Raw genomic sequence first — 71,048 nt, forward strand, 5'->3', positions numbered from 1 at the left:
ATCAGGTAGTCCTGCAGTTATTGCCAGGGTTGGGACCAGGACCAGGTCAGCTGGCTTCTCTCTTTCTCCTCTAGCACAACGTCTTCTTTGCTAAACCCAGGGGCCAGCCTTGAGCACAGGAGGGCTCGGACGCCTGGCTGTGTGTCCCATGGCTGAGAACCAGAGATGTGAAGTTAATGTTTCTCAGGGCGCCTGGGTGGCTCAGTAGGTTAAGCACATGCCTTTGGCTCGGGTCATGATCCCACAGGGTCCTAGGATCGAGTCCTGCATTGCATTCCTTGCTTCTCCTCTGCCCCTCCCCCCGCTTGTGATCTCGCTGTCTTATGCTCTCTTTCAAATAAATAAGTAAAATCTTTAAAAAAAAAAAAAATGTTTCTCAGAGCACAGGGATGATGGCATTACAGGGCTTTGGGCTTCCGCTTCTCAAATTCCTTCACGTACTAATACCACTGAAGTAGATGTGGAGCAAATCTCCAATCCCTCTTCCTCTCTGAGACTCAGTTTCCCTCACTTGTAGAATGGTGTGCACTGGGGGCGTGTAGTGGAGCAGAAGATCCCTCAGTGTCCTGAGAAAGGACAGGCCCTTCTGCTCCTGGCAGACCCGGGGAGGAGTTCAGCACGAGGCCTAGGATTTCCCATTTCTTGAGTCAGGCTTCCCCCTGCTGGTGTCAGGTAATACTCAGCAAGTTTCCAAGAAACCGCTTCTCAGGGGTGGTCATTGCCCCCCACCCCCGGGGGGTCCTTTTGGAGTTGTGGGGTCCACCACAGTTTCGGGGTCACAGCCGACATTTAGCGGGCAGGGGCGGGGACCCAGGCGTCCCGCAGGGCATGCGACAGTCCCGCTCCATGAAGAATTGTCTCACATTCCACATGGCTTTTGAATGAACCAATGAAGAAATCCTGTTTCTAATGATCTGAGCCGGGAACCTAGCTCTCCTTTGCAAACATTAACAAAGCTGTTTGGGTTTTTGTTTGTTTGCCATTGCTTTGTTTTGCTCTGCTTTTAAGCTATACTACAGTGCAGCAACTCTGGGGGTTGATGGATGCTCGCACTTCGCTCTGCCTGGCACTTCCCCGGGCTCCTTCACCGCTGCATAAACTCGAATCACCGGCGGCGCTCGGGCTGTTACCATCTTGACCTACTTGTACAGCCGGCTTTGTAGCCCTTCTCTCGGCAAATGCACGACCAAAAAGATCTGAGGCTTCTTTTAACAGATGGAGAACTACGTATTACTAAATTATCAGAGATCTAGGAAAGGCAGAAATTTTGTTTTGTTTTGTTTTTTCCCGCTTTGTTGAGATTAGTATAGACAAATAACATAGGTAAGTTTAAGGTGTACAATGGGATGATTTGATGCACGTATACATTGCAAAATGCTGACCACATAAGGCTAGTTAACATTTCCACTCCCTCACAAAATTACCTCTATTTTCTGTGTGGCAATAACATTTAAGATCTCTCTTAATAACTCTCAAGTATATCACACAGTATTGTTGACTATAGTCACTGTGCTGTACATTAGATCCCCAGACCTCACTCATCATATAGCTTGGCATTTATACTCTTTGACCCACATCTCCCCATTTCCCTCATTCCCCTGCCCCGGGCATCTACCATTCTACTCTCAATTTCTTTGAGTTCAGCCTTTTATATCCCAGATATAAGCAAGCACCTACAATGTTTCTCTTTCTTTGTCAGATTTATTTCACTTCAGGATAGTGTTTCCATTTCCTTCAGATCTATACCCAGAAATGGTATACATGGATCACATGGTAGTTCTCTTCTTAATTTTTCAAGGAGTCCCCATACTGTTTTCCAGAGTGGTTGCACCAATTTACATTCCCACTACTAGTGGACAAGGGTTTCCTGTTCTTCACCTTCTTGCCAATGCTTGTGATCTCTTGTCCTTTTGATGACAGCCACTCTAACAGGCATGAGGTGATACCTTTGTGCTTTTGATTTGCATTTCCCTGATGATGAGTGCTCTTGAGCACCTTTTAGTGTACCTGTTGGCCAACTCTCTATTCAAGTACTTTGCCCATTTCTAAATCAGGTTGTTTGGTTTTTTGCTGTTGAGTTGTATGAGTTCCTGATATATTTTGGGTATTAACGCCTTATCAGATAGACGGTTTGCAAATATATTTGCCTATTCTGTAGGTTACCTTTCCATTTTGCTGGTTGTTTCCTTTGCTGTGCAGAAGCTTTTCAGTTTGGTGAAGTCCCACTTGTTTATTTTTGGTTCTGCCACTTGTCTTTGCCAAGACCAATGTCAAGGAGCTTTTTCCCTGTATTTTCTCAGACCCCATTGTCTACTTACCCTTTTCCTCATTCCAAAGGCTTTCCCTATGCAGGCCTTGCCCCACCTCTCATTCGTTCATTCGTTCATTCACTCATTTAACAAATATTGAGACAGGGAGAACTTAATATGTTCCAAGAAATGTGCTCAGGGCTAGGGGCACGGCAGTGAGCAAAAGAGATCAGGTGCCTGAGTTCACAGATCTTACATATTGCAGCAGGGTGGGGGTGTCAGGCAACAAAAGTGAATAAATAAGATAATAACTACAGGTTGTGATTGTTGATATGAGGAGAGAAAATGGGAATAAGAAGGGTAGACAAGCAAAGGTCTCTCTGAGGAGGCAACATTTGAACTGAGACCTGAGAGTGATGAAGAGGCAGGCACTAAGGAAAAGCTGGGGAAAGAGTGTAGTTCCGATAGAGGGCACAGCAAATGCAAAGGCCCTGAGGCAGGGCAGAACTTGTCATGTTTCAGGAACACAAGGAAGGCCACTGTGGCTAAAGTATAGTGACTGAGGGGGTAGTGATAGGAGACAGGGCTAGAGAGGTCATTTATTGGACACCAGCTGTGAACAAGACACAACCCTAGTCTCCTGGCACTTACCGTCCCATTTGCTCAGACTACTTGCTCCCTGACTGTGATACTTACCTCTGCTTCTCTGAATCTTTCCCACTCTTCAAAATCAGGCCCTGTCAAGCTCACCCCAGAAATTCCCCTGATTCTCCCAACTCTTAGACATGGAGGGCAACCAATATGTATTTGGAAGTAGGCAGCTCTGTCCACTCTCTTGCCTCCTAAGCCAGTGTTTCTCAAACAATGGTCTTCTGACCACCTACATCAGAGTCCCCTAAAATGCTCCTAAGTTTTACAAGTATTTTTAGTGAAATATTTATGTTACAGCAAATAGAATATTGTATGTATTCACATACTCACTATCTGCTTTAAAAAAACCTTATCATTCATCCATATTTGCTTCAGTTCTGTTTTTCTTTCCTAAGGAATAAAATACAAGGACGCCTGGGTGGCTCAGTCGGTTAAGGGTCTGCCTTCAGCTCAGGTCATGATCCCGGGGTCCTGGGATCGAGCACCACGTGGGGCTCCCTGCTCGGTGGGGAGCCTGCTTCTCCCTCTCCCTCTGTCACTCCCCCTGCTTGTGCTCTCTCTCTCTATGTCAAATAAATGAATACAATATTTTTTTAAAAAAGAAGAAGAAGAAGTATGTCTGAAGTACTGCATGGGATGTACTTATACAAAAGAAAAAAAAATCATTGTTTATCTGAAAACAAATTTAACTGGGGATCCTGTGTTTTATCTGGCAACTCTACCTGAGGGAGTATCTTTCACTCCTGTGAGCCTCAGTTTCCCCAATTGGAAAATGAGGGGGTTGGGCAGGATGATTTTATGGGTCCTATGGCTTGGATGCTCCTGCAGTCAGTTCAGACCCATCCCACAGCTCTGAGAGCCTTTCTCCCCAGTCCCGCCAGGAGGCGCCCTCACCCTCCTCAACAGCCTGGCGGGCTTGTGGCTCAGCCAGGAGACAAATGGGTCCCGCTGGCTCTGGGGAGCCATCTGGAAACCAGGTTGTGAGGCCTCCATGGCCCCGGGGCCTTACTCATCCCTAGGACAGCCTGTTCACAAGAAAAGAAGGGGAAATCTCATAGACTTTCTGAAGATAAGAACCGTCTCATCCAGCTCCCCTCTACCCTTATTTAGAAGCAGAGATGGACCCCTAGAGGGGAAGGCACTTGTCCAAGCCCATACCACTGGTCCAGAAACTAGACTCCTATCTTCCTGACCAGGACCCCTTTACCCCCTTAGGGGGCCTTATTTCTCTGTTTCCTGCTGGACACGTTTAACCCTTGCAGTCCTGTAGCCAAGACCATTAACAGACACCAGGCAGCCCAGCCACAGCCTAACAGGGAAGATCCCTCAGAGCCCCTTCACAAAGGGAGTCTAGCCTTGAAGCTGGAGCCTTTACAACTGAGAGAAGACCAGGGACAAAGGATCAGTAGAGGGTGGGGGGGAGGTGGGGAAGGGCAGGCACCTCACATTTAAGTTGGAAGTAGTAGTCTTTTTATTATTATTGGCTCCCTCTGTGTCAGACACAATGACCTATGAGGGACCGCTATCTTCAGACAGGAAATAAGCTCAAAATTAGGTCATTGGACTCGAAGGGCTCAATCCAGTTCTGCAGCAGATATTCAGAAGGAAGGAGCCTTCTGTTACCAGGGACTCATATGGTCTCCAAAGGACCCACACTCCTTTCACTGAGGAAAGGAATTGCCCAAAGGGGAGGGAGACTCCTCACTCTGGACCAGGAGATGATTTTAGGAGAGTCACAGATTTAGCGTTACTTAACACTGAATTAATTATAATTGAGTTCTCTTTGGGGCCATCTGGTTATCAAAGAGAAAATCTCTTAGTTTTTGTTTTGTTTTGTTTTGTTTTGTTTTTTTAATAAAAACCTACCACCCTTCAAGCATGGGACACATTCATAATTGCCTAACATTGTTCTTTCACTGTATTTATATTTTTACTGTTTTTATCTTTAAGGTTTATCTCTAGTTATGGTAAATAATACTGATTTTCTACCTAAGGTAATGAAATAATTTCCTTTAAATGTTAAGTTGTTTTGCTTTAAGTGATTTGATTTAAAGGTAGGGAAAGCACAAATAGCAGGAGGCTATAGAAACACTGCCTTGAAGATTCTAGATTTGGAGGGCCCCTGTTAACTGAGCTGATCAGCGGTTCTGCAGCCAGCAGGGGGGCAGCCCTGCCCTCCCAGGGCCCTGGGCTGATTCATGCTTCATACCCCTCTGAGGCCGCCTTGCCCTGGAAAATCTCCCAGAGGGAGACATTTCAATATGGGGGAGACAGCTCTGGGTTCCAGTTTCCTCTTTTTCTCATTGTCTCATCTCATGACCAAGTCACTCAGCTTCCCTGAAGCTCTTTGCTCGTCTGTAAGTTGGTGGCAAAGCTGTTACAGTCGTGGGCGCCAGGCCTCTCACGACTAATCTGCCCTTCGGTTAATCAAGGCATAAGGACTACACCCTGGGGTCCTGAGGTCAGAGGCCACATCTCCCTCCTTACCCAACAAACGCTCTGTAAAGCCATGCTCCACCGTAGCTCCCTGCTTTATTTCCTTTATAGTTCGTGTTTGTACCTGAAATGGTATTATTCCTTAACTTGTGCGTTGTCTGCCTAGCTAGAAGGAAAGCTCCAAGGCAGCAGGGACCAATACCTGCCCTACTCACAAGCCTGTAGGACATGCTTAGCACCCTGCGGGCACCTGATAAATACCATCGAATGAATGAATTAATGAATGAGCCAATACCTGAATTGACTTGAATCTGTCTCTGCTTGGATCCCTAGAGATTGAGGCTACTAGTCATATGGCCAAGACCAAGCCAGTCAATTCCTCTCTCTTGAAAAAAGAGAACACCAGAACACAATTTGATTTTTTTTATGAGTTTGTATTATTTTAGTGATTTGAAAATGATTTCAAATAAAAGGGGTGGGAGAGAACGACTTGGCACCCGAAGACTCAGCTCCGTGGCCCATTGCAGTGGAGCATACTTCTTGAGCCTATTTTTCCATCTCTAAACGGGAGTCTTTTAATTACCAGCCTGAGCTATCACACTAGCACGATGAACATGCATGAACTTTTGAAAAGTACTCTGTGGACTTACAAGGTCATTAACTCTTTCCTGAATCAGAGTGCTCTTTTTAAAGCAAATCTAATCCTGTTTGTCTCTCTGGTTTACAACCTTCCAATGACTTCCCAGTGCACAAAAAATAAAATCCAAACTCCTTACCATAGCTTTTGAGATGGCATTGTCTGGCCTCTGCCCACCTCTTCAGCTTCATCCAATATGACCCACCCCTCACTTTGTGCACCAGCCATACCAGCTTGGGACTCATCTTGCTCCCCATTTACCTCCAGGCCTTTGCACATGCTCTTCCCTCTGCCTGGAATGCTCTTTCCCTGCCCTTTCCCTGCTCTCTCCCTACTCCACACACTTCATCCCTCTGTTCCTTTGTGACTCAGCTCCAGTTTTCTCAAGAAAGCCATGGAACAGCCTTTCCAATAGAACTTTCCACGATGATGAAAATGCTCAGATCGAGGGCACCTGGGTGGCTCAGTTGGTTAAGCGACTGCCTTCGGCTCAGGTCATGATCCTGGAGTCCCTGGATCGAGTCCCGCATCGGGCTCCCTGCTCGACAGGGAGTCTGCTTTGCCCTCTGACCCTATCCCCTCTCACGTGTTCTCTCTCATTCTCTCTCTCTCAAATAAATAAATAGATAAAATCTTTTAAAAAAAAGAAAGAAAGAAAGAAAATGCTCAGATCGACCGTGTTCAATAGGTAACCACTATTCACATGTGGCTAATGAGCACTTGAAAAGAGTCTCATGTGACTAAGGAACTAAAGTCTTAATTTTAATTAATTTAAACTTATATCTAAATAGCCACACATGGTAGTGGCTACCATGTGGACAGTGAAGCTCTAGAGTAATGTTGTACATACTCATGGTTTCTCTTACTCTTCCTTTACCGCACTTCTCACTTCTTGTCATTTATATTTAGTTGTGCAATTGCAGTTTTTTTGAGGTTTTTAAATTTTATTTTTAAGTAATCTCCACACCCAACATGAGGCTCGAACACACAACCCTGAAATCAAGAGTTGCGTGCTCTACCGACCAAGCCAACCAGGCACTCTTAGTTGTGAAATTGTTTAATCTATTCCCCGCTAGACTAGAAGTTCTAGAACAAATGCTTTGTCTGCTTTGCCACAATGGAGTCTCTATCACCTGGCATGGGACCTGGTGCGTAGTAGGTATTTCATAAACATTTGTTGAATGAACGAATGAATGAATGAACCGTAAGAGACTCTTAAAGATAGAGAACAAACTGAGGGTTGATGGAGGGAGGTGGGTGGGGGATGGGCTAGATGGGTGATGGGTAGTAAGCAGGGCACTGGTTGGGGCGCCCGGGTGGCTCAGTCGTTAAGCGTCTGCCTTCGGCTCAGGTCATAGTCCCAGGGTCCTGGGATCGAGCCCCACATCGGGCTCCCTGCTCGGTGGGAAGCCTGCTTTTCCCTCTGCCTGCCACTCCCTCTGCTTGTGCTCTCTCTCTCTCTGGCAAATAAATAAATCTTTAAAAAAATAAAATAAAATTCTTAAAAAAAAAAAGGAGGGCACTGGTTGTGAGGGGCACTGGGAGCTGTATATAAGTAATGAATCACTGAATTCTACTCCTGAAACCAGTAGTGCACTGAATGTTAACTAAGTAGAATTTAAGTAAAAATTTAAAATGAATAAATAAATCACTGGGTGGCTCAGTTGGTTAAGCGACTGCCTTCGGCTCAGGTCATGATCCTGGAGTCCCGGCATCGAATCCCGCATCGGGCTCCCTGCTCGGCGGGGAGTCTGCTTCTCCCTCTGACCCTCCCCCCTCTCATGTGCTCTCTCATTCTCACTCTCTCAAATAAATAAATAAAACCTAAAAAAAATAATAATAATAAATAAATAAATAAATCGGTTTGAGGGGGTGGAAAAGAGAATGGATGGATGGTGGAAGGAGATATTTGCTTAGCCTGGTGCTGCTCATAATGAAGTACAATAATGAAAAAAGTTCAGCACACAGTTCATAAAATTAAAAGTAAGCTTGGGGCGCCTTGGCGGCGCAGTCGGTTAAGCATCCAGCTTTTGGTTTCGGCTCAGGTCGTGATCTCAGGGTCATGAGATCAAGCCCTGTGTCGGGCTCCATGCTCAGTGGGGAGTCTGCTTGAGATTCTCTCCCTCCCTCTCCCTCTGCCCATCCCCCTGCTCTCTCTCTCAATAAATAAATAAAAACTTAAAAGTAAGCAGAACTTGTGCTTATAGGAACCATACATTCCCTGCGTACAAATACATCCCCCGTGTATAAAGACACAGTGTGTGCACCCAAGCAGTGTGTTTGCCAGGGTTTGCAGTTGTACAGATGTGTGTAGACGCGTCCATCCTTGTGTCTGCATGTCAGGGTAATGAGGTGTCTAAGACTGAGACACATGCAAAATCACTCAGGAAGGCAGTTTCTAAGTCGTTACTTTTTATTTTGAAAGATTTGTCAAACTCCCCACGTCGGGGTGAGAGTTTGCACGATTAATAAGGAGCAGCTTTTTCATGAAATGCTTGGAGGTGAACAAGTTCTCAGCCTGTGAGATCTGACCATCCCATTGACTTTGAAGTTTCTCTTGATTAATAGAAGGAAAAAAGGTGGGGAGGGGGAGAAAAGGAGGAACGTGCTAGAAACCAAGGGAAAGACCTCTTGTGACAGCTATCCAAATGTGAAAAAACAAAACAAAACAAAACCAATTCACCAACTCCACTTTTTCTACTTTACAATTTTCTACACCTCGCTCTTGACCTTGGCCTTCCCGGTGGAAACAGCCTCCCAGTCCTGCATTCCCCAAAGACAGCTAGGAGGGGAGAAGCCCTGCAGGGTATGGTGATCCACCCTCCAGGGGCCTGGTGGATTCCAGAGTGCTGATGGTCCACCCTGGCTCCCAAAAGTTTGGACAAACAGCCTAACATGAAAAGAAAGGGCACTGAAAGATGAGGGGGTGGGGAATGGTGAGGAACTGGGCTTATGTGAGAGTTAATACGTTTTCCTAACACTCAGGTCCTTTCTCTGGGTGACAGCCTTGTTATCTGTGGTTCTGGCTGGCGGGTTCTGCAGGGCTTTCTCCCACTAGTCCCCTTGTCCCAGAAACATCTTTGCCAGCATCACGTGCCTATTACTTCCCTTTGCCCTCCTTCAGGCCATGTGGGGATGACCCCCTGGCAACCAATACCTTGAAATAAAATGAACACAAAGACTAACTTGGTGAGTATTAATTTCAAACTGAGAAATGGAGAGAAAATCTGAAGATGCGGGATGTGTTGAAGGCAGACTTGAGCAGATCAAAGTTCCCACCCATACACCACTAGGACACGGGGCAGCACAGCAAATGGCAAGAGAAAAGTGAGACTATTAGTGGGTGAGCAAGAGGCGTCCGCAGCCGTGTTACAACTAAGAATGTCATGACTTGGGTTACAATTTCCATTTTTAGCACCGTTAATGTATCCATTTAAATCTATATTAGCACCTTGTCCCCAGGCAGAACAACAAACCATCCAAACATTTTAAACATTGGGGGAAACAGGAAGGGGAAGATCAAAGAGGGAGATCTGGTACTGCGGAAGGAGGCGTGGATTTAGATCACCAAATCCTTGTCAATATCCTCTGCAAAGCAAGACAAGAAAACAGGATTAGAAATGAGCCCTGTATGGAGGAAGATGCGCTTCCCCAGGAGTCAGTGGGTCCCACCCATCCCCGGGCCAAGGGTCAGGGGACCAGCCCAAGGTCATCCAGGAAGTTGGGGACTGAGGACCTTGGTCTCCCTGCCCCTGGTCTGTTCCTGTCACTTACACACGCTGCCAAGTTACACTTCCTGTCCCCTCTCTAGGTGCCTGCCAGCTCCCAAAATAGCACTAGGCACAGACTGAGCGCTATGCTTGAGGAAGGTAAAGAGAAAGCAGATGAACAAGACTGCCTGAGACAGCAAGGCCGGCCCAGACAGGGAGAGCACAAAAAGGAGTTAACTAGGCACAGAAAGCAGAACTGGGCAGAGAGGATGGACACAGAGATGACAGAGAAAACAGAGGGGAGTTGGGGAGAGGATGGTGGCCCCTTTGCTCAGACACTCACGCTCCTTGATGCCAAAGCAACCGGCCCACTCGTCCAGGGCGATGTACTTGTCGTGGTCCAGGTCACAGGTGTCAAAGAAGCGGGTGGTGCAGTGCTCCATGGGGATGAGTGGTGCACGCAGTGGGGCCAGCTCCGTGTGGGACAGGTACCTGCAGGCGAGAGAGGGAGGGCCTAAGGACACTCCAGGAGAGACAGGAGAGAGCGAGCCTGCCCCACAGGGCAGAAGGAAGGGATGTGAAAGCAGAACAGGAAGCCAGGATCCCGGTCTACCCCCTTGCTGTACCACTGACCTGCTGTGTGACTTAGAGCAGGCACTGCCCACTCTGAGCCTCAGTTTCCCCTCCATCAAAGCAGGGAGAGTTGACCATAATGTCTAAGAGCTCTTCCCGTTCTGAGATCCCATGGATTCATAACAAAGGTCTCTTGATGCATTTAACTGCTTCCTAATTGGCTGAGAATTGGGGCATAGAAACTTAAAGAGAAAATAGAAAATATTCTGCCATTGGTAGCTCAAAATCTGCCATAAAACACAATGTGTGTTTCTGGTGAACACACATTTATGTAGCTACAAATGCACAGAAAAGAGTCTAAGGGCACCTGGGTGGCTCAGTCGGTTAAGCGTCTGACTCTTGATTTCAGCTCAGGTCAGGATCTCAGGGTTGTGAGATCGAGCCCCACATTGGGCTCCGTGCTGGGCATGGAACCTGCTTAAGATTCTCTCTCTCCCTCTGCCCTACCCCACTCTCTCTCTTTAAAAAAAAAAAACCTCTAAAAAGAGATACATCAAAATTATGACAGTGCTGCCTTCTGGGGAGAAATGGGATTGGCAGGAGAGTGAAAAGAACCAAAACCTTCATAGAGCTTTAATTTTTGTATATCATACTGTGCGAGAGAGGCCTTCTCATTTCTCTCCCACTGTCCTCCATTCCTGCTTCTCCAGCCAGCCTTGACTCCAGAGCACATGTATGAATTTTTTCCTTATTTCCCAGAGCCCTCAAATAGTTTTCCTGAAAACACTCTTCCCCAAGGGGCTGCACTGCAATTCCAATTTTCTCTCTAATCCCCAGACCCCCTCGCCCCACCCAACTCATGGAAGTAATCACAACATGTTTGAACCAGAAGGAATACTCTGGTTCCCTTTACAGGAATACTCCCTCCCTTTACATAGTATATCGATGGGAAAACTGAGGTCCCAAGGGGGCAGGGACTCAGGCAAGGTCATGCAGCTCTGGGATAAGAAGAGGGGGCGGATGGATCTCCTGGCCTAGGCTGGAGCACTTTCCCAGATGCACAGTCCCTGTAGCCCCAGTGGGAAGCCTCTCTCCTGGTCCTTTCATCCTGGTGGAATCCAGTTGCTCAGCCTGAGCTCCAGATGTCCCCCTGACTTTTTCCTTCCCCCTCCACAGCGAGTGACTCAGTTGGATCCCAGCCATGGAATGAGCCTGGGAGAGAAACTGCAAGGAGTTTCCCAGAGCTCAGGAGACCCCAGCCCCCGGGGGTTACAGATAGGGTGGACGGGCTCCAGGCAGAGCCTGGACCGAGAACGAGGGGTGAGCCTCCAGAGAGGAGCATCCCTGTACAGAGTGTGCTCCCCCAGGCACATAAACAGGGCGGCCCGTCTTTCTATGCTCCTCCAAGAGCACACAGCAAGAGGAGACCAGAAAGCTACGGTGAGGGTTGTGACAACCCCCACGGGGCCTCCCATGCAGCAAGCCACCACCTGCGCCTTCTGGGGGCCTTTTCGCTTTTTCCTTCTATTGTGAGCAGCAGATCACATTGTGAGCGTCCTGGGGGCCGGGACCGTGCCAGACCTGATTACTGTTAAATCCCCTGCCCTGGAATAGCACTGAGCAGGTAATAGATGCTCAGTAAGTGTTCGTTCGCTGACAGCCGCCTGCCTGCTCGGCCGTGGGGTTGCACGGCACGTCGGGACTCATTTGGAGGCAAGAACAATGAAACCAAGGGCTTGCAATGAGGATGGGATTGGCTGTGTGGATTTTTTAAGAACTCCCGGGCCGGTTCGCCCGGTTGGGGCGGGGTCTCCGGGCTTGCTGAATGAAGGACTGCGAGCATGCAGGCTGTCCCCTCCCCGCTGCCCCACGCCATGGAGTCTGCATCCTTCCTAGCTTGCTCTCCCTCAACTCATGGATACCCAAGGCCAGCAAGCCCAGGGATCAGGGGGATTTTCAGTTCCCGCCGACGTCCGCTTCTTCTGGCATGCAAATGTACTGTGGCTTTCTTCCCCTCGGGTGTGCATCTTTTCTCCTCTGCCCGGTCCTTCCCGCCTCGGCCCCCACACAGACTGTGGGCTCCGGGGCTGGGGGCAGCAGAGGCTGCTGAGAGGTCTTTGGCCAGACCCAGCGCGCCTACCGGCCCTGACCTGTGACGCCGTCTACTCCAGCGCCAAGCCAGAGCAGCCCCCTGTGATCCTGCCGGCCGGAGGCCTTACCCATCAACGGGGTGCTGGTCCAGCTGGCCAAACTGCCAGTGCACGGGGAAGATGTACATGTTGTAATTCTTCTCGAAGTCCCGGGCCAGCAGCTCCACGGGGTGGTCTCCGGCCTCCAGGCGCTTCTCGTTCTCATGGATCTTCTTCACCTGTGGGAGCAGACGCCATGTGACGAAGGGTCCAGGGGAGATGGTCCAGGCCAGTCAGGGCCCCTCCACCGCGGACAGTAGGCCAGAGCCAGAAGAGACCAGCCACGGCCAAGGTTCAAAGTGAGGGAAGGAAGTGGCAGACATGGATACCAGCCTCTCATCCACAGGAGTAGAGGCCTGGGGTGATCTCAAAGCATTCTATCTCCACAGAGCCGCCCCATCAAACTCATCTGGGGAGTTGGTTAAAATGCAGCTTCCTGGGCCTGGTTTCATGGAGACACTGATTCTATAGGGCCCTAGGCAGGGCTCAGGAATCTGCACTTTATCAGTACTCCAAGTGCTTGATAGATTAGTAAAGTCTAAGATCCACAGACTCAGAAGGAAAAAGGAATAGGGCAGTTTCTGTCGCTTTTGTTTGACACTGGGCTAAACAAGTGAGCAGGTATCTTCATTACAGGACTTCTCAGAGTCTTTAAGGGGTGAATGCATACTCTTGGCCTCCAAAGGCAGTGAGAAGTCTGTGTCTAGCACCCAGGATAAGGGCACTCATCAGAGCAGGGGTGTAGGCTTACCCTTGAGGGCCTAGTTCTAGGAATGGGACTAGCCCGGGGCCAGGAGCCATCTCGCTCAGTGCCAGGCAGGGACCCTGGGACAGGCCGGAAAGAGCGCACTTACTCGCAGCTTCTGCTTCTCGGTCAGAAGGTTGTTGTCCTCGTCCCTTTCATACAGAGTGACCAGGACGTTCTTGAGCCAGTCCCGCATGCGCAGGGGGAATTCAGTCAGCTCGGAGTCCAGGCAGGGGGGGATGTCTAGGGTCCAAAACACAAGAGTTGTCAGCACAGACCAGGACTCTCCATGCCTGAGGGCCAACATACTGGCTAGACCACACTTCCCACCCCAGGGCCTCCTCCTACAGCTGTTTCAGTCAGAGGCTTTGGCACCGAGAGTGGCTCAGCCTTTCTGGGCCAGTTTCTTCACACCACAGTGAGCACAGGAGATTCTGTGGAGGGAAGAATGCTCTGCAAATGGAGACACAAAGACATGTCTGCTCTTCCCTTGACCTGATCTGACTTGCTGAGGTGACTCCTGCATCTCTCTGCATGATGGGGCCTGAAAGCAGAGGCCCAGGTCCCACGCCGGGGATGCCAACCATTGGGAGGGGTTCGAAGCTGCGAGGCTGAGGAATAACATCTATCCATAGGCCCAGCTTAGCTGGGGTGGGGAGGTCAGGACTGCTTATCCACCAGAACGTTCTTCGTGATAATGATTCCATCCTAATCTTTGGAACTTAGAATCCCAGAATGTCAGACCAAGTCCACTCTCTTGTTGGACTTATTAAAGGTCAGCATGGGGAGAAGGGGCTTGCTCAAGGCCACATTATCAGAGCTCATCCACCATCCAGGGTATGTGGTTGTCCCGGGGCTTAGAGTCCTGTCCTTCCCTCATCCTAAGTCCAGGGAAAGTCCCCTCTGAGGACCACTACCTTCTCCACCACCAGCGGGGGAGTGGAAGGGAGCATCTGTGGGGGACACACTAGGAGTTGGAGCAAGGGAGCAATATGCCCCAGAGGACAGCAAGAGCCACTTGGTAAAAGTCCCCTTGGCACATTCCTCAGTCTCACTGCCTAAAGATTCCTGTCAACCTTCCTCCCCCAGCCCCCTTCCTGTGCCTTCTCATTTCACACCTTGGGCCCCGTAACTGGGAGAGTGGGGCTGACAACAGGAGAACCTGCTTTTCTCCTCCACCGTTCTGCACTCTGCACACCCGAGGCAGGTGAGTGGCTCTCCCCAGTGCCACCTGGTGCCAGAGTGTACCAGACACACAACATGGGTGTTATCGTGGAGGACTGGATGTGGCCTTGGGTGTTTCAAATGATAAGGAGACGGCCAATGCTGAAGGAGGCACCTGGGCCGGTGGCATCTGGCCCTGGCATCACTAACAAAAAGTTAGACAGCATCCTGGCTTCCCTTCCCGCAGACACCTGACTCCCAAGTTTCTAGAAGAGGGCGGTTAATCATATGTCTTAAGTAGACAGACAGGGATGTGATGGAGTGATAAGGCCAAGGATACGGCAACACCGAGTAACAGGGCCTAACGGGGACTGGCAGGCATGCCCCCTCTCTTAAAGCATTCAAATTCAAATATTTTAAAAATAAACTTTATAGGCCCAGGGCTGCCTGGCTGGATCAGTCAGAGGAGCACGTGACTCTTAATCTCAGGGCCTTGATTTCAGGCCCCATGTTGGGTGTAGAGATTACTTAAATAAATTAATTTAATTAATTAATGAGTAAATTAATTAAAAACAAAAACCACTTTATAGATCCAGATAGAACATCATTTTTGCTTTACAATGTTGAAGCAGTAAAGATGTGGGTTAGCCCTATACAAGAACATCCTCATCATTAAAGAAAAAGAATGAGTTGTCTTGGATGCTAGTGAGAGGCTCTAAAAATCCCTGATCTTGTGCTTCCACAACTGCTCAGTCTTTCCTGGGAAGTGTCCTGAATGCAGAGTTGAGAGGAAGCTCCTCACAGACAGTCCTCTCATTTTGTAAACGGCAGCCCTCCTAAGAGGCTCAGAGAGGGGAAGAGACTTGCCCGATGTCACACAGCATGGGACGGCAGAGCCGCTCAGCACTCTCTCTGTGAGCTGGGGGGCTGGCAGTGCCCAAGGACAGACTCACATTTGCAAGGCCCAATGTAGTCCAGGTGGAGTTTGTGGCCCTTCTTGGTGCCCTCCAGGGTGCACTTGGTGGCAAAGAAGTGGCAGGAAGAGTCGAAGGTCTTGTTGTCATTGCTGCATACCTGTCGGCAAAGCATAGAGCACCTCGCCTTCATTCCCAAAGCCCGTCGCTGGTACCACCGTCTTTGCCCATTTCAGAGATGGGGACACAAAGGGCCAACAAGGAATGTGATTAGCCCAAGATCACACAGGGAGTTAGTGGTGGGGCTGCAAGAAGAACCCACTCTTGGGGCTCCCAGACCAATGTTCAGCCCCTGCTGAGAGCCTCTGTTGGTCTCTGAGTAGAGGTATGACTGAACCCGGCTGAGATAGGGGAAAACAAACCTGGCATCTCTGGAAAGGATGAATTAAAGATGGGGATGGCAAAAAAGCAGAGTGTACAGGGGAAAGTTAACACAGCAAGCTGGGATTGTTATGCTTAGAAAGGCCTGCTTGCGATGCTGGCCCTTGGCTGGCATCTGGGAACTTGGCCGGTAAACAAGTCCCTGCGCCACTATAAAACTTTCCACAGATGATAAGAACGCCTCACTGTGCCTAGACTGCTTGTACAAACAACACGGTTTATGCTGAATGTCTGCTTTCCTTCTGGGAGTCTGGAATTTGAGTACGTGCTAGGCAGCACTCAATGAAAACTTTGAGTGCTAAGTCGCTAATGGGCTTACTTGAGCAGAAACATTGCTCACATGTGGCTGCATCTCCGTAGCTGGGGAAAGACTGCATTTTGTGAGACCCCTCATGCAGGTGGAGAAAGTAAGCAAGGCTGTACCTGGATTCTTCCAGACTCTCCCTATGTCTTGTTCCATTATTATTTAGCTGTGTATCTTTAACATGTCACTGTAATAAGTCTTCGCTGTGAGTACAACCCTACATTGAGTCATGTGAGTCCTCCTAATGAATCTCTGTACGTGGGGGTGGCCAAGCAGAGGTGCCGAGGGCTGAACAAGGACAGTGGCAGTAAGTATCTGTGTTAGGAGGCAGGGAGCCTTATGTCACACCTCCTGTACATACTTCCTTAGAATTGCTTATATATCACTGCAAAGGGAGAGTTGATGGGAACTGGTGACCAGTGGGATGGGGGTAAAGGGATAAGGAGGAGGGAAGAGTTGACAATGATGCTAAAATTTGGAACCCAGGGGAGAAGTTGTATTGGGGAGAGACTAAAGATGGAGAACCCAGACAGGAGGTTGTGGGAACAATGCTAATCCCAGATTTTCTGTCCTGAGCTAGGTCATGACTAGCACATTGGTGGTCATGAGCGGGCACTCAATAAATAACTGCACAGATGGATGGATGGATGGTTGGATGAAGAATGGATGGGTTTGAAAGATTTTTTTCTAAATAGCATATATTGGGGGGCGCCTGGGTGGCTCAGTTGGTTAAGCGTCTGCCTTCAACTCAGGTCATGATCCCAGGGTCCTGGGATCGAGCCCCACGTTGGGCTCCCCACTCAGTGAGGAGTCTGCTTCTCCCTCTGTCGCCCCCCGCTCATGCTCTCTCTCTCTCTCAAGTAAATAAAATCTTAAAAATAAATAAATAAATAGCATATATTGGGTACTGAGTACTAAGTACTACCTAACAAATCCCCACAAAAGTCCTAAGAAATAAAGACTATTTCTATCCCCACTTTAGAGATGAGAAAGCTGAGACTTGGAAAGGTTCTGCACTCGGCAAAGATCTCACAGATAACAAGGGCAGAGATGGGGTTTGAAATCAACTTCAGTCTGAGCCCAGAACCCATATTTTTGGACCTGATGCTTTGCTAGGCTGCTCCCAAGCCGAGAAAGCCCCTATCTCAGTGTCTGATGTTCTTGATGTATTCCTTTCTGGATCTGGTGTGGAGCTGGGAACCTGCTGGTGCCGAATAAATTCTTGCTGGTTGCTGGAGGGACCCAGTGACGGGCAGAGCCTTACCTCCACTTTCCTGCCATGACTATCTAGCAAGGGGACTTTTGAGACTGGAGCTGCCCCATAGAGCCACGAGCCACCAGTGTTCTGGGCAGCCACCCCCCATGTTTGCAAGGGCCCAAGCCCCCAGCCCCCTGCCCTTACCTTCTCAAACTCGCCAATGGGGGCAGGGCAGCTGGTAGGGTCCTGGCACACGCACATGGGAGTGTTGTTCTCATCCAGTTCACACACTTTGCCATGTTTGCAGTGGTGGTTCTGGCAGGGGTCTGGTAGAGTACAAGGGTATGTAGTTAGCACCGCCGGGTCCACCCCAACCCACCCAGATGGATCCTTGGGCAGAACTCCTCGCTCTGGGCAGCCCTGAGTCCTCCTGTCTCTTCTGCTGAGCCCAGCAGTTGGCGCTTAAGGGAGAAATTGGCTCAGTCTGGGGATGAGAGATTCAGTGTGAGGTCAGGGTCAGGCACATTTTGGGGAGCTACAGGCTTAATCTGGGACCCAGAAGCACTGGATACCATATAACTCCCTTGAGGATTGAAGCAATCACTGTGTTTTCAGCTCTCTGTTCCTCAGTGATAGTGAGGCATTTTTGGATCATAAAATAAACTTTCAAAAATAAATAAATAAAATAAACTTTCTAGAATGACTTGGAAAATCGGCTGTTGTCAGGGAGCCAGGGAGCCGTGAGGCCAAGCAAAACAGACTTGAGTGGCTGTAAAGGAAAAGGGAGAAGTGCCCTGGGGCCCACGCCGAACAATAGAGCCCAGCTGTGTCTGGTAAACACCGGATGAGGGTGGGCCTGGAGGAGGGAAGGAACGGACTCTGTAGATGCCCCTCTGCTCCAACAAAAACTCTATGCCCTCGGGATGACAGCTCAATCTGGCCGTTTCCTCCTGATGCATGATGTGGGGTATTTGAGTCATTCTTTATTGGACGCCTGCCCTGCCAGGCACTGGGCCAAGTGCTCTTGTGCCTCATCTCATAACCCTCCAGCCGTGGGGTGAGGGTCTACCGTCTGCATCAGTCCTGTGTTAGAGATGAGGAAGCTGGGCTCAGAGGAGCTAAGTAGGCTGTCGGAGGGCATTCTCAGCGGGAGTCAACGAGTTTAGAGGCAAACCTAGGTGTCTTTGCCTCCCAAGTCCATGCTGTTAACCCCTTGGGTATGATGCCTCTCCACTGTATGGGATGGAGATGCCAGCACAGTGGGCTGGAGGCGGAGGCCCTAGGACATTTCTCTCTTTCTGGCACCTACTCCAAGCGTAGCATTATATGAGCTCTATCAGGTTCCCAGGCCTTATTTCCTTGCAGCTGTATGCAGATCAAATAAGCTAATGTGTGTGGAAACTCCTGGAGTCCCTTCAGGTCTGCACCCACTTGGGGCATGGGCTGAGACAGAGGTCGTCTAGGAGCGCAGTGACCACATGGGACCTGTGACCTCTGTGGGAACATGAAACCCAACTTTGGCATCAGGGCAAATAGCTGTGAGGGGAGAAGGCCATTTCCACCTTGGGAACATCCCTTCCTGACACTCAGAGCATAGACAGCCTGGCTATACATAGATCATGCCCAGATTCCAGAGAAGATTTCCAACTTCCAAGTCAACACTGTTTCTCCTCCACAGCCCACCCTGCAGGGAGGAGCCCACCCTGAATTTCCTTAGGAAGGAAGCTCACGTAGGCTGTCCCCATGCCCCAGGCTCAAACGGCAGAGGGCAAAGACTGGATATGACAAGACACGAGAAAGGGACCTACTTTCAGCCACCACCTCCTCTTCAGTTTCCTCAGCACCTTCATCAAATTCTCCTACTTCCACCTGCACGGGGTTGGCTCCCACAGGTCCCTGGGGTGGAGGGAGAAGGGTGAGTCAAATGGTTCCTACCCTCAGGGGTAAACACTGGAGGGGACTTGCCTGGAGCTTCAGGTCCCACAAGAGGAGAGACAAGCTGGAAAGGTGTGTCAGGCCCAAGGCGCAGGGCGCACAAATGCCCCCCAGGGTCCAGAATTTACATGGACTTATACAGGCCCACCAAGATGCAGAGGCCACCAGGGGTGTTGGGACAGGAGGGGTACCAAGCCTGCCACCCCACCAGCCATACCACAGCAGCTTCCCCTTTATGTTTAACGTATGGGGAGACTGTGGGTGATCACCTAAGAAAAATTGTCCTGCAGCTTAAAAATAAAAAATTTCAAAATCATAGTTCCTAACTCTAGGGTGCCATGGAAGGTTTGGGAAGCATTCAGGAATGTGTCAGGATTGGGGGACATACAGGATTCACGTCTATGATTTTATGAGTGGAACAGAAGAGAAAGCATCCATGGAGGACTTGTCTGCCAAAATGCCAAAATGCTGCATGTGCCCATGGGAAGGGGCAAATGCCCCGCTCCAGGGTCGAGACCCCACAGCACCCATCAGGTTTCTCCAGGGAATGAATGTGGAGGTCTGGGCTCCCCACCCACCTACCTCTGCCACCTCAGCCACGGTTTCCTCTACCACCTCTGTCTCATCAGGCAGGGCTTCCTGTTGCTGCTGGAAAGAGAAAATGGAGTTCAGAGAGGTCAAGGCCAAGGCCAGCTTGAAGTGCCTCCAGCCAGGGGAGCTAGGAGAGCAGCTCCCTAGAAATCCCCAAGGCTATGCCTCAGGGACTGCCATGGGTGGGGTGATGAGGGCAAAAGATAAGCCACACACAGGGGTCCTATGGAACTCTGAAGCACCCCCATTTCTATATTTTATATCTGGGGCGTCTATCGAAGATTTAGCTTAGAAAAGCATTTCCATTGCCTTGAACTCCTATGAATCTGAAAACCACTGATGCAGATGAACTCCTTTCAGTTTAGAGTGGGAAAACAGAGACCAATGGGGCAGGAACATCATGCATGTTAACAGATGTCGTTATCTTTCTCACAAGTATATTATTATTGTGATTTTGTGATTCCTTCTTGCCATGTCAACTTGGGAGTAAGAAGAAGCAAGATAACATACAAGTTTGAGGTGCCTGGCTGGCTGGGGCTGCTTCTAAAAGTAATGCTAACCCTGCCCAATCTTTTGGCAGAATCTACCTGCCAGAGTCTACCACCATTCACACCTCCTAGTGGAGAGAGGATGAGGGAATCAGGGGTTGGGAGAAACGGTCGGTCGGCAGCATGCTACTTCCTCCCTCTTCCGGTAATGGCTTCCGGCTTAGCTTTGGATGACCACTACTGGCCCCCTGCATGCAAGTCTTGGAGGGACGGTCAGTGTGCTCCACACTCCCCTGGCCAAGAAGCAGGGCCAGGACCCAAGCTCAACCAAATCGGTGTCCTTGAATTGTTTTTAAATCTTCTTGGCACGTTTTCTCAAGATGTGAAACTGCTGGAGCAGATCTATTCAGATGGCTGCATCTCCAAGACGGTCTGTTTGTTCTTACCTCCCAGATCCTGAACCTGCCCTTTTCCAGTCCTCCCCAACACCTTTGATTTTATAATTTGCCCCTGTCTCCTTTCTCCCACTAATTTGGCCAGATTGGAGCCTATTGCTTGCAACCAAATAGCCCTCACTGATTTGGAAACTAACCAGCCCTCTCTGTTCACTTTCTCCTTACATGGAAATCTCTCTTCCCCAGACTCTCCATCCAGTGGTCCTCATCTTAATTTTTCTCCTGTGCTTATTAGTGTAAGAAACAATCTTTTTTAAAAATAAGTAAAATAATGAGATAGGGACGTCCCTGACCCCTCCAAGCATCCAAGGCCAGCAGATTAGATGCCACTGAGCTGGTGGTGGAAGGAAGACCGAGCAGATATGCTCTTTGGGTACTTACAGGGGCTGCCAAGGCCTTCCCGGCCAGGCAAAGGAGAAAGAAGATCCAGGCCCTCATGGTGCTGGGAACCCTGTGAGGGGACAAAGATTGAGAGGTGAGTGAGTGGGGGGCTTCTTGATGGAGAGCTCCTTCTGACACTGAATTCCTGTGATATGCGAGGTAATTTTAGATGGTGCATGTTAAGTTATAGTGAAAGATGAGAGAGAAATTTGCTTCTACTCAATTCTCTTCCAATCCCAACTATATGAAGAAAAAGCCTCAGTTTGGTGCTAAGATGTCTTTAATACCTTTCTAGCACTTATCTATCTCCTTGTAACAGAGAGCAGGCCTCTGGCTCAGAGCCTCCACAGGAAACTATATCCAGCTGGAATTCAGCGAAGTTGTTTTGTCTTTTTTGTGTTTATTTTTATAGTTTCCTTCCATTTATGACAAAAGACAAAGATTTTTCCACATATGGTAAAGATATAAAGTCTCTTTTGTCAGTACACTTACTGAAGTTTTTAAATAGTGGTTCACCAAAGGTGGTTGGCTAACTAGTCAAGCCTGGGCGATACTGAGGCAGATCATCTTCAAGGACCCTTAAATCCCTGATGTTCTAGGATTCTTTTTTTTTTTTTTTTCTTATCCCCTTAACCCTCCTCCTCTTCCTTTTCCTCCTCCTTCCTACCCCGTCTGAAAGAAGGAGGGGGGGAGTTAATAGACAGAAACCTCCTGTCAATTTGAGACAATGAGATCCACCTTCTAAAACAAAGAACAATAGTCTCGGAGTGTGACCAGTGGAAACTTGAGGGTAGCCACATTTTTCTCTGCTCTGCCCAGAGGGACAGCACTTCTCTGGAGGGAAACTATCCAAATACTTGCATGTGTTCATGTTTTCTCCTCTTTCCCCTTCACAGCTAAAGGATGTTAGCTGAGATCTAGAACATTCTCCTGCCCCGGTCACTGCTAAGACCTCACTCTCCAGATGCTGAGCTCTTCACTCCAAAAATCTCATGACTGAAAGGGATTTGGGAGCAGAATCTTCTCTGATGGTTCATTGCCAAAATGCCTTCTCTCACAGAGGAACTATAGTGGGGACATTTTATTTCATGTTCTCACTAGATGGACTTCTATTTCCTTTAGAAAGCGCTCCCTTGTATGCATCTAAATTTGCCTCCCTCAAACTTCTGGTCTACTCTGTTCCTCCTCCTGTGGCTACACAAAACAAAAGAGTGCTCCCTTGGCCCCTGAGCAGCTTTTAGTCAAGGTGACCAGTGGCCATGTCTTCCCTCTTTTGCCCCCACAAACTTCTATATTGGGCTCATCATCCCCAGTTCTTTCCAAGACTTTTCAACCAACCAAGGACCTTGGAGGTACCCTGGCATCATGGAAAAAAAAACAACACTTGGCTTGGAATTAAATGCCAGGGGTCCTTGATCTGCCTCAAAACCATCTGGGTATATTGGTTAAATCACTTGTCCCCCACTTCCATTATTGTGAGGGTTAGACTAGGTAAGCTTTAAGGTTGTAGGCTGGGTTCTTGAAATGCCCTTAAAATGTTGCAGGCACATGCTGGTCTTGGTCATTACCTGTAGTATGACCCTTCTTCACTTGCGGTAGTTGAACAACAGAAATAGGCAGAGGAAGAGCAGACTTCATACTGGCCCTTTGTTGTATTAACATAGACACAAAACCTCACCTCCTATTTCATGGCATATGTTTGAAATAAAACAGAAATTTAGAGGAATCAGCCTAGGGGCCTGGCATTGTGTCACCCTGGCTCCAGCTCCCAAAGGACTCCAGTCTTCCAGTCTTCCCTTTGCAGGCAGCTGTAGAATGCTCCTGCCCCACACAGTTGTATGCTTGTTCCCTCCCAGGCCTAGAGGTGGAAAAATCTCCCTGCTTGCTTTCCCATTTGGAAGATACAAGCAAGACAACCCCGGCCTATGATTTTATGAATGGAACAGAAGAGAAAGCATCAATGGAAGACTTGCCTGAGACTGTTTGAAGTCAAAGGGGCAGAGTGAGACCAGTAGCTAGAAACACAAAAAGGTGTTGTCTGAGCTCCAATGACAGAAGTCATGTCATGGACTTGACTAGTCCATGCTAGGACTGGAAATGTAATAAGCTTCCGGTTAAAGAGCCAGGAAAACCAACATCTCCAGAGTCCGTGTCCTTCATCTGAGCGGAGCAACCACGCTCCCCTCTCTGACCGTGCTCCCCTTCTTCTGACCAGCTCTGGTCAGCTTTTTTGTCTGCCTCCCCGCCCCCTTCCTGCACGTCTTTCCCAGGGGCACGCTCACCCTTCCTGCCACTGGTTTTGCAGCCAGAACTGAAAAATAATTCTAAATCTTGTAGTGCTCATGGTGTCTAAAGGCCCCACATACATGCTGTCCCCTGGGAAGCTCTGACACACTGGCAGACAAGGCACGGGAGGGCCCTTAGTCCCACTTTCCCGATGAGCCTGCAGTTGAGAGCAGGAAACTGCAATATTCAGGCCTCTTGCAAGTCAAACTGCCTTGACAAACTCCCTTCTCGTGCGTGGAGTTGGGTTGGGCCTAACAGGGACTGTGTTCCATCCGGCGTGGGAGTGGAAGAGAAAGGCAGAAAAGCGGTGACAGTGTTAAGAAAATGACCCGAAATCTCAGAGAAAGAGTTATTTTCCAAATCTGGGGTTCTGCCCGGTGCCCAGTGCTCCATCACCAGTCCCAGAAGCCTTTCTCTCCAGATGATGGGATGAGAGGAAAGGGTAACAGCTGCACACCCGTACTTCCTACACATGCTTGGATCCCTCCCTGAAGCTCTCTGAAACAGGTCTGGCACCCATCCTGCACAGCTCGGGGGGGGCAACAGTAACCCCAGGGAGGTCACAACACAGAGCCAAGCCCCAGCATTCAGAACACATCCTTCACCAATCAAACCTAAATCTGGTATGCCCAGTGAAAATCTCAACAGCTTTGTAGAAATGACTAGTATTAAATGAAAACTCCTTCCTTTGTATCTCTTTAGTTTGTGATGATGCCTGTGTCTATCCTTTCCAAAGTGTTTTGACAATCAGGAATCCCACTGGAGGCTCAAGGCGTGTCTTGCGGTCCCATAGTGCAGGTGAGAAGACTGAGGCCCAGAGAGGGGAGGAAACCTTCCAAGAGACCCAGCGAGTGAGCGGCAGGGCTGAATGAGGCCCCGGGCAGCCCAGTTCCACCACGGGCCAGCTCTTCATCTCACACAGTTTCTCTTGGCAGCTGATCCCTCCCAGGTGCTCACCTGAATAGAGCCCAGTTGGGCTGTGAACTGGCCCGAGGTGCAGGGAAAGCAGCCTGGGCCAGGGCAGGAACACGGGGTGTGTTTCCCTTGGCTTGGTGGTCATCAAAGGCAGACACTGCTTACCCCCACCCCACCGCCACCTCCTCCCCCTGTTCCGTACATCAAGTCCCTTCCCTTTGCCTTTATTTGCTCTGGAGACAGCTGAAAACCCGTCCTTGGCTGCCAGCAGGACCCGAAGCCGAGGTCACTTCTCTCTCTTTAGAAAGACTCTGGGGATGGAAAAGTACAGCCAGCCCCCCAGTTCATCTCCCTCAAAATATAAAGGGCCTCCTTTGGGCTCTCCCTGGACACTGAAAAGTCCCTGAATGTCACAACTGAGGGAAATCTCAGACTCATGGAATTTTATAGATTTTGAGTCTTGGAATCATGGGCTCTTAAGAACGGGAAGCACAGGATCTGAGTTGTAATCATCAAATCTGATTTGGGTAGAAAGTGGTTTATGGAGCAGTGCAGTCTCATAGAACCCTTTGGAGATGATGAATTTATTCTATTATCTGCCTCGTCCAGTATGATAGCTACTGGCCACATGTGGTTGCCGAACACTTGAAATATTGCTAGTGTAAATTAACTGAATTTTTAATTAGATTTCATTTTACTTAATTTAAATTTAAGTAGCCACATGTGGCTAGTGGCTACCACATCAGAGTGGTTATAAAGGTAACCAGTGGTCAGGAAGAGTGGTTATGCAATGTAGCAGAAAGGCAAGCACGTGGGCTCCGCAGACGGAACGTCCAGGCTCAAATCCTAGCTCTGCCACTTAGCAAATGTGTGACCTTCAGAAAGTGACTCTCCCACTCTGGGCCTCAATTCATTTCTCCATCTGTAAAATGGAAATAATACACCTACCTTGAAAGGCTCTTGGGTGATTTATATGAGAGAATACAAGAAGTAAGCAGTGTTGTTTGGAAGAGCATCTTAAAATCCGCTGATCCCAGAATCTCCATCCCCCTCAAGAATCCAGGGCAAGAATCCTGGCTCTTTGTCTGTGGCCCAGGGAGAAAGGGTGTTGGGGTGGAACAAAGGAGACATTGCTCCTCTTGGACAAGGGGACACCAGCCCAGCCTCCAGAGAACACAGTGACGAAGGCTGGGGCCCGGGCTGGCCTCTTAGTTAGGCTGCTGACGCACACCAAGCATCTCTCTCCCACTGTTTGGCTTGGAAACAAGGGTTCCAAAAACACACGTTCCTGGTAAACAAGCCCAAAAAGAGAAAAACAAGTCTGGAGGCTAATAAAGGAACCCCCTCTGTGAGCCAGGCCAGAGAGGCGCCACCGCAGCCAGTTCGGCCACCCTTGGACTCGCCGGGGAACAAGCACAGCCCCTCGGAGGTGGTCTCGTGACATGGACGTCGGCAGTCCTGGGATGCAGTCTTGGCAACGCTGCTCCCAGCTCACTGTGCAAACTTAGGGAAGGCTCCTCTCCTCCCCGGACCACACCTGGCCCTGCTCATCTGCACAATGAGGAGGTTGTTTCAGACCAGTGGTGGTCAAAAGTATGTAAGCCCTCTCTGTCAATGAGGTCTTCTGCGGAGTCCAATATTTGAAGTAGCTAAAAGCCTTTCCCATTTGTTGAAACATGAGTTCATTATAATCTGTTCAATGAATCAGCTTGAAATTAAAAACAAAAAACAAAAGCAGGTACAAGGGGAGTTGAGATGAGGGCTGAAAGTCCTCCACACTCAGACACCGCTGAGATGCCCTGGAGCATCTCTGGGGTCTCCTATGAACACACTTTGAAAATCCCGGGGCAAGGTGGTCCCTGAGGTTTCTTTCAGCCCTGGCTTTCTAAGTCGGCTCAGGTAGAAGCCTTTCAGAGTATCATCCCTCCCAACCTGTCCCTTGACTCTGCTTCCAATTTTAATATTTCTTGCTGGAAGGGAAGAAGCTAAGGGAAACTTTGAGGGTGTTATGGGTGCTCAAGCCTAGGAGTGAAGAGGTTCTGGGGCAACTCCAAAGCAGCCCTGGAGTTCGGGACTAGAATCAGCCTAACTAAGGTTCCACAAAGTCATCTAAGATGCCACGTTTCGCTCTTTCATGGTGGTTAGGAGAGGCCCAGGGTGGAGCTTCAGGCTTTCCTCCTTGGCTCCCTCTACGGGCCACTGCTGCGTGGGGGTGACCACAAAAGGAGGGGCTGAGAAAGAACATCAGAATGCAGGCTGTCACATACCAAAGATAGCAAATACATGGTGAAAATGTGTCCACCTGCTCCTGCAGTGCATGTGGCAGACATTACTAATCGATCACATGACCCTTCCCCCTAAAGGGCAGGGAGGCATCTGAATCTTGAACACAGTTCTTCTGGCAGCCGCTACCAACGACTGGTGTCGTCAAGCCACGCGAAACCTCTTTGCCATGCTTCTGATTTTGAGGAATTGAGGCTCAGAGAGGGAAAATAACTCACTCGAGGGTCACATAGCAGGCTGGTAGCGACACTAAACTTCCAGATGTTCAGAAACATCCAGATGTTCACCTTGTTTTGCCCTGTTTCTTTTTCCATCTGATCAGTCTGGGATCCTAACGCCATGACTAACATAAGATGACCCAGAGGGATCCCCAGATGAGATAGGTTAATATCAAGTTTCCGAAAGAACCCAGTTCTGGACAGAGTTGGTATCTCCATCCATATTTTTTTCTCTAGAGACACCAAGCTCTATGTCTTGAGAGTGAGGGTAGAGCTAATTTCCTGTCTAAGACATCTCTTCCTCCTGGATAAGAGGAGACTGCTTTTCTAAATAATTCTGCCAAGTCACTGCTTGCTGGCTCTGGCTCTGCCCAGCCCAGCCATCCCTGAGTTCAGGGTTGGGGTCAGGATCCAGGCTCTGTGCTGCAGAGAAAAGGCAGAAGCTTCATTAATCCCCCGGTTTGGCTGAAGGCTCAGCTCCAGCCCTCTCTTTCCTCCTTTAAAGACGGGTGAAGTGAGGAGGGGGGGAAGCAGCCACTATTAGCCCTTCGTGCTGCCCTCATGGCAAAGGCCACACTGGCCAGCCAAGAGAGAGAAAGTACTGGTATCACTGATCATCCATAGGGCTTGGTGCCTTCAGAAGGAGGTGTACGGGCATGAAACCAAAGTGACCAGATGAAAACCAACAAAAAAAAGGAAAAAAAAGTGAACATTTGGACAGGTCTGAACATCTGGAAGTTAGGCACAGACATCAGTTGGCTGTGTGACCTTCGGTGACTATCCTCCCTCTCTGATCCTCCGTTTCTCTGCCTGTAAAGCACCACCAGTGATTTGGTCGTGGATGTGTACGACGCGTCTGCCTCCTCTTTGTAACCTGTAGTCATGTCTGGGGGATGTGCACATTCGTGTGCGGCTACGAACGGCAGTCCCGTCTGCACTGCCTGGCAGTGTGTCTATCACGGGGACCTCTGGCCTTGAGGACCTCTACGTGAAGCCATGTAGGGGTCTTTTGAGTGTCCACCTGGCTCAGCATCTGTCTGTTGGGGCCCGGGTAAGTCAGCGCCAGGGTTTGTATGTGCATCGAGTTGTATACCTGGAACTTGTCTGTGAGTCAACGAACGGCTCAGGGGGAGATGTGTGAGGGCGTGACCCTCTGGACTGGCGCACGTTTGGCGGCATTTATTTTTAGCTGTGCCAGTGGGTGCCTGTTGGTAAAATCGATGTTTACAGTCTACATCCTTGTGGGTTTGTGTCTGTCCCTTTTGATCTCTGCACATTTGGCTACCTATCTAAATAACCTCGAAAGCCAGATAGTCTCCCGTTTACCTCACATCCTGAGTTCTTGCCTTTTCTCCACCATCCTTTGCCTTTTCTCCACCATCCTTTCCTATTTATAGCTTATTTTCAGCAAGGAAAGCTGCTCTTGTAAATAGCAAACCCCAGCCATGCTCTTGGTTGACAAGTCTCTACAGAGGGATAAAGATTTTAGCAGGACTGTTACACAACCCAAGATCCCTTAGCCCCTCCTCTCTTGTTTCCTTTCCAACTAGGGGCACGGAGGAGGTTAAAAACGTAGGCCAGTTATTTCTTCTCATGAAAGCAATCTCTGGGATTTAGGTTCGCAGGACTTCAGACCTAGAAGGGCCCCTGGAGACCATCTAGATTCCCCATTTAACAGATTAGGAAAAGGAGGCCCAGAGAGGGGAAGGGTCTTACCCACTGTCACTCAGTGTGAGTTATGACTCGCCTCTACCATCGCCTTGGCCAATGCTCTTTTCACACTGGAGGATACAACACTCTTGGGAAATACAAAGGTGCCCAAATCAAAATGGATTTAAACACTTATTTTGTTTAAATGTGCCTATTAGCACTTTTAATAAAGAGAAGTTATATACAAACCCCAAGATGACAGAGCTGCCAGACAAAAAAGATGGAAATGATTTCACCAAGTCTTTGGATACCATGTTTATCGGTTCTAAAAATCCACCGCTTGGGGGGTTGGGGGGCCACAATGTACCAAGTGCTTCCTGTGTATCATCCCATTTCTTCCACACCGTACCGCCTCGAAGTGACCATTGTTATTGCTCTTTAACCAAGGAATAAACTGGGGCTCAGAACGGAGAATCTATTAGTTCAAGGTCAAAGGGCACCTCCTGAACAGCCGTGCAACTAAAACTCTGGTCTTCAAACACCGGCGCAGGGAGGCTCATCACGGCCCCACAGCTGCCCCGCGATCCTGGGAGATCAGCAGGACAGGACCTAGAGTTTGCTGTCCTGATATTTGGGGAGTGAGTGGGGTGGGGGACATTCAGACTGAGCCTGATGTTCTGAGTGTTTCAATGTCCCCTCCCAGCCAGCAGGCAGAGACCCTGAAAAAAGGTTACCGTGGCAACTCACATTCCTCCCAGAATGAGTCATGGCAAAGAAGAGCCTTTCTGTGGGTGGGACTTGGAGAAAGTTTCAAAAGTTGATTCCTTCTCCAGGCACCCCTTCCCCCTCCCCCCTCCCCCTTCCCCTCCCCCCTCCCTCCTCCCCCCTCCCTCTGCTTTGAGCTTTGTCGATGTGGCAGCTGAGCACTGTGAGTTAACCCTCTCTTCCCCCAACCACTCCCTTTCAAAATTGTTTATCCTCCTGCAAATATACATCTGCTCCCAGTCCCACACTCCATTTTCCACATCATCATGCCCTCTGGCTCTTTGGGAAGTAGTACATCCATTTGAGTATATCTTAAGACTAAAGGCTGTGAATACCTCTTGTTCTCCTCTCTCTCTCTCTCTCTCTCTCTCACACACACACACACACACACACACACCCCACTACTACCACTACTACTATACATAAAATTTTAAGTGGCTTGCAGATGTCTTAAAGCCCATTCATAGGCCAGTCTGTGGATTCTGGTTTAAAAGACTTTCCCTTGAAAGTTTCAGATGATGTCAGGCTCCCCAAAGACCATCAAGTCCAACCTTCTTAGTTTACAGATAAGGAAACTAAGTCCAAAGGACTTACTTACCTAAGACAGCACATAGAATGTGTGCTTAAGTCTGCCAACCTACTTCTTATTTGCTTCTCACTCTCCCATCAGCAGGTGGAGAAGACAGAAATTTAACCCTAGAGAATCGCTGGTAAGAACATTCTCCCTGTGTTCTCTGTAGAATGCTGTCCTTTCTGGAGGAAAATGTGTGCCTCTCTGTTCTCTCTTGGGCAGACTGGGCTTCCTTGAAGACATGCCTCATCTCAGTGCCCCCTTTTCCCTTGGTGTCCCTCAGACCCCAGAAGTCCACTCACCAACTGGCCAATGGAGCCAAGGAAGGTAAAGACAGGAAAGAGTGTGTCCAAAGAGGACTTAACATCCTAAAAGGCTAGACCACCATCTCCGTGTAGAGTTTGGGCTTTCTAAACAAGGAGGTGTGAGAAGGTTGCCCTGGGAGTCTCTCTGGCCTGCCTTCCCCCCTTCTCCCTTTCCTGGAACATCCTCCACCACACCCAGCCTCCCAGAGGACCCAGAGGCTTGGTTGGATGATATCAAATGTCTGAGGTCTTCAGATCCACGTACACTAAGGGCTACGGCCAGTGAGTTCCCGTGCTTACACCCCGGCAGCCCAGGATGGGAACAATGCCTAACCCAGGAGTCTGACGGTGCTATTTCAGAGTGCGTGTGTTGAGGGGGGGAGGGGTCAGTGGGGGAGAATTCCAGGGAAACAGGCGCCTTCCCAGAGGTACTGATTCCAGGTAGAGACCCTCCATTTGCCTTCCAGAGATGAATTTATCATTCATGCAAAGTTCCTTTTGGAAAACAGAACCCCTGACCGAAAACCAAGTCTAGGAAGAGTCTTCTCCTGGAATGGGGAGCAGAACAGACCGTGGCTGCCAGCCAGCCCCGTGCAGCTGTGAGCAGATCAGATTCCTAGGAAAGCAGGCTGCCACATTTGCGAAGGGAGCACAGCGGAGAAGCCGGCAGCCTCTGAAACCAGAGAGGCAGGCACAGAGAGAGACACACACACACACAGAGAAAGCACTCCCCCAAAGACACAGTGAGATTATTTTCTGCAAACCAAAAAGGGAGACCAAGTTACACCACCTGAAAAGCAACAGGCAGTGAGTCCGTGGCTCCTGCCCTTAGCGGGAGGAGCGCGGACGGAGCCCGAAGAGATGCGCACCGGTCCCTGACCCAGAGACCTCCCCAGCACAGCTCCTCTTTCTGTAACACACTGCAGGAGGGAACTAGGGGGTCGGGGTGGAGCGACCAGAGAGGGAAAGGCTGGGCAGGGGGCGTGCGTACCTCGGCGGCAGGCGGGTGGCTGGCGGAGTGCGTTCCGGACAGTGTGAAGGTCTGCGGGAATGCGGACGGTTTAGAGCCGGCCAACAGGAAACCAGTCGGAGCTCTGGGCTGGGTCTGTCTCCCCTCCACCCCTCGGGCCCTCCTCCTCCTCCTCTGTCTCCTCCTTCTCCCCCTCCCCCTTCTCCCCACCGCCGCAGCCGGCTAGGTCTTGCATTTCTCTCCTCCTCTCCTTGTGGTGGGCTGTCCTGACCAGACTCCTCAACCCCGTCTGCCTCATGGGTTCTGGGGCTGCTCCCTACACAGACTACTCGCGGAGCACCAGGGCTGGAAGGGTCCACAGGAATCATGGGGAACCACTTCCTCCTTGTTCAGACGGGAACTGAGGCTTGGAAGGGGCAAGCGATTACCCAAAGGCCCCCAGGGGCAGAGCCGGGCCCAAGGGTCCTGACTTCCTGACCAGTGATCTTTACAAGATGAGGCAATGTGGAGGAGGGCATTGCCAATTCGAGGGGACCGTATCTGTGACAAAGGCAAAGCCAAGCCTCACCTCTGTACAGACAGAAGCCTCCTCTGGTGGCATCATCGCTGATGAGGGCGGATATGATCCAAAAATAACAACTCTGATTCTAGTTGCACCACGCATAGACATATAAGAGATTTGCTTTCTAGCTGGGGAGTCTGTATCGTCAATATAGAACAGATGAGGTGACTGATGATAATCATCATAGCAGTAACAACAGCCGAGGCTTACTGAGACTTTGTAATCTTCACCAGCAACCCCTTGACTTAGATATTGTTATTGCACCCCTTTTACTAATAAGGAAACAGAGGCTCCATGAGGCTAAGTCACTTGCCCAAGATCCCCTGGTTTAAAGGGGTCTAGGCAGGCTGGGTCTACTACAATTCAACTGGTTCACTCTTGTGCTACCTGAACTTCTTGGTGCAACAGGTCTTGGTTGAAACTTTATGAGAATATTGATGAATGTATGAATGTTTTTGAGTGCATTCCTAGAACTTTGAGGGATACAAGAATTACTATCTGGTCCTTGTCCTGCAGGAGCTTTGGATCTTCCAAGAGGGCACACCTTATGCATACACCCACTCACACGAGTGCTACAGACTGTGAGGCTTATCCCAGGGTTCAGAGTGGAGGGATGCTTGGACTGGGGCAGTGGAGAAGGCTTGCCGGAATAGATGGTTCTAGAAGCCATGGATTTGGTTTGAACAACATGGAAGGGGAGAAGACAGAGAACACTCTCATAAACTTCTACTTGATACGGCCTCTGCCTCTCTTACCATCCTGTCCTCCTTGCTTGCTCTACTCCAGGTCACTGGCTCTGTTGGGTTCTTCAACGACTCCAACGTCGTTCCTACCCCTGGCTCTTCGCACTTGCTCTTAACCTCTGCCAGGGTCAGTTGTCTATCTGAATGTCCTGTGCCCATCCTTCAGGTCTCTGGTATTACGTCATCCCTAGAAGAGCTGCCCCCCGCCCTGCCCCCTGCCGACCTCCCAATGGGAATCAGCCTCCTTGCCTCTCCCACAGGCAGAGTTCACCGACTTACACTGTCTTTCTTCCCACCTAGCACTTGTCCTGCTCAGAAACTATTTGTCTCCCCCACCAGACAGATGATCCACCAGAGCAGGGGCTCACGTGTCGCGTTTGGGCAAGGCTTAACGTGGTTAGAACAGCGGCCAACATCAAGCTGGCATTCTCTCAATGAGGGGTTGTCTTCTAATAGCGATGCCACCTGGAGTAGTGCCCAACACTAGTCTTCCAAAGACCCTCAAACCTACAAAAATTGATCATAAAAGTTTGGGTGTCCGTGCATTTTTCTGCGGAGAAGTCCCATGGCTTTCTTGAGGTTCTCAAAGGCACTAGTCAGGAATCCAAGAAAGGACCTCTGCTCCCCATGATCCCCAAAGCCTCTCCCTGGCCCAGGGGCCAAGAGCTGATGCTCGGCCTTGGCTGTTCAATGCAGACTGCTGGCAGCCTCCTCAGATTTGTTTCACCATCTGGACAGATTGGTTGCTATAGCTCCCAGGCATCGTGGGGACTAAAATTAACTTAAGTGTTGTGTTTTTTCTTTATAAACTAGGATAATGTTTCTGATGAGAATGAGCCAATGGAACCATTCCCATGTGGCCTTTGCTTCAGGAATTGGAAAGCTGGCTGGAACTAGGCTAACACTCTGGGACAGAGGTCCCATTCAGGGGTGACTCACAGGCCCCCATGGGGATACCTTGAGCCGGGATCCCTCCGAGGAAAACTAGGTAGAGTTTATATCTAGCGTAAGAGCACCCTTGGGGAAGCAGGAGCCTCGGAAGCAAGAATGACTTTGACCTAGGAAGGGAAAGTGCTAGTACTGAGGCTGGTCCTCCTGCCACCACCAAGGGCTTTAGAGGAAGGGAAAGAAGCACAACTGGGCCAGGGGTGGTCGACTGGGGTGTGAGTCCCTGCTCTGCCACGGAGTCAGTGAATGACTTTGGGCTAAACACCACCCCCACCTGAGCTACACCTTTTCCATTTGTAAATAGATTGGACAGCATAATAGTAGTATTATGAGCCAGAATTTATTAAACACACTGAACTAAGTCCTTTGTATATATTTTCAGATTTAACCTTTATGAAATAGGAACTTTTATCATCCCCATTTTATAGATGTGGAAAATGAGGTTCAGATCAGATCAGTAGTACACCCAAGCTCATGCACCCAGCACGTGGCAATTCAGAAATTCAAAGGCAGGGTTAAGGGACACCAGAGCCCAAGTGCTCAACCACGACACTCTACCTCCTCTTAAATCTCCCTCCAGCTCTGACATCTGTGGACCCTAGACCACACAACCATTTGGTACCCCTCTTCTTAGTTGAGAATGCAGCTTACCCAACATCAGCTTGCAAAATGAGACGTCAGTACCTTGGGATCCTCGCTACCTTCCCACCACCCCGTCCAGCCACTCTGCAGCTTTGCTGTCTAGGTATTACCTGCTCTACCTCGATCCTGCCCTTTCTGACCCTAGCACCCAGCCACAGCCTGAGAACTCCAGGGGGCTTTACTAGCCACTGCCTTGGGAATGCCAGGTGCATGACAGATGCGTGACATCCAGGCTCTCCACACGTCCAGAACGTCAGCTGATCAGCTCCCTCCCTCATCGTTTATTGACTACACTGCATGGGGGACACAGCAGTAAGTAGGACAGAGACATTCTAATAGCTAAGGTGGGTAATACACCTGTTTCAGGTTGTGATCAATTCTATGAAGGAGAGAAACAGGATGAAATGAAAATGTAATGGGGGACTACTTCAGATAGCGTAGTTAAGGTAGGCCTCTCGGAAGAGGCAAACATGGCAAGAAAAGTTGATGGTGAGTCTGTGAGAAGGGCTCCAGGAGGAACTTTGTCGTCAAAGGGAGAATGAGCGCCAAGACCCTGGGGTGGGGACAGCTTGGCCTCTTCAAGTACTGAAAGTGCACCTAGAATGGCCCATCGGAGGAGATCCCCTTCTCCTCCTGTTCCTCCTTGTCTCCTTCCTCTTACCCCTCTTCATTCCTACCATTTTTACAGCCTTTCGGCCATTCTAAGGTTATTTCCTTGTGTAATAGCTCAGTGAGTGACAGAGCAGTCTGGTGAGGGAGTCACAGTAGGGCTTACAACTCATATTGTAGATCTGGGGAAACTGAGGCCCCAACCCCCAGGGGAGCTGGGGCTCAGAGCCAGGTCTCCTGACCCCTGACTCAGAGGCAGATTCTCAACCCCACCAAGAACTTGCTTGTCTTTCTGCTGGGTAACTCCAAAGTCTCTGTCACCTGAACCACCTGGAGGACCATCTCTGGGAGCTGGACTGGGGCCAGGTGGGCAACCAGTGTTCCCATGTATGGTTAGGAGTACCTGGACAGGGAGCAAGAGGTCTGAACTCTGGAAGTAGATCAGGGTGTCTCTGTTGCTTTGGCTTCTGGCAAGAAGGAAAACAACCAAGAAAAAGTTAAGTAAATAAAAACAGTGCCAAGAAACATCCTCTAAAGCCTTCCATCAGAAACAGGGTCAGAATCTCAGTGTTTCAGATATCCAGGCCATAAATCCTGAATGGGCCTTGCAGGTAGGAAGATTGACAAATTGTGTGTGTGGGAACCTGAAGCCCCCTGGGGTACCAGGTCCTGAAGGAACAATTATGACTAACAAGGAAGAAAGATAATAATTCCACTAAGACTGAGCAGACACTGGGCCAAACATTTTATATCCATTATCTCATTTAATCTTCACTAAATATACACACTTAGGTAGTGTATTAGGTTTTCTCTTATTGCTGTAATAAATGACCACAAACTTGGTGACTTAGAACACACATTTAACAGTTCTGGAGGTCAGAGGTCCTAAAATCGAGGTGTTGGAGGCTTGAGGGGAAAAACCGTCTTTTTACCTTTTTCAGCTTCTAGAGGCCACTTGCATTCCTTGACTGGTGACCTCTCCTAGTCTTCCAAGAACATCACTCCAACCTCCGCTTCCTTATCGCATCTGTTTCTGGACTTTGCCCTTCTTGCCTCCTTATAAAGACTTGGGATTACATTGGGCCCATCAGATCATCTAGGGTAATCTTCCCATCTCAAAACCCTTAATCCTCGAAGTCCCCCTTTGACATGTAAGATAACATATTTACAGTTATGGGTATTGAGACACGGACACCTTTGGGGGGCTGTTATTTGGTCCACCTAAGGTAAGTACAATTACTATTCCCATTTCAAAGATGAGGAAACAGGGACGCCGGGTGGCTCAGTCGGTTAAGCGTCTGCCTTCGGCTCAGGTCATGATCCCGGGGTCCTGGGATCGATCCCCGCATCGGGCTCCCTGCTCAGCGAGGAGCCTGCTTCTCCCTCTCCCTCTGCCCCTACCCCTGCTTGTGCTCTCTCACTCTCTCTCTCTGATTAAAAAAAAATTCAAAGATGAGGAAACAAAGGTTCAGAGAACTAAATCACTTGCTCAGAGCCCCACAGTGTGGCTCAGGTCCAGAGCCCCTCCTCTCCATTGCTTCTGTACACACACCTCTGCCCACGCCACACTTGTGGTGAGGCTGCCTCCCTTCCCCCATCTGCCCCAAACCTACCCATCCTTCAAGAGCAGGCTGAATCTCTCCTATTCTTCAAAACTTAGAGGTGATAAGCCCGGAAGCCCTCCTCAACCCTACACCTTCCCTACAGGGCTGAGGAATTTGAGGATCATAGAGCCCAGGGTCACAGTGCAGACAACCGGGCTAGAGCCCTGGTCTCCCAAATCCAGGCCCAGGCTGAGGCCAGCTCTGACTGCTCCAAGTCTCTGGAGGCAGGGACTGGACCTGCTGATCCCTTTGGGCTGAAGATTATGTATCAAAACTCTGAAATGCCCTCTTTGTGTGTCGGGCTCAAAGTCAAGGCTGCCGAGCTCACAAGGCCTGGGTACATACAGACTGACTCAGCCTGTCGTCCTGTTACTGTATCTATTCCCAGGAAGGCCCTCCATTGGCTGAAGGGCACAAAAACCCCATTGTCATCTGGCCCTCGGTCCCCTGGGCAGAGCGGCTGCCGACGGGGGCAAGGCCAAACAGAGAGGACGATGAAATTTCACTTCAGCCCTCTCCCCACTTGTAACACTCCCACCGAGCGGCTTCAGACTTTTTCCCTCAGCTCTTTACAGTTCACAAAGGACTTTTAAATTTTCTTTTAAGATTTTATGTAATTATTTGTACATTTATTTATTTAGAGAGCTTGAGTGTGGGGAGAGGCAGAGGAAGAGGAGAGAGAGAATCTCAAGCAGACTCCCGGCGGAGTGCAGAGCTGGACTTGATCTCACTACCCTGAGTGAAATCAAGAGTCAGACACTTAACTGACTGAGCCACCCAGGCGCCAGGTATAAAGGCCTTTATACCCACAATCTTATTGAGTGGTACAGTTAGTCTGTAAGGTAGAAAAGGCAGGATGTGCTAAGCACGTGTTGGGCTTGAGCAAACAGTGTCCCTCTGGGACTTGCCCAAGATCACACAGCTGGCCCATGGTGGAGCTGAAATACAAAGTCCAAACTTAACAGCCAACCCAAGTCTCCTTCCATTGCATCTGCTGCCTCCACCCGGGGTTCCAGGGAGAGCTTGCTGAGGCATACCTCACAGAGCCCCCTTCTTCACTGAGGTGACAAATGGCTGCACTTTCTCATGTTGACACAAACCCACCCGAGGAAAAGTGTTAACCTGAGTTCCCAGTTAGATTCTGCCCTTAGTAGGACCTGTGTCCTCGAGCCCTGCCCATAGTCCGTCCTTGAGCAGCTCATCTCTCCCCCTGGCTTTCCTTATCTGTAAAATGAGCATGATTACACCTGGGTACAAAGTCAGCATAACTCAAATGAGCATGGGTTTTAGAGAGTCGGTAAGAGGCCCAGCTTTGGAGTCAGATCTCTGGGCTTGGGTTCTATGGCAAGTTATTGAACTCTGGACACTTGGGGCATACTATTTAACCTCCAGCTGCAGTTCCTCAAGTGTACAGCGTAAGCCCCCACTTAATAGGGTTCTTGTGAGGAGTCATGAGATCATCTATGTCATACATTTGGCTCACTGTTGCATATCCTGAGCTGCCCATAAATGTTCGCTCTCTTATCATTAGAGCATGAGATTATTCAATATTTCCCAAAGTGTCTTCCACAAAATATTAGTCCTTAGGAAAAAGGGGGACCCTGGCTGGCTCCAGTGAGTTTGGGAAATGTGGCGTTCGTCGCCTTGCTCATGGATATTCCTGAGGCACATCAGAACATTAAAGCCTCTGAGAAGTTCTGCAGAGGAGAAACCAGTTGAACTCTGTTGAGCCCTCTTTTTCGTAAATTTGCGAATGCATCCCACAGAGCTTGTGTTCCATGAAGAGCTCCTTGGGAAAAGTTTATTTGATCCAACGCCCTTGTCTTTTTTTAAAGATATTTATTTATTTATTTATTTAAGAGAGAGAGACACACAGAGAGAGAGAGCATGAGCAGGGGGAGAAGCAGGCTCCCTGCTGAGCAAGGAGTCAGATGCGGGCCTCAATCCCAGGACCCTGGGATTATAAACTGAGCCAAAGGCAGATGCTCAACCAGCTGAGCCACCCAGGTGCCCCTTCCAACGCCCTTGTCTTAAAAAGAAACTAAAGTCCTTGAAGGTGAAGTGACCTGTCCTGGCCAGTAAATAGCAGAGCTGGGGCTCGACCCAATCTAATGACTTGTTTGGCCTCTTGCTCTTTCCATTAAACCACACTGAGGAAAATGCCTTCTGCCACTGATGTGGACACGTACTCCCCAAATGTTAAAGATCCGTACAGAATTGTGTGGAACTGGTGGGTCCTTCAGCCTTTCTCCGGGTTCTGGTTCCCTGACTGATGGTGCGGGGCTCCCTCTGGCCTGGGCGGGGTTGGAGGAGCTCAGCGGTGGATTGCTTCTGTCTCCTCCCATCCCTGACTCATCTGTCCTACTGCCGAGGCTGGTCCAGGTCCAGGGAACACTCACACGCAGGCACCAATTTTCTTCTGAAACCCCACACGCCTGGAAGTCTTCCCTGAAGGAGGCGGAAAGCCCAATAACCCAACCCTCCAACGTGGCAGGTCCCAACTGTTGCCTGACGTGGCCCGCAAACCAAACCTCTCTTCAGTTTTAGTAGCTCTACAACCAGGAGTGCGAAGGGCCCACCAGCCCAGCGACGTGGCCGCAGTGACTCAGCCGAGCTAGGGGACAGCTTGGGGGATGAGGAAGGAGAGCTGGACTAAGCGGCTGAGCCCCTACCCCTCTTCTCCACTGACGGTCTCTTTTTCTCCACCATTTCCAAGGCGGAGGCCTCATTGCCCTCTTCTGAGGCTGGTCCAGCACTGCCTCATGATGTTCTCTCTCCCCACTCCTGGATCTGACAACTTTCCTCAGACAGGAGCTTCTAGTACGGAACCTTCCTGATGCTCCATGCGGTGTTGTTCAGACTGCCTTCTGTGCCACTCTAGGAGCCCCTGCAGGAGCCTTAAGGGGGCAGATCTCCAGGCCCCCGGCCCATCCCTGCTTACACCAGAACTGCTCTTTTCCATCTGACATATTGGACTTTTGCCTAAGATTTCATTTCTTAAAATGGTTTTACTACTTAAGAAAAAACCCCTGAAATGTACAAATTTATTTTCAGCCCACCGGCTCTACCAGTGAAAAAAAAGCATGGAGAGAGAGGGTTATTTGTCCAAGGATACAGAGTATCACAAACACAAATGGTACTGGGCACTGTGGGAAGGGGCAGGTTCCAAGAGCCATGTGTGAGCCCCAGAGGATGTCAGACCCACTCCCCAGAAGCTTGCAGTCTGCTCACCCTGGGCAGACAGCTGGTAGAGCCTACCTCCTCCCAGAAGCAGGAGGAAGGGTCACCATCCCCCAGCCCTGTACATCCCTGGAGGATAAACTGGGGTTACCAGCCAGGCAAGCTCAGTGTCTTCAGGGACAGGCAGGTGACAGATGTGAGCATCCCTTCTAAGAAATACACCAGGACTATACCAGTGGGGCCTGAGCCCACCTGGAGAGAATATGCCCCACCCAGAGGCTTTCAGATCCCTCCTTGCCCTTTTTAAAGGTTTTCTCCTCAAACAAAATTCATGCACTGGAGAAAAATCCCCATGGGCCACCAGTTTGGTACCTTTACTTATGGGGGCTGGATTCACCTTTCTTTAAGGGGATTAACCATCCCTCTTCTGTATTCTTCTGGGAGAAAGGCTAGCATTTAACCTCCTGGTTTGGAAAACTTGAAAGAGACCAAGCCTCTTGCTTCCTTCCCTTTCTAATCTGTTCCTCTTCTCTTTCATCTCATATCTCTTCTCTCCTTCCTTTTCTGTCTGGACCCCTCCTCTTTCTATCCTTCCCATCCTTTTAAAAAGAGCACTGAGCAAGGAGGGAAGAGACCCAGGCTCTTCACCCACTCCGTAAATGCCTTGGGAAATCTTCTCCCCTCTCTGGGTGTTAGTTTGCTCATTTGTAAAAGGAGGGTGTTGGATTGGGTCATAATTTCCAAACAGTGAGTGATGAGGACCAAGAGGACCAAGAGGCTCAGGTTCTTCCCCTAGAAGTTCCAGAGGCAGCTTGCTTGGCTATTTTAATAGCAGTCCCTCATGTGAGCAAAGGGTTCTGCAGCTAATACAACTTGAAATTCCCTAGGTCATTTAATTGAAGGCCTTCCAGTCTTTAGATTCCGTGTTTCCTCTTCTCTTTCTCTTCTGTCTCCCGCTTCTCTTCCCCCCTACCCCCCATCCCCGCCCCTGGATCCCTCGCTCAGATCCTCAGGTTTGCTAGCAGAGCTTATGATCCTTAAAGGTTGCAACCCTGAGTCTAACCTGCTATCTCTCTCGAGGGCTCTGTGATTTCACTTGCAACATGAAAGAAGAGAGCCTTTCTTTCCTGAAATCCCAGAACAGTGAGGGACACCCAAGGGCCACGATGAATTGTAGTCAGCCATCTATCTTGGCCCCTGATCCCGACATCGATCTCCAGCCCCCACTCCCCCACTCCACTGCCTGCCTCCCAGCCACATCCCAAGTTGGGTTATTCTCCTGATTCAGACATTTTTGTGGTGTGAAATCATCTCTGCCCCAGCCAGCTGAGGCCGGGAGCTCGCTCACAGCCCACGGCAGCTGGCGGGCCCTCCCTTCCCCGCCACGTCCCACACCCTCAGCTCCTCTCCTCCGAGTGCTCAGAATTTCCACTTGATTTCCTTCCAGTTCTGGAAAGAAATGCAGACAGAGCGCAAGGGCTTGTGGGACTCAGCTCTGTCCTCTCCCAGTAGCTGCGGGTGCAGGTCCTGGCACATAGTTGACTCCCGGGCCAAAGTGGCTAAAATGAGCTGGTGAGATCAAGAGAGAATAGTAGAGCCGCAGGGAGAGAGAGAGACACCGACAGTCTGTCACGAGCGGGAGGCAGACAGAGCCGAGGAGGTAGACACGGGAGGAGACAGACATAGACACAGGTGTGGGGACACTTACCCCCAACTTAGCCGTAAGACAGGTGACTGCGTGTCCCCTCCACATCAGCCTGGAGCGTGGTCTGACGGGCCCATCGGGGACCCCCCGCCCCTCTCGGGACGCACTGTTGTTTGACTTGCGACTTACTACTGATTAGGACTCTGACTCTGCAGGTACATATTAACCTATAGGTTTCTGTCCAGTTAAAGGAAGAAGAAGCTCAGAGGTTACAGTTTTGGTGCCTTCCAGGACATTAACCCGTTTTGTAGATGAATTCTCTTTGAACCAGCTTTACCATCCTTAGTCCCTCTCTAACCGGGTAAAGAAATCATTGACATGTGCTCATTTTTTATCTGATAAGAGTTGCGTTTTTAACTTTAAAAAGAAATTTTTTTGGCAAGAGAGGCAGAAATAGAATGAGAAGACCGACAGACACTGAGAGGGAGCAGGAGAAAGAGACAGAGACTCAGACAGAGAAGGGCAGGGGGCATGGGACCCAGTCAAATCCACAGAGTCAGAGTCTGGGGCGGCCGCGCGCACGCGCACAACCAGAAAGAGCACAGGCCTCGGCGGGGGGGGGTGGGGGGTGGGCAGGGAAAACAGAAGTGAGGGGGACCTTCAAATTCACTTCTTATGAGCATTTATGCTTTTAAAATAGAGAATCAGGCATAGAGGGAAAGACAAAGAGCCTGGGAGAGAACAAGAAAGCACAAAGAGAGGCGACATCAGAGTCGGAGAAGCAGAGGCAGCCAGATTCTGATGGATGGCTCCTGAGGGCAGGGACCGTGCCTGGTTCTGGTGCGGGAGGCAGGGAGGAAGACAGAGGAAGCAGAGGAGGCAAACCTGGAGAAGGCAGGGTGAGGGAGACAGGGACAGAACAGGAACAAACAGGGCCAGGAGCAGGCGGAGGGGCAGGGGCGGGGGGCTGGACCTTCTCCCTCCTTCTGGAACCCGGTGCTCAGGCTTGAAGGAGGACAGGAGAGCCACCCAGAAGAAATCCAGGAACTGGAGATGCTTCTCCAGGGCCCAGACCCAGCTCTGAGAGCAGCCAGGCCCACAGGCAACCATCTCTAGGTTAGCCTCATAAGGAGAAAGGAGCTGAGTGCCTGTCAAATCCAACCCAATTTAAGAAATGAGGTAACTCAGGCCCAGGCAGGGGGAGAGACTTGTTCAAGGTCACATGATTGATTTGTCTAACATCAGGACCAGGAACCAAGTCTGTGACTCCCTCTTTGATATTCTTCCCACTCTTGCCTCATTACTGTCCACTATACACATCGCAGCTAGAATGATCCTTTTAAAATGCAAATCGCTTCATGTCCCTGCCCTGCTTAAAACCCTTGCAGAATCATATCCCCCAATATCCATTTTCTAGCCAGGGAGATGTGTGGAGCTGGAGAGGGATCGTTTCAGGAATTTGACTCCCCTATAAATTTCATCTTGTTTTTTTGTTTAAAGATTTTATTTATTTATTTGACAGAGAGAGACACAGCGAGAGAGGGAACACAAGCAGGGGGAGTGGGAGAGGGAGAAGCAGGCCTCCCGCCTAGCAGGGGAGGGGTGGGGCTTGAACCCAGGTGTGGGGCTTGAACCCAGGACCCTGGGATCATGACCTGAGCCAAAGGCAGATGCTTAATGACTGAGCCACCCAGGTGCCCCCCCCCTTTTTTTTCTTTAAATCAAATTGTTGGGATGCCTGGGTGGCTCAATTGGTTAAGCTTCTGCCTTAGGCTCAGATCATGATCCTAGGGTCCCGGGATCAAGTCCCACATTGGGCTCCTTGCTCAGCAGGGAGCCTGCTTTTCCCTCTGCCTGCTAGCAGCTCCCCCTGCTTGTGTTCTCTCTCTCTCTCTCTCTGACAAATAAATAAATTAAATCTTTTAAAAAATAAAAATAATTGTTTAAAAAAATAATAAAATAAAATAAATCAAATTGTTTATATAGATAGGGGCCCCACTCCTCCCACCAAAAAATTTGACCAAGGCTATGTACACCCTAAAGGCAGCTCTGCCTCTGGCTAAATCCAAATGTCTCATGTATTGTGGACTCTCCTCCTCAGATTCCTCATGCTCACTCTTGGCGGGCAGAACAGACAAAGCTGGGCCTCTTCATCTCTTCTCCCTCCCAAGATGGCAGAGACTCACTTCTGGTGGGATGAAAAGGGACTCCAAAGGACAGAATTATTGTTAATTTCAGTAATACTTTGATTAGCATGTGGAAGTTCACCTCTTTTGCCCTTCCTTTCTTCCTTTTTCCTGCTGCCTGGAATTCAGACACAATGGCTGGAGCACCAGCAGCCATCATAGACCACAGAGTGACTTTAACGATAGAAGCCATTAGCTAAGGTGATAGAACAGAAAAAAAAAAAACAAAAACAAAAACAAAAAACACAACAGCTTGGTGCCTGATGACCAAGGAGCTGCCATATCAACCCTGGAATTTTACCTGAGAAGGAAATAATTTTTAACTTGGTTAAGTCATTATTATTTTGAGGTTTTCTATTGCATGCAGCCAAACAAACTTAGTTCTAACTGGTTTACCCTTAGTGCTGCCTATTCCATTAGAATAAAACCCAAATGCTTTCTCTTGACCCTCAAAGTCTTATGTAAGCTGGCCCCACCTTATCAGGCTTCAGGTCCAGCCACTCCCTCCCTTGCTCCATACTCTTTACATACCTTCTCTATGCCAAGCATAATGATTGTTTTCCTACCTCAGGGACCTGGCACTTGCTGGTCCCCTGCCTGGAATGATCCTAGCTCAGGTCTTCACAGACAAGCTACAGCCCCCTCCCTCCCATCCATCTGATCTCAGCTTGACTAATTCTTGAGAGAAATCTTCACTAGGCACCTAATCTCAACGAAATTCATTACGCGCCCACAATCTCCAGTCATTCTACTATACCACCCTGGGGTATTTTCTTTATAGCACTAATCACAAGATCAAATGAATTTGTGTGTTTATTTATGGGCTTGTTCTCTATCTCATGCTCCCCAGAATCTAAGCACCACATAAACAGGGACTTTATCTGTCTTCATCACTGATATAGTCCTTGTGCTTCACACAAGACGTATATTGGTTTGGCACCGATGATTTTTCCATTATCAGGAACTCACCATGTGAATTTTGTACGTTTGCTTTATCACCATTTAACAAAATCAGTCTTCGTCGATGCAAAGGTTAGGAAGTTTAAGGTTTTTTTTTTTTTTTAATATTTTATTTATTTATTTGGCAGAGAAAGAGATAGTGAGAGCAGGAACACAAGCAGGGGGAGTGGGAGAGGGAGAAGCAGGCTTCCTGCTGAGCAGGGAGCCCGATGTGGGGCTCGATCCCAGGACCCTGGGACCATGACCTGAGCCGAAGGCAGACGCTTAACGACTGAGCCACCCAGGTACCCCAGACAGTTTAAGGCTTAATGCTACAATTAGTATCAGGAAATTTACACTAATGAATATTCGAGTTAACTGGAATTTTATCTTGATGTTTACGTACTGGCAAGGTCACACAGTGTAATCTTTTCTAAGGACAATACATTAATTTTTTAATGTACTTTTTTCCCTCCTTATTTACATTGAAAATGATTTCACAGAAAAAACGAATTCACCATACAGCAGGCACGTGCTATGGGCAATAAAGGCAGGAATCAGACATGAATTGTGCCCATGAATGACCAATCTCTGTGGGTGAGAAAAGGCAAACATACACATAGTATAAAGACACTAAGCTGTCCAACCAAACCATGAAAACACTATGCTTAAGTGAAAGAGGCAGTCACAAAAGACCATATATTGGGACACCTGGGTGGCTTAGTCGGTTAAGCGTCTGCCTTCGGCTCAGGTCATGATCCCAGGGTCCTGGGATCGAGTCTCGCATCGGGCTCCATGCTCAGTAGGGAGCCTGCTTCTCCCTCTGCTGTGCTCTCTCTCTCTCTGACAAATGAATAAATAAAAAATCTTTTTAGAAATTAAAAAATGTGTATCTACAAAAGACCATATATTGCATGATACCATTTATATGATATATCCAAAATAGGCAAATCTATAGCGACAGAAAGAAGGATAGTAGTGGTTGCCTGGGAAGGGGGTAGGGGGTGTGGGCCTAGGGGGGATGGGAAATTGCTGCTAATGGGTATGGGGTTTCTTTTTGAGAAAATATCCTAAAGCTGACTGTGCTGATGGTGGCACAAGCCTGTGAATATGCACTGAATTATACGCCTTAAATGGGTAAATTGTAGGATGTATTACTTTGCTGGGGCTGCCACAACAAAGTACCACAGGCTGGGGGGCTTAAACAACAGAAGTGTATTTTCTCCTGGTTCTGGAGATGTCTGAGATCAAGGTGTTGGTGGGCTTGGTTTCTTCTGAGGCCTCTCTCCTTGGCTTGTAGATGGCAGTCTTCTCCCACGTCTTCACTAGGTCTTCACTCCAAATTTCCTCCTCTTATAAAGACACCAGTTGTGTGCGATTAGAGCCCACCATAATGACCTCATTTTATCTTAATTACGTCTTTAAAGACTCCGTCTCCAAATAAGATCACATTCTGAGGTACTAAGGGTTAGGACTTCAACATATGGATTTGGGGGGACATAATTCAGACTATAGCATATGATATGTGAATTATATATCACTAAGAAAGAAAGAAGAAAGAAAAGAAAGAAGAAAGAAAGAAAGAAAGAAAGAAAGAAAGAAAGAAAGAAAGAAAGAAAGAAAAGAAAGAAAGAAAGAGAGAGAGAAAGGGAGAAAGAAGGAAGGGAGGGATGAAGGGAGGGAGGGAGGAAGGGAAGGAGGGAGGAAGGAAGAGGGAGGAAACAAGGGAAGGATGGATTCACCCAGAGCAGAGGCACAGCGTGCTGGGGGATTCAGGAAGGAGAACTTGCTATTGCCGAGGCCCAGGGAATGACAGTAAGGATAGAAATGTGGGGACAAGCTGAGAGCTACCTCCAGCGTACTATGAGAAGTCTCTGGAACACAAATCTGATTATGTCACTCCCCTGCCTAAACATTTCATTCCCTGCAGGCTGCCCTACAAGCTCCATCAGGTGGCTGCTAGTCCCCGAATAAGCCCACCTCTCCAGCCTCCCCACCTGCTGGAGCAGGCACCTCCCTGACGGGCTCTGTAACTGTTTACTCACCTGGGAAACAGAGGGGGAAACAGACCTTGTACCCATTGTGTCCCTAGCATTTGCACAGGACCCAGCACAGAGGGCTCAGTCACTCATGGGAGTAAGTGCGATTGTATCTAGAGATGGAGGCATGGACAGGCAGGACGAATGCCTCCATTTAGAACTGTCTCTTTTATCCCATCCACCCCCCACCCAGTTGTGCATCTTTCTGCCTCCCTGGGTTCTTGGAGAGAACCCAAAACTTCTCTGAGGTCATTACTCAGCCCTTAGGCACTGGCTGGCTCGAGAGGGAGGGCCAGGGAGGGCTGGGACTGACCACAGGCAGGGATGCTTCCACCCTGTAAGGTCCTTCTCCAGTTTCCCGCCCAGACGTTCAGCCCCAAAGACAGGCAGCGTCTCAGCTGGCCAAGGAATAAGAAAGAGGTGCCTGTGCTCCCTGGGAGGGTGGCCAAGGGCGTGGGTTGCAAGGTGGGGGGAGCAGTCGGTGGAATACCCAGGAGAGCATGGGTCCATTTCAGGGGCTCTCAAACCCCTTTACCCCATGACCTCCCAGGGCCTCTCCTGCTCTTTCAATTAAAAATATCCTTTCCCTAAAGTTTCTCCGCAACTCTCAAAGGTCCAGAGGAAAGACGGCCAGGGACGGGCCAGGAGGGGGAGGAGGCCGTTACCCAACATACAAGAGGGCAGTGGGGTGCTGAGCAGGGCTCCCAGACTTCTGTCACCTGGCACCACGTTCCCCTTTCTGCCACAGCCTCATAACACCGATCGTATTATTTGCTTTACTTCAACTTATATTTTTAAACCTAAGGAAAGCTTTTATCACTATTAAGTAGAAAAAATAATCACTTGCTGTGCGGGCTGTGTGCTGTTTGTCCCTCTGGTCCACTCTCCACCACTCCGGTCTGCTCTGGGGCAGAGAGGCTGAACTGAAGCCCCCATCAGCGATTTCCCATGGTCTCTGTTGCCATCTGGGATTGGTCAACGGGGAGCATCAGTGGGAGATTGGGTAGGGAAAGCAAGAAGAGTGTGGCTGGAGGATTTGTCCCCCCAGCTCGTCCCTTGAGATCAGCACAGGCTGGCTGTGCCCCTCAGCCCGAGGGCCCAGCTCCTGTTGCACTGCCCCTCTCTGGTTCGAGGAACCACTTCTCCCCTGGCCCCTCCGGCCCCGTGCATTTGCTGGCCCCGAGAAACTGCACCATCCCTGTGGTTTACCTACCTGGGGCCCGCATCCATAGGAATAGCCCCTTGATTCACTTATCAGATTACTCATTTTGAAAGTGCCATTCGTCCCTGCCAGACACCTGACTGATACACTTTTCATAAATAGAAAGCAGTTGACACAGTGCTAATAAAATTATGCTATCAAATTCTAACTCACCGTAAAAAGAATGAAGAAGAATTTCTACACAATGCTATAAAATGATCTTCAGGACATATTAGGTGGAAAACAAACAAGCAACAACAAAAACCAAGTTGCAGAACAATATTTAGAATGCAAGGGAGAGAGAAATAAAAATATGCATAGTTGGTCCTTGAACAACACAGGTTTGAACTGCACGGGTCCACTTACACGTGGATTTTTCTCAATAAATACGGTACAGCACTGTCAATGTATTTTCTCTTCCTTATAGTTTTCTTTTTTTTTTTTTTAAGATTTATTTATTTATTTGAGAGAGAGTACATGAGAGGGGGGAGGGTCAGAGGGAGAAGCAGGCTCCTCGCTGAGCAGGGAGCCCGATGCGGGACTCGATCCCGGGACTCCGGGATCATGACCTGAGCTGAAGGCAGTTGCTTAACCAACTGAGCCACCCAGGCGCCCCTTCCTTATAGTTTTCTTGATACATTTTCTTTTCTCTAGCTTACTTTATTGGGAGAATACAGCATACAATACATATAACATGCAAAATATGTGTTACTCAACTGTTTATGTTATTGTCAAGGTTTCCTGTCAACAGCAGGCTGTTAGTAGTTAAATCTGGGTGGGAAGTCAAAAGTTATACTTGGATTTTCGACTGTTTGGGGGTGGGTGCCCTTAATACCCACGTTGTTCAAGGGTCAACCGTATATGTATTTGCTTATATTTTCAAAGAGAAACAAAAATTAATAGAAATAGTTCCCAGGGCTCCTGGGTGGCTCTGTCATTAAGCATCTGCCTTCGGCTCAGGTCATGATCTCAGGGTCCTGGGATCGAGCCCCGCATCGGGCTCCCTGCTCAGCGGGAAGCCTGCTTCTCCCTCTCCCACTCCCCCTGCTTGTGTTCCCTCTCTCGCTGTGTCTCTCTCTGTCAAATAAATAAATCTTTAAAAAAGAAAAAGAAAAAGAAATAGTTCCCTTACAGGGAGAGAAGAAAAAGGTTGTTGATAAAAGCTAGTTCTCTGAATATATCTGGTTATATAGTTCTAACTTTGTAACTATTAAATGTCTTACATAATTAAAAATACTAAAGCATATCAAAGAGGTAAAGTAAATTCTTAAAAAAGTACAGAAGCAAATGAGCCTAATTGTATACCAAGTTGGTAGCATAACCATCCTGAGAATCATTATTTCAAGTAAATTTAACAGTGTTTTAGCCACTCATCCTTAGTGAGATATATACTGAGGAATATATATATATACACACATACGTATATATATATTTAATAGTCTTATTCCCAGTATTAATTTTAGGATAAACTAATTATATATGATAAATAAATTATGTTAATATCATTAGCAACCAACATGTACAGCCTGAGAGATGGATTTTTTTTTTTTTAAGATTTTATTTATTTATTTGACAGAGAGAGACACAGCGAGAGAGGGAACACAAGCAGGGGGAGTGGAGGAGGGAGAAGCAGGCCTCCCGCTGAGCAGGGAGCCCGATGCGGGGCTCGATCCCAGGACCCTGGGATCATGACCTGAGCCGAAGGCAGACGCTTAACGACTGAGCCACCCAGGCGCCCCCTGAGAGATCGATTTTAAAATAAAAAATTAAATGAAAGCCTCCAGTCATCTGAGCTGGGAAATCAGCAGCCCTGAGCTCAGGATTTTCTTTTCCTCCCTTTTATAGCACCCTTAGAAGAAACCAATCCACTGCATTACATTCCTTATTCTAAGACATTCTAGGACAGCAAATGCTCAGTCACTCAGAGCCTTGCCTTCTATAGGTACTTGATTACGCAATCTGCAGCTAATAGTTTGAGTAACTGTTTTGCCACCACATTCCATGGACTACAGGTATCCCCTTTAGCCTGGAAACAAGGTCATGAGTGCCTTTAAATCTAATCCAACCAGAAAATCAACTCAGAAAACCCATCTTTAAGATTCTGTTCCTCAAGAGTGACTTTCAGTACCAATCTGAATCTGACTCTACAGGAAATACAAAGGGATAGAGGAACATATTTAAAATTACCACAAGGGACACCTGGCTAGCTCAGTCCATAAAGCATGCAACTCTTGGTCTCAGGGTTGTGAGTTTAAGCCCCACGTTGGGTGGAGATTACTTAAAAATAAAATCTTTAAAATAATAATAAAATAAAATCACCACAAGTATCCAACCAGGCAAATCAAGAATGTGGGAAATTCTACAGGATAAATAACATAGTTTCTTTATTAAATAAATGGCATGAAAAGAGGTGGGGGGGGGGCGCAATGTGTGGCCAGGAGGAACTCCAGTAGATTAAATGAGACATAAGAAGAAAGTGTAGGGGCGCCTGGGCGGCTCAGTTAGTTGAGGGTCCGACTCTTGATTTCAGCCCAGGTCATGATCTTGGGGTTGTAGGATAGAGCCCCAAGTCGGGCTCCGCGCTCAGCAGGGAGTCCGCTTGGGATTCTCTCTCTCCCCCTCCCTCTGGCCCTCCCCCTGCTTGCATGCTCTCTCTTTCTCTAAATAAAATATATAAAATCTTAAAAAAAAGAGAATAAAGTGTAGTGTGTGGGTTTCTTTGTATCTTAATCACATCAACCAAATGTAAATAAACATTTTTGAGATAATCTGGAAAATTTGAACATAGGCTGGGTATTGGGTGATATTAAGAAGTTACTTTCAGGGCGCCTGGGTGGCTCAGTCGTTAGGCATCTGCTTCGGTTCGGGTCGTGATCCCAGGGTCCTGGGATCGAGCCCCGCATCAGGCTTCCTGCTCAGCAGGAAGCCTGCTTCTCCCTCTCCCACTCCCCCTGCTTGTGTTCCTGCTCTCGCTTTCTCTCTCTCTCCGTCAAATAAATAAATAAAATCTTTAAAAAAAATAAGTTACTTTCAACGGTGTTAGGTGAGCTGAGAAATTGTAGCGAGTTTGAAAAGAAAGTCCTTATCTGCTAGCGACACATACTGAACTATTTATGGGTGTAATGGTATCATGTATGAGATTTGTTTTGAAATACTCCTGAAAAACAGTGTGTGACAGAGTTGGTATGTAACATAACCTTGATAAAATGTGGAGAGTCATTGAAGTCGGGTGATGGGCACGTGGGAGGAGGTTAGAGATTATTCTCTTTGCTTTGAAGCATGCTTGAATATTTCCATGAAACTTTAAGATAACAATATTAAATTAAATTCTGTTGCTTGTGAAGGCTCTGAGCCTAAGGTTGACTCCCTTGCTGTTAAAACAACGCTTAGCAAGTGCTAGAAAGGTGTTAGCAATTCAATAGCTCCAAACTAAGACTTTTCTCCTTGATGTGATTGGAAGGCTTGGAAAAGATTTTAAAGGGAGATAATTTCCTTATCTGTGGATTCCATGCAATTTCATGCTAAAATACCCTTGGGAACAAAATGTGGCAAACTCTGACCTTGAGAAGCTCTGGTGTTATAAAGCCAGCCCTGGACCAAGGGGCGGGAGGCCCAGGACCCAATTCTCACTCGGTGCTGGTCTCACCGGGAATCCCCTTGCCTTGGTTTCTTCTTCCGCGAGATGAGAGTCATCAGACTCCAGGACCTCTGGGATCTCTCCAATCAGGTCAAGCTGTGATTCAGTAAGTGATCAAGGTGTCTAACAGCACATTCAGTTGACCGGCAATCATCTCCTAAACACTGTGCACTGTGCTTCGTGCTGCGATGCACCTGGGCTTAGTGCCTGCTTTCCCAGATGCACCTTATGGTCTAGCTGCAATCCGCCATTGCCAAGAGCATGTTAGCTCCTTTTTTTTTTTTTTTTTTTTTAAGATTTTATTTATTTGTCAGAGAGAGAGAGAGAGAGAGCACAAGCAGGCGGAGCGGCAGGCAGAAGGAGAAGCAGGCTCCCAGAACCCTGGGATCATGACCTGAGCCGAAGGCAGCTGCTTAACCAACTGAGCCACCCAGGCGCCCCATATGTTAGCTCTTCTGAAAATAGACACTGGCCTAGTGGTACATTTTGGAAGGAATATGAGGCCGTTTTCTCCCAGAGCTCCTGCCTTCTCAATGTCCTGACCTCTGCCCCAGACCGCCTGCACTTCTGAACAGCTGAGGGAGCAGCTGTAGCCTCCTTGCCACCAGGGCATGTGATGCTCAGATCGGCCACACTGAGGAGCATTCTGGTCCTGCAGCTGGGGAAGGGCCTTCCCCTCCCCACAGGTGCTAGCAGTGGGAGGAGGGGTCCCCCAGGGGGAAATCAGGGTGCTGTGACTGGAGAAGGAGTCAAGCCCCACTGCCCTTCCTATCTGAGTACTAGAATAAACATAGGGAATTTTCCTATTTCCTCTGAGAAGAGACAACATAAAGAAATCCAGTTATGGGACACCTGGGTGGCTCAGTCGGTTAAGCAGCTGCCTTCGGCCCAGGTCATGATCCCAGGGTCCTGGGATCGAGTCCCGCATCAGGCTCCTTGCTCAGCAGGGAACCTGCTTCTCCCTCTCTCTCCGTCTGCTTGTGCTCTCTCTGTCAAATAAATAAAATCTTTAAAAAAAAAAAAAAAAGAAATCTAGTTATGGGGCGCCTGGGTGGCTCAGTTGTTAAGCATCTGCCTTCGGCTCAGGTCATGATCCCAGGGTCCTGGGATCTAGCCCCGCATCAGGCTCCCTGCTCGGCAGGTAGGCTGCTTCTCCCTCTCCCACTCCCCGTGCTTGTGTTCCCTCTCTCCCTGTTTCCTCTCTGTCAAAGAAATAAATAAAATCTTAAAAAAAAAAAAGAAAGAAAGAAATCCAGTTATGCTTTTTAACTAACCCCATCAAGAGGAATCAGTCCAAAAAAAATTTGTTAGCCTCTCAATTTCAGTTTTATTCTCTGTATTATAGGGATAATGCTATCTATCCCCATATAGCAGTTAAGAAGATTCAGGGAGATAATTCACGTAAAAGGCTTAGCACAATGCCTGGTGCATGAAAAAGGCTCAATGAAAGGCAGTGGTTTCAGTACCCCTTGTCCACCCAGTCCAGCTCAGCAGACCCAGAAAGCAGCTCCCAGGCTTGCCCTGGAGGGTGACCTTGTTGATTATCTGTGACCCCTGCTCCCAGACTCCCCAGAGGACCCAGCAAACCGTGCCTTTGCTCATTCAATTTATGGTTCCTGAGTCATTCTCTAGGTTGAATGCCCAAGCAACTTTGCTTAGAACTCTTAAGAAACCGGGGCGCCTGGGTGGCTCAGTCGGTTAAGCGTCTGCCTTCGGCTCAGGTCATGATCCCAGGGTCCTGGGATCGAGTCTCGCATCGGGCTCCATGCTCAGTAGGGAGCCTGCTGCTCATCCTGCTTGTGTGCTCTCTCTCTCTGACAAATAAATGAATTAAAAAAAAAAAAAAGAACTCGCAAGAAACCAATCAAATTCTTGTTTATGTGTGTTCATTAAAATACTAATGGCCATCCCTGCAGATGCTGGGCTAGATCTGCCCCATTGTTTTTCTCGAAGACTTTCCCAGTCCCTTGGCAGACACACCTAGCCCTTCTCTCCATTAGTACTCACCCGGTCCTATCTGCCTTGTTTTAAAAAAGTGCTCTACTCTCCTGCCCAGAACAGATTATTTTACCTTGGATTTAAAGAGGCACTCCCCAGAAACTCCCTAACAATTCTAAACTCTGAAATTCCAACATCAGTGGTTTTTTTCATCACCCACGTGGTCAAGACCAGTATTCTCAGCTCACCTCCAAAACTCTCCAACACCTGACCTCAACCACCACCATTATCATTTTATGTGACCTGTGCCTGATTCATACTTTGTGATTATTCTCTGTAAGAACACTTACCCACTTCTTGGTTTCTCCCAAGTTCAACAAATCCTTGCTGGACTTTGTTTCTTTCTTTCTTCTTCTTTTTTTTTTTTTTACTATTACTTTTTTTTTTTCTTTCTTTTTTTTAGTAAGCTCTATGCCCACCTCATGACCCTGAGATCAAGAGTCACATGCTCTACCCACTGAGCCAGCCAGGCAGCCCTCCTTGTTGGACTTCAGGCAAGTCCCTTCTATGTTATAATCTGATAGGCATTTCATTTGCCTCCAGAAATCAGGCAAACCTTAAGATTTTGTAAGTAGGAAGTTTAACTCACAAGGGTGGGGTGGAGCCTGTGGTAAAGCAGAGAATACCTGGCCTATCTCAAGCCATTCAAATTCAAAATGCTTAAGAATACATCACTTCTTGGCCTTTTGGCTAAAATCAAGTGTAAAATGCTTCAGAATACAGTGAAAGCTAGGCAAAATACATCTGCCCTGGGACCTTCAGAAGATCATTGTTATCAAATTCATTAATAATATGTCCCAATTCCAAATGAAATTAGACACAGGATCGCATTATAAAAATAAATAAAAGTAGTGTTTTTTTCAAAATAAGTTTTTTTTTATGATTTTAAACATATTGCTTTATTTTTGTTTTAAAACCAGCCAAAGAGGGCGCCTGGGTGGCTCAGTTGGTTAAGCAACTGCCTTCGGCTCAGGTCATGATCCTAGAGTCCCGGGATCGAGTCCCGCATCGGGCTCCCTGCTCGGCGGGGAGTCTGCTTCTCCCTCTGACCCTCCTCCCTCTCATGCTGTCTCTCATTCTCTCTCTCTCAAATAAATAAATAAAATCTTAAAAAAAAAAAAAAAACAGCCAAAGAGAAGAATAGGCATTGATAATCACAAAAACTTGAAACTGAAGCTGGGTTTTGGATGACAATTGCAGACTTGAATCAGCTTCAGCAGCCAATTCACTGAACAATAATTTATTGTTCTGATATTGAGAAAAATACCAACTTGAAGAGATAATAGATATAGTTGAAAATGGTCACCATTTTTAAACAGCTCTCTTTGAAACAGAGGATATTTTGCAATTAAACAGGGAATAGAGGAGAAATTTTATTCCACAGTCTGCACAAACAAGTTAACTTCATAGCTGACCCCTGATATTTTATATACTTTTCTTTCTTGGGAATAAAAACTCTGATTTTAACTGGGTATATGACGAACTGAATTTGAAAAACTGAATTTTTCAGACTCCTTTGTGGGTAGGCCGCATGACTATGTTCTGGCCAAAAGAGTATAAGCAGTGGTACCATTTGCAATTTCTGGAAATGTCTTGCTGACAGAATGTAATTGGGGTGGGTGGAGTTTAAGCAGCTATTTGGAACATGAGGTTTAACCCCCAAGCTGAGTGTGGCAGAGCAACAAAATAGAGTAAATCTAGGTGGTTGTGATCATGGAGCCACAGTCCTAGCCCTTGATCACTTTCTTCCACATTTTGTTTATATGAGAGCAAGACAAATTTTTACATAAGACATTGCTACTTTTGGTTTTCTGTCATTTGCAGTTAAACCTGACTGATGGGAAAAGTTAACCGATGAGGGCCTAGAATGTGGTAAAACTTGTTATGTAGGGATGCCTGGGTGGCTCAGTTGGTTGGAGTTTTGCTTTCCGCTCAGGTCATGATCCCAGGGTCCTGGGATTGAGCCCCAGGGCGGGTTTCCTGCTCAGTAAGGAGCCTGCTTCTCCTTCTCCCTCTGCCTGCTTATGCTCTCTCTCTCTCTTTGTCAAATAAATAAATAAAATCTTAAAAAAAAAAAACAACAACTTGTTATGTGACATTACTTAAGATTTAAGAGTGTCTTATTTGAGATTTTCAAGTAAACTTAATATCTAAAACATTAAAGGGTAGCAGAAATATGCTACTTCAAAATAGGCCACAGTGATGTGGGGTGGTGTGTTCTGCTACCCTTCACAATGGTTCTCAAACCTTTGGTCTCAGGACCCCTTTATTTTCTTAAAAATTATTGTGGCCCTTAAAGAACTTTCATTTAGTGGGCTATAAAGATCAATATTTACTGCATTAGAAATTAAAGCTAAGATCTTTTTTTTTTTAAGATTTTATTTATTTATTCATGAGAGATAGAGAGAATGTGCAAAGATATCAGGTGTCAGGTCAGAGCTGCGTGTCATGTAACCTCTGGAAAACTCCACTGGACACTTGTGAGAGAATGAGAATAAAAAAGGCAAACAACATCTTAGTAGTATTATGAAAATAGTTTGGACCTTCAAAGAGCCCCCCAGGTACCCTGACCACACTTTGAGAACCACTCATCTAAAACATGAAATTTTAATCAAATGTTTAGGAAGCTCTCCCACACCTTCATGATTTAAGAATCTCTGAACATAAGGATGCTGAGGTTTGGCAGGAGAATATTTGTTTATGATTTGTTGGGTTTGATTTGGGGCCACCGGCATCCATTTCCCCTTCTTTGGGAACTACGCCTTCATTTCCTTCTCGGGTAATACCTTCTCCTGCACTTAGTCCAGCTTTAAAAAAAGAGCATGAGACTAGGCTAAGCCATCCCATTCTCCACGGCCGCAGGAACAGTTTCAGGGAGGAACACGAGGTGGAATGCAACACAGAATCTGGCCTTTTCCTCCTGGGCTGGACTAGGAGTGGAGGTCAGATCCAAAAGTGCCAGCAGCCTTCCTGAGCTCACACGGAGGCCTGCGTGAGCAAGAAGCCCACGTGAAGGAGGACAAAGTGGAGAGAGACAGAGACAGAGATAGAGATTGGCCCTGGGACGCTGGCCTGGGCCCCTACACCGGCCTGGGGCAGACGCCGTGACTTGTCTGCTCTTTCGCTGACTAATCAACAGACCCTCAGTTTTGCTCAGGGAGCTGTATGTCCAACCCCAAATACTCCACTTCCTAGACTCCGTGGTAGTGCAGGGAGGCCACGTGACCTGCTTCTGGCCAACGACTTGTAGCAGAAGTCAGTGCCTGGGGCTTCTGGGCAAGCCTGTGGAGGGAGACTCGTCCGTTGTCCCCTTTCTTCTGGGGGTGCAGGCCACCAGGGCTGGCTGACCCAAGCAGCTGTGGCAGCACTGTGGACTTCTACTCTGCAGCATCCCAAGATGGCCCAGTGCTTTGCAAAGTGCAATACAGGCTTTGGGAATCGAGTTTCTGTGACACACAGCCGAGAGCAATCCTTACGTGGTATACAGCCCTGTTCCTCAACTTCTTGCTAACAGAAGCCAATCAATCCCTTTTTGCTTCTTGCTCTTTTGGGTTGGGTTTCCTGTCGCTTTCAAGAGAAGAAACCAGATTTCTGGCTCTGAGGAGGTCTCACGTTTATTCAGCAGGCACAGAGCTATTTCTCGTTGTCTGTGAGACAAGGTGAGCCACAGTGAGACCTTTAAGAGAAAGGAGATGACCTTAGTGGCAGAGGAGACTCACCCTCTGGCTATAGAGAAACATCAAAGCAGGCTGGGAGAGAGGAAGAAAGATACCAGGCAAGGAGCAGCCTTAAGGGGAGGAGAAAATTGGTTCCAGCTTCGGAAAGGGGCTGAAGCAGTGTCTGGAGCTGCTGTCTGAGTCACAAGCATAATTTTGATGACTCCACAGCCAAGTTATGTAGGGGAGGCTCCTCCAACTTTTAGCAAACTCTGGCCCTTACTCTCTTGAGGCATGTGAAGAACTATATTCCTTCAGGGGCTGGGCCTCTAGAATTTTTCCTCTTTCCTGGAGAGGGTCAGGAAGGAGGGGATGGGGAAAAATTATTATAGAGGCACCTGGGTGGCTCAGTCAGTTAAGTGTCCAGCTCTTGATTTCGGCTCAGGTCATGATCTCAGGGTCATGAGATCCAGCCCCATGTCAGGCTCTGAGGCGCCTGTGTAAGACCCTCTCTCTCTCCCTCTCCCTCCTCCTCCACTGATGTGCATGCTCTCCCTCTCTCTAAAAAAAAGAATTCATGTAAGCATGGACAAATTCTGGAGTCAAGAAATCTGATTCTAAGTCCTAATTCTGCACCAAATTGCTAGGGATCTTGAACAATGTAATTTTTCTGGGACTCAGTTTCTTCTTACGTGAAATGGTCATGAGAATAGTGATCTCATGGAGTTGTTGCAAGGATTAGATGAGCTATTAAAATTTAAGAGGAAAGAATTATGTAAGATGTGACCATTGCAGGACACTGGGTAAAGGATACATGGGACCCCTGAGTACTACTGTCTTTTCAACTTCTTGTGAATCGATGGCTAGTTCAAAATAAGAAGTGCTAAAGAGGCGTTTTTTTTAGTTAATAGGAAGGAAGGAAGAGGCAAAAATCCACAGGTCCCACGTGTGGGGTTTTGCAGTTTCCTGGCAGTTAGGCAATAGGAATGAAGAGATGAAGGAATCTGACAGAACAGAAATGGATTTTGTATGGATTATTAATTAAATCCTTTTTAATGCTCTTAGAGATACAGAAGTAAAGATTATAGAGCTTCTAAAAATGACTTGTGACTGTGGGACTTTGTTTTCTTCCACTGGGACTCTGCACAGACTGGGCCATGTGAAGCTCTGCGATTTTCCAGGGTGATGCTCTTGACAGAGACAGGTCAGTGATGCTGATGGCCTTTCACTGTCCCAACCCCCCTGTCCTCTGAACGGGCTGCCCAGCATGCCCAACCCCCACCAACATTCCTCTCAGAAAGGTGGTCCACCTAAGGACAAAAACAATACCTTCGGCCCCTGGGCCCTTCCAGAACCTTCTCGAAGATAAAGTCTCTCAGGCCCATTACCTCATCCCATCATCCTTCCTTGGCCTCTGGAGTGGATTAGAAGCTTCCTGTGCTGGAGGACAAGGAGAAACCTGAAGAGCTGGGGTGAGCTAAACAGCTCAGGTCTCCACAGCAACTCCATGGTGCTCTAAGTCCTGACAGCTTCCTGTTGTCCATTAGGCCGGACAATTCCTCAGCTCCTTTGCCCAGGGGAAAAGTGAGGGATAACAGGCAGAAAGGCCCTGGGGCTGTGGTGGCCCTGTATACAACACAGAAACCTGTCACGGAGGGGGACCTGCTGCAGGCGTTCAGGCAAGGTCCAGAGACGGTCCAGAGATGGGGGAGGTCATGAGATGTGTCCCCACACCTAAGGTCAGGATGCTTGCAGATCCTGATGCTCCATTTGGTCACCTTTGCAGTGTTGGAGGATGGCTCACACAGACAGCGTAGGACATACAGGACAGGTGGTCGTGGTAAATTTGAGGGACGGGCTCTTGCTCTGCTGGAAAGTTTGGTATCCACACCTCAGGGCACGTTATTCCCTGTGCTGAGACATCTTGAATTAGACATCAAGCTGCTGCTGACGGAGCACAGACTGGGGGCAAAGGGGGTCTGAACGGATGTGATACCCGAGGGGTGATGAGGTGCTTCTGCTCCGTAGTAGTCTGTCCTCCTCACTCCAAGACCATTAGTGGAAGGCAGTCGTTCTTAGCATAGAGGTCAAAGAGCAGGCTCTGCAGGTGCACTGTCTAAGTCCAAACTCTGATCCAACACCAAGGAACAGTGAGGCCTTGGGCAAATCGAGGTTGCAGTTTCCTGGTCTATAAAATGACCAAAAAAGAAAAAAGAAATTGAACCTATCTCTCAGGGTTTTCATGAGGATTAAATGAGATCTTGCATGTGATGTGCTTAGCCCACAGCCTGGCACATGGGACATGTACATTAAATTAAAGCTATTGTAATTAGTGGTGATGGAAAGCATCTGGACAAGTCAGTACGCGGCCCCGCCCTGCTATAAGTTGCTGGTGACCTCAGATAATCTTCTCAACCTCTCTGGATCCGTGCCTCTTCCTCTGAAAATATGAAAGAGTTGAACCAAAGCTAGGCCCTTCTACTATAAAGAGCTCTGAAAATCTGGAGGAAGTCTGAGCCACTCGCAGCTAATTCACAGCTAATTCACAGCTAATTCACAGGAAATTTCAGTGCCTCAGTAAACTACACCTCCTCTGGGGAAGCAGCTGAATGACAGGGTGCTTTTCAAGATATTTGGCCAGGGTGTGATGACTCAGAAGAAACAATGAGCACAATTCTCAGTCCTGAAGGTAAGGAGAAGTCCCCTGCCAGTCCCCAGAGAGAAAGCCCTTCATAAGCTCATGGAAGGGGGCAGGGCTTTCATAGAACTCTAGAATGTCAACGCTGGAAAAGCGCTTAGGGAGTTTCTAGTTCAGGGGGTTTTAAGCTGCGTTCTGAGTGCTTCTACAGTGCCATAAACTATTAATATTCATCTCATTTTGCATACCTCAAGCTATATTTACAACTATGACTGAAAAACAGCAAAGACACCCACATTACTCACCCATTAATTTTAACACATCAGAAACCATAATCCATTAATATATTGTGGCAGATTCTGCTGGTAGTCCCCCTAAATCTACTCTTTCATTTTTACCTTTGTTGTGGAAACTGCAGTTGGGCGGGTCCATGGCCACTCAGATTAAAGACTACATTCCCCAGCCTCCCTTGCAGCTAGGTAAGGTTTTGTAATTAAGGTTTGATCATGGGATGTAAGCAGAGGTTGTGAGTGCTACTTCCAGGGGTTCAAGTGAGAAGGTGCCTTTCTTCTCATCCCTCTTCTTGCTGGATCTAACGTGGACATGATGGTGGAGGTCAGTCAGCCACCTTGGGCTCTGGATTGGAAGTTTAGTGTTGAAGATGGGGGTGGACAAAAGAGAGAAGGAGCCTTGGGTCCTTGATGATCACTGAGCTCATCCCTGTTCACCTGAGTGCCTTGGACAGCTCACCTCAGACTTGATTTACATGAAGGAAACATAAACCTCTATCTTGTTAAGCCACTTTTACTTTGGAGTTTGTGCCTTTTGCAGCTAAACCTAACTGACACAGTTGTGTTCTCAGTGATTATAACATATTAGTAACATTTTTATAGTTTACTGAAAGATTCTTTTTTTTTTTTTTTTAAGATTTTATTTATTTATTTGAGACAGAATGAGAGACAGAGAGCATGAGAGGGAAGAGGGTCAGAGGGAGAAGCAGACTCCCTGCCGAGCAGCGAGCCCGATGCGGGACTCGATCCCGGGACTCCAGGATCATGACCTGAGCCGAAGGCAGTCGCTTAACCAACTGAGCCACCCAGGCGCTCAGGTTTACTGAAAGATTCTAAGGAAAACACTACTTGTAACTCCCACTCAGGTCAAGAAATTTGCAGCCCTCTGTATGCCTTGACCCAATGACAACAAACTACTTGCCCCTAAAAGCACCTCTATCCTGACTTTTATAGTAAACACTTCCATAATATAATGATGTAATATTACCTTAAAAACACTTTGGTTAAAGAGCACTTTTATCTGTTTTAGATGGGATGACTCTTAAGACTTTGACAGAAGTCTTCCTCTGATCAGAAAGTTAGAAAATGATTGAAATAGTCTGACCACCTCATCTTACAGAGGAAGAACGTAAGGCTCGGGGAAAGGAAAAGCTTTCTAGTATCAATCAGCAAATTAGTGGCAGAGCGAACGAAGACTCAAGTTCTCTCTGACTCTTTAGCATTTCATTTTCTAGTTCTTTCCAGGAGAAAGGACCCTAGATACAAGGTACCAACCTTATCCAGTGACTCAAGGATGGGAAAGAATGGCCAACACAGCCTCTATTACAGGACATTCCATCCTCCAACACCGAATCTGGCTCTTGCCACATAGATCTCAGGGCAGAGAGGTTGCTGAGGACCTTGGCAATGGTTCTTCCCAGATGGCTTTGCCTTTTAACCTAACAAAATGCACCAGCAAAGGTCACGGAGGAGTCACAGACAGAGGCCACACAATGGAGATGATAATGAAGTGGGGCATCTCTCCCATGGTGCTGTGTGCGCTGAGCCTGACACACAGAAGCCCCAGAGATCACTGTGGTGAAGTATGATGCTGAATCTCTGGGACCAGAAGAACTGAGAGGCAGAGATGCAGGCTGAAGCAAGCCCAAGCTCTTCTGCCATATTCACTCAACTGTTTTCACCAGCGTGGGGCTGCTCCTAACTCAATTCCAGAGGAATCGCTCATGCTCATGAAAGTCAATTATTTTTAAAAATGCCCATCACACTTTTTTGTAGGACATGGCAGAACCCGATAGCTCTCACTGGCCAGATTCCATAGCCCCCTCTGTCCCAGAGTTTTGGATGGTTTACAGGTAGGCCTGTTGGCTTCTGCCTTTTCCTATGGACTAGAATTAGCAAACACCATTTAGTAAAGATGTTACTATGTGTTCCCTGAGGGGGCAGGGGATATTCCAAGGACACAACGCTTAGGAAACAATGTATACTTCATCTCCCTTTTAAAGAGTCAGGAAGTACAGTGTCAGCAGAGTGAAGGCTCTGAGAATCCCCACAGTGAAGACTTTTGCTTGATTTTGACTGACTTGCCATTTCCAGAACTTTTTTGACTTTTGGATCTGGTGTTTAACTAATAGCATCCTGCATAGAACATTTTGGCAAGTGACGCTGCCGCCCCTTTGAAGGATAAAGGATGCATTGATATACGTGTATCACACACACCCCATGACTAGAAAATCACCTTTCTGGCTCAGGTAGCCCATCTTTCTGGAAAAGTACTGAATTATCCCCTACTCCGTAAAACTCCATTCCTTATAGCCCCAAAAAGCAATTGCGGAACTGACCTAACCCTGCCCAGTCTGGGGTGGGATCCCGGGGGATGGCTGGCTGGGCCTCGCCACCTGGCACTGGCCTTGTTGTACCAAGAAGCCTGGCCAGCCGGCAGCCACCCAGTGTGTGTCTGGGCTTGTTTTCCCTTCCTCTCCCTGCTCTTTTTAGAACACAGCTGAATGGCTCCAGTCTCTCAGCCCTACTCCTGGCCAACACTGGACCCCTCGAAGTCTGGCCAACTCCTCTCCCACTGCCCTTGCTAAACATCCCCCTCCGCACTGGGAAGCACAGCATTGGGCTGTTTTTCTCCCTCGTGCACCCCAGGAAGCCTCTCCTGTGCCTGGGCTTCTTTCCCAGACCTTGGCTGCCAACCCATTTTAAACTCATCCTTAGCGCAGTCAGTCACCTGAAGAAAAAGAGACTCACAGAGAGCCCAAGATGAAAGAGTCTTTAATCTTGTGGCTTTTTGAGTTTTGTTTTTAGCAGGAAAGCCTTATTTTCAAAACAAACAATCATGCGGAATTTACCAGTTTATAGAACAAATAAGCAAGGACATTTATGGCAGACTTGTTTGTTCCAGCAAAACTCTAGAAAGAAACAAAATGTCCATTAGTAGCAAGCGGGCTTAATAAAGTTATGGTAAAGTCGTACCCCGGAATACTACACGGCCACCTAAAAGCGTGAGGGAACCCCCAACACTAGCAAACGTCCTAGGAAAATCCGTATTTTGGATAGACAATATTTGGCTAATGAGTTCATTTTAGGAAAAAGTGAAGAGGGGTTTCCGGGACACAGGACTTTTAAGTGATAAGATTGAGAAAAATCCCAGGCAAAAAGATGAGTTGGTCACCCTATGCTTAACAGAAATTAAGACTTTGTTTTAGAAAGAAAAGATACAAGTATATTTGTATATTTGTAAATTCACAAATGAAATTGAACCAGTATTTATACTATAAATACAGAGGCAAAACTGTGTGGACTGATAGGAAACACAAAACCATCTCAAGATATAGTAATAAGTAAGAAAAAAAGGCAAGGTACAAAGGTCAAGTGTGCTCTTGTTTTGTAAGTTTTCTCCCTCTCTCTCTTTTTTCCCCTAAAGGTCAGAGTGGGGGAGCAGTGGGAGATTTATTCATGTAATAAAGTAAAGCTTGTGACTTCTTATCTACTTGTGTACCATATCATAAGAAAATGGCCGGACTAGGGGCGCCTGGGTGGCTCAGTCGGTTAAGCGGCTGCCTTTGGCTCAGGTCAGGATCCCAGGGTCCTGGGATCGAGCCCCGCGTCAGGCTCTCTGCTCAGCGGGGAGCCTGCTTCTCCCTCTCCCTCTGCCTGTCGCTCCGCCCGCTTGTGCTCTCTCTGTCTGTCAAATAAATAAATCTTTAAAAAAGAAAAAAAAAATGGCTGGACTGATTTTCACCAAATTCTAAGGACACGTTTGGGGTGGTCTGACTTAAAATATGGGTTGTTTGGCATATGAAAACTTCATCCTAAGGAGCCTGAGGAGGACACTTCAAAGAGATAAGCCATCATTCTCCGGAGAAGCTGATCCTAGTTAGTAAAGAGAGGCCCACATAATCACCAATTGGGAAAGACACACAATATGGGTTCAGGTCCACTGACAGAGAAAACAAAGAGTGGCTTATAGTGAGTGTCCAAAATAAAGGATCACAAAGGATCCTAAAGACCAAACAGAAGGCCTCATTGTGCAGGCCTGCTCCGCACATGGGTGAGTAGAATCAGACATCTAAATATGTTAGGATGTAGGTATGTGTATCCAGATGTGTAAGGATGTAGGTGTGTGTATCCAGATGTGTTAGGATGTACTTATGTGTGTAGGTATGCTTCCGAGTGGAGCAGCTCTTCTGGTTATTAAAGCTTGCATTTGCATACCCCTGAAATTAATAATACACTATATGTTAACTAACTTGAATTTAAATTAAAAAAAAAGAAAAAGCGGGGCAGCCTGGGTGGCTCAGTCGTTAAGCATCTGCCTTCGGCTCAGGTCATGATCCCAGGGTCCTGGGATCGAGCCCCGCATTGGGCTCCCTGTTCAGCGGGGAGCCTGCTTCTCCCTCTCCCACTCCCCCTGCTTGTGTTCCCTCTCTCGCTGTCTCTCTCTCTGTCAAATAAATAAATTAAAAATCTTTAAAAAAAATCTATTAAAAAAAAAAGAAAAAGCTTACATTTTTGCAGACTACCCTGAAAGATAAATATGAAATTGGTAATAAGCAGTGTCTCTGTGAGGAGGAGGATCACAGATCTAAAATGAACAGGTACTTATTTTTCATTGCATAGCCTTTTGAACTGTTGGCAATATTTTCCATTTTTATATAGCAAGTGCTTTTTCTTTTAATTTATGGAATATTTCAATGTACAAAAAAAGATATAGAGGATAATAAAGTTAATATTTTTGTGTTGGGGCCCCTGGGTGGCTCAGTTGGTTAAGTGTCCGACTCTTGATCAGCTCAGGTCTCAGGGTTGTGAGTTCAAGCCCTATGTTGGTCTCCAAGGAGCCTGCTTAAAAAAACAAAAAACAGGAGCCCCTGGGTGGCTCAGTTGGTTAAGCGTCTGCCTTCAGCTCAGGTCATGATCCTGGGGTGCTGGGATCAAGCCCCACATCGGGCTCCCTGCTCAGCGGGAAGCCTGCTTCTCCTTCTCCCTCTGCTGCTCCCCCTACTCTCTCACTCTGTCAAATAAATAAGTAAAATCTTTAAAAAAAAATAAAAAAACAAACAAACAAACAAACAAAAACCTTTATATCTTCCTGCAGGTTTGACAAATCTTAACATTTTGCCATATCTGGTTGTACTAGAAAACCCATAGCTCCCTTCTTGTGTCTTTCTCCTCTCATTCACACAGAACACTTTGGACACTTCTGGTCATCAGATGTGTGGGGTGTTGTGTTTTTTGGTTTTTGTTTTTTTCCCCCACAGCAAGCAATTCTTTGACACCAGCTGAGTGTCCTACAATGTAACTCAATTCTGACATTATCTATCTGAAGATAGTATCAGATCCCAGAGGTGAAAGCCTCAGTCCCACAAGACTCCCCCTACTCAAATGCCAGTCCCAAGCAGTAGATCTGTGGTAGACCCCCAGGTGACCTACAACTTCTGTTTGACTTGGCTACAAATTGGAGGTTCTCATTACTCCCTCCCCTTTGGATGTGGTTATTTACTACAACAGGGAACTCAGGGAAAAACTTACGTTTACCAGTTTATTAAAGAATATGATAAAGGCTGCATTTGAATAGCCAGATGAAGAGATACATAGGCAGAGGCCTGGGAGAGTCCCAAGCACAGGTGCTTCTATCCCTGTGGAGTTGGGGTGCACCACTTTCCATCCCATGGATGTGTGCACCAACCTGGAAGCTCTTTGAACCGCAACTCTTTCGGATTTTCTACGTGGATGATCATTCATCTGTAAATAAAGACAATTTTATTTCTTCCTTTCCAATCTGTGCAACTTTTTTTCCTTTTCTTGCCTTATAGCATTATCAAGAACTTCCTGTACAATGTTGAAAAGCAGTGGTGAGAGAGGACATCCTAATTTTGGACCTGATCTTAGTGAGAAAGCTCTAAGTTTCTCACTATTAGGTAGGATGTTTGCTGTAGGTTTTTTGTAGATATTATTTATCAAGTGAGGCTGTTCCCCTCTGTTCTAATTTACTGACAGTTTCTATCATGAATGGGTGTTGGCTCTTGTCAAATGCTTTTCTGCATCTACTGATATGATCATGTGGTTTTTCTTTTTTAGCTTATTGGTATGTTGGATTACATTGAGTGATTTTCAAATGTTGAACCAGGCTGGCATACCTAGAATAGATCCCTCTTGGTTATGATTTATAATTCTTTTTAGACATCATTGGCTTTGATTTGCTAGTATTTTGTTGAGGATTTTTGCATCTGTGTTCATAAGAGATATTGGTCCATAGATTTCTTTCCTTGTAATGTCTGTCTGGTCTTGGTGTTAGGGTATTGCTGGCCTTATAGTATGAATTAGTATTCCTTCTGTTTTCATCCTCTAAGAGAGATTGTAGAGAACTGGTATATTTCTTCCTTAAGTGTTTGGTAGAACAACTAGTTAATTTTAATAAATAAGGGGAGTAGTCTTGGTAGAAAGATGCCCCACCATCTACTACTCTCTTTTTCCTGAGGTACCTGCATGGAACCTTAGATTTCCATAGAACACAGCTCGAAATCATTGATCTAGATCATGAATCAACAAATTTTTCTATAGAGGGCAAGACGGTAAACATTTTAGGCTTTGTGGGTCCTATGGTGTCTGTTGCAACTCTTCAACTCGGCCAGTGCTGTGCAGAAGCAGCCCCAGATAACAGACATTAGAGATAAAGGCGTGGCCGTGCACATTTAGTGAAAGAAGCAGGCTACAAAAATACTAATAAGATGGTTAATGCTCGTTGAATGCCTACTACACACTAGCCGCTGTAGTAAATGATCTACCTGGATTATCTTGTTTAATTCTCAGAACTGCCCTGTGATATAAATGCAGTGATCTCTAATTTATGGATGGGGAAACCATTTTTGTTTTTTTATATATACAGTTGACCGTGAACAGCATGGGGGTCAGGACACCGACCCTCTGCGTGCCCCGACCCCCTGCACAGCTGAAAAATCTTCGTATAACTTTTTTTAAGATTTATTTATTTTAGAGAAAGTTCACGGCGGGGAGGGGCAGAGGGAGAGAGAAATTCAAGGAGACTCTGTGCTGAGCGCGGAGCCTGATGCAGGGCTTGATCCCACGACCCCAAGATCAGACCGGAGCTGAAACCAAGAGTCCCACTCTCAACTGACTGTGCCACCCAGGCACCCCGAAAATCTTTGTATAACCTTTGACTCTCCAAAAACCTAACTTCTAATAACCGGCTGTTGACCGGAAGGCTTCACCTCTCCCTCCAGCCCTTCCTACCATCTCAATGGCTTTTCTGGCCTCTCTAATTACCAGGAACATAGAGGAAACCACATCTTCTGTTTAGAGCAAAAAAGGAGTTAGATACCCACAAACGACTGCCTGGTGAGGGCTATTTCCAAATTGGATCCTGGGAGGAGCAGTGACTGAGCACAGTCAAAGCCAGGTCTGCTGGTGGGTGTGGCCTGACTGGGCAGGCCCGGTCCTTCTACAGAGTGGGGAGTGGTAGGATTCAGGGACACGTCCTCAAAAATGTGAATTTTGAGATGCATTGCTGGGCACTCTGTGTGTATTACCTGTGGATTAGGTGCCACCTGGAGCCGCATCTCCCAGATGAAGAGAGATGGAGTTAACTTGCCCAGGTTCCCTCTGTTTGAGGGACTTGTCTAGCTCTTTCCATGCTGAGCCAGGAACCATGTGGGCTGGCATAGGATCGGTGGGGGTCCAGAACTGCATGGCCTTTTCCATGTTTTCTCAGCTCCCACTATCAGGAAGGCATCAACAAAGAGGCTAGTGACCAGATGGTCCGTTAACTCCAGCTCTGTCCCTGAGGAAAGGCTGAGGAGGGAATTTGGGATACTCCTCGTGAGGTAGGCCAGGGAGGGGTGATAGGCATAGGAAAGGAAAAGCATGTTCTGCCTCTGAGGAGCCACCACAGGGAAGGGCTAGACTGATGCCCCACATGGCAGGACTAACCCAGCCCCAGTCGTGAAAACTGCCAGGAACGTAAGGATGGGTTCGACACCAGATCCTTCCCTCACAGAACTGTCCAGGGCAGAACAAGCTGCTAGTGGTGCTCCCTATCACGGATGGTGTGCAGGTCAGGCCCTGGGGCCACCCATCAGAGTTAGGGGATGTGGACATTGGGTTGGATGACCACCTAGGTCTTCTCCTTCCCTAGGATCCTGTGATGGTAAGGATAGCCAAACTGAGTACCCTTTGTGTGTGTGCATTACTCACTTCACTCTAAGAAAAAGGTATTGTTATTATTCCTATTTTATAGATGAGAAAACTGAGATCCTGGGCAGTTAAGCAGCTTTCCCAAGTTCATACAGCTGGTGAAAAACCAGGCTGGGACTGAACCCATTTGCAGAGCCTGCCTTCTTATCCAAGATACAGCCGGCTTCTAGCTGTCTGGGGATCTACCATTCTAAAAGGATCAGGATGCTAGGAACCTCTGATAAGCAGACCAAGGGGAGATAGATCCTTATTTCCAGAGACTTTGATATTTTATTTCAAGGCCTTCATGAGATTTGTAGACCTCCCCCATCTTAGGTAGCAGATTAGGAAACTCATCTTGTCCACTTAAACTAAGTAGCCACAGCCCCTAAGGACATGGAAATCTAAAATCAGCTCTGACAGACACTCCCTAGAAATTGCAGACTTGAGGTTTTTAGGCGACTGGCACTAATTAAAGGAGAACACAAGAGAGGACCGTGACCCGAACCAACCGCTCACACCCACACGGTGCAATGCTGAGATTCCGTTTTTACTTTTTGTAGTCTGCCACGGCCAAAAGGAGGGAGATCGGATGTTTTTCAGATTTCAGTTTTCAAACTTCAAATTGTATAATGGTGAAACTTCTTGTTCAAACAAAAAGCTTCATTTGTGGAATGCCGTCAGCAAGCATTTGGCATGTGATGATCTTAAGGCTCACAATAGCCACATGGGGTAGGTACTATTATGACCCCCATTTTACAGGTGAGGAAACTGAGTTGCACAAAAGAATCAATAGCTTTCCCAAGTTACCATGGTTATTAGGTGGTGAAGGAAGAATTTGAACCCAGAGCTGCTGAAGTCCAGAGGATGTAGGCCTGGGCTGAAGGAGAAAGCCAAGTTGATAGAACCATCAGCTGAGCTGCCTTGGTTTGGGTCTGGGTGGGTTGGGTTGGAAGAGTCCACCCATTGAGACTCTCCCTTGTGCACTGCGGAGCCCTTGGGGGACCTTGCCAGTACCAGAGAGCAGTATAAAACACAGGAAACAACTCAAATGTCCATCAATAGGTGAATGAATAACCACTCATGGCTTGTGGTAAAGCCATACAACGGAATACTTACTATTCAGTGATAAAGAGACGCGAATGTTGATACCCATTAATAACAGATGAACTTCAAAATAATCATGTTGAATGGGAAAAAAACAGGCAAAAAATGAGTACATACTGTATGATTGCACTTATATAGAAGTCTAGAACATTTAAACTAATTGTGACAGCAGAATGGTAGTGGCTTGGGGTGGAGGGAGGGGTAGAAAGGATTACCAAGGGACCTGAGGAAATTTTCTGAGGTGATCTAGTCACTATCTTGATTGGGGTGATCATTTCATGAGTATGTGTTTGTTTGTGTCTTAAAAAAATCATACCTTGGGGTGCCTGGGTGGCTCAGTCGCTAAGTGTCTGCCTCCGGCTCAGGTCATGATCCCGGGGTCCTGGGATCGAGCCCCGCATCGGGCTCCCTGCTCCGCGGGAAGCCTGCCTCTCCCTCTCCCACTCCCCCCGCTTGTGTTCCCTCTCTCGCTGTGTCTCTTTGTCAAATAAATAAATAAAATCTTTAAAAAAAATCATCATACCTTAAAATGAGTGCAATTTATTGAATGGAAGGAATCATACCTCAATAAAGCTGTTAAAAAAAAAAAACAACAGTCAAAAATAAAAATCTTGTATTTAACAGGAGGTCAGGACAGAAGGTGACTAGCTTAAGCTCACTCAGCACGTGGAGGGGCTCCCTCTGGGGCCCACACCACCATGGCGGACACAGTCTCACTCACGTCCAGCCCCAGGCTCTACCTCCAGCCCCTTGAGGGGTAGATGGCTTCTCTGTAGCTGTGGGCTCGGTCAGCACTGGACAAACCAAGGCTTTGGCCACAGGATGGATGGTTGACAGAGGCAAAGTGGCTGGGAGCTTTACCCCATCAGTCCCAGAAACAATGACAATGACAGTTACTGGGACCACCCCAGAGGCCACTCTAGGCTGCTGTACTCACCACCAGGGACCTTTGACAAAAATATAAGCCTGCTGAAAGGATTAGACCAGGCAATCTCCTCCTCTGAGGATGCATGCACCTACCATGCACCAGGGTCTGTCCTCGTCCACTGTCTCGTGGGGACCTGACAGGATGGAATGACATTAACTAAGGGCACAACGCACAATAAACACCCTCCCAACGGTACCTATTACACAGCCAGCAAATATTCGCTCGGTGCCTGTTCTGTGCTTAGCCTGATGCTGGAGGACAGGAAAGACACGTGGACAAAGAGCTTTGTCCCAACCCTGAACCTGATGGGATCAATGCTGTGAGGGCCAGAAGAAATAAATTACTTCCAGTTGTGGAGAGGTTTCATGGAAGCTGTGGTATGTAAGGGAGGGAAAGGGATTTCTACATGGAGATAGGGTGGTGGTGCGGAGGCAGGCGGAGAACATTCCAGTTACAGGGGGGCAGCACGACCCACAGCCCGATATCTAGGGGACCCGGGAGCGGTTTGGCTGCGGCGAGGGCTGGCTCAGGCGCTGGAGGAGGCCCCGAGTCGTACGTGGACACATCGGCTCCCCACTCCCACCCCCACAGAAGCCCGCACCCTGCCGGCTGATCTCATTCTGTGGGCGGCCAACTGCGCGGCTGATAGGCGGGGTAGCTTCCCGGCCCTTCTGGAGCCTCAAAGAACAGAACCAAGGGCCTCAGCTGGAAACTCGGATGGGGGGCGGGGGGTGGGGAAGAACTCCTCCCAGGCCCACTCGTCCCAAGCGGCACCGGCGCCTCAATCCTGGGGCGTGCTCAATGGGCCAGCCAGCCTGAACGAGGTCTCCTGGCAGGCTCCAAAAAATGGAAAAACCCTCAGGTTCATCCTCCCCGAATCCACAGTCCCAGTCTTAAACTTCTCCTGACGGTCCAACCCAAAGGACACTGCCATCTGGTGGCCAAGAAAGCCAGCTACCAGGAGGGTTGGGAGCGTCCCTGTGCTGAGGGCCACAAAGGCAGAGATGGTTGAGAGTTCATAATCTCGTAAGGGGACCAAAATTATGCTAGCACACAGCTTAGAGTTGGAACAAAGTCTTATTTCTGGCTACAAAGCTCCCTGAAGTGCAGGCATTATCCATGTGCAGAGGAGGAAACTGCTTCTGGGGACATGAGGGGACGGATCTAAGGTCACAGCTGGGTCAGCTTCAGAACTGGGTCGCATCTGAGCCCAGCAGCGCTGGTCCCCCATCAGTGCCCCATAAGTGGCTAAAGCGATTCTCAACGTGGGGTACCCAAA

At 48.0% G+C, this 71,048-nt stretch overlaps 1 protein-coding gene across 1 annotated transcript; it reads right to left on the minus strand.

Annotated features, from left to right (window-relative positions):
• Nucleotides 1-8,364: 8,364 nt before the first annotated feature.
• Nucleotides 8,365-31,153, minus strand: LOC118006657 (SPARC). The gene is made up of 10 exons (XM_034999371.1): nucleotides 31,046-31,153; nucleotides 21,062-21,131; nucleotides 19,729-19,791; nucleotides 19,020-19,107; nucleotides 17,416-17,537; nucleotides 15,308-15,428; nucleotides 13,300-13,433; nucleotides 12,476-12,624; nucleotides 10,027-10,175; nucleotides 8,365-9,561 (listed from the first exon to the last, which is right to left on the minus strand). Exons 2-10 carry the CDS (start codon nucleotides 21,116-21,118, stop codon nucleotides 9,533-9,535), a joined length of 912 nt encoding a protein of 303 aa, XP_034855262.1. The 5' UTR covers nucleotides 21,119-21,131; nucleotides 31,046-31,153; the 3' UTR covers nucleotides 8,365-9,532.
• Nucleotides 31,154-71,048: the final 39,895 nt, after the last annotated feature.

The sequence above is a fragment of the Mirounga leonina genome, unplaced genomic scaffold (assembly GCF_011800145.1).
Source record: "Mirounga leonina isolate KUSES-001 unplaced genomic scaffold, KU_Mleo_1.0 Mir_98, whole genome shotgun sequence".
Classification (NCBI taxonomy): domain Eukaryota; kingdom Metazoa; phylum Chordata; class Mammalia; order Carnivora; family Phocidae; genus Mirounga; species Mirounga leonina.

Coding starts and splice junctions, on each gene's coding strand:
- LOC118006657 (XM_034999371.1), bottom strand. CDS start 21,118: ATGAGGGCCTGGATCTTCTTTCTCCTTTGCCTGGCCGGGAAGGCCTTG. Junction 19,108..19,728: donor CCGTGGCTGAGGTGGCAGAG/GTAGGTGGGTGG, acceptor CCTCCACCCCAG/GGACCTGTGGGAGCCAACCC. Junction 10,176..12,475: donor GACCAGCACCCCGTTGATGG/GTAAGGCCTCCG, acceptor TCTCGCCTGCAG/GTACCTGTCCCACACGGAGC.